The sequence below is a fragment of the Poecilia reticulata genome, linkage group LG10 (assembly GCF_000633615.1).
Source record: "Poecilia reticulata strain Guanapo linkage group LG10, Guppy_female_1.0+MT, whole genome shotgun sequence".
Lineage (NCBI taxonomy): Eukaryota > Metazoa > Chordata > Actinopteri > Cyprinodontiformes > Poeciliidae > Poecilia > Poecilia reticulata.
The window spans coordinates 30081873-30145626 of NC_024340.1; the positions used below are offsets into that span (position 1 = coordinate 30081873).

Here is a 63754-nt window from a genome sequence, read left to right on the forward strand (position 1 = left end):
ATTTAAAAAATATATTTTTCTCATTTAGACTTTCAGGTAGCAAATTTGATACCAGATAGTTAATCTGAAGTGAATCAAGCTGCTGCATTTATGTGCTCTGAAACTCCACTGTGAACACCTCAGGGCTGAATGAATTTGATTGTCCTGAGGGAAAAATCAATGGCTGCCCCACAGAGGAGGTGCTTTGAGGGTAAAAACAAAGTTGGGATCCCACTGAGTTACATTGCAGCTGGCCAATCATCCATTGTAGCCGGCCGTACTTTCCCCATGGCCCCTGCTGGCCATGGAGAAAGTATCAAACTTTCTGTATCTCTGCTGATATTTTTCTTTTTATCTTAGTTTCTGTGGCAAAAACATATTATATTTGAAAAATTGTTGAAAAGGAGAAAGAGAAAAATGTAGTAGTAAATAAAGCAAAAGTTTTCTAATAATAAAAAAATGTTCAAGAGAAATTATGCATCAGCTGTCTCTGACTAAACAGAATTCAAAATATTTTACCTCATTGCCAGCAGCAGCTCTACACCGAATTTACCAGGGGGGCCAGTATGGGGCCAGCAAGGGGCCAGTATGGGGTCAGCAAGGGGCCAGTATGGGCCAGCAAGGGGCCAGTATGGGCCAGCAAGAGGCCAGTATGGGCCAGTATGGGCAGTGGTTTTTTCATGAGGGCACAGAAGAGAAGAATGAGAATAAAACAATATTTCATTGCTTAATATAGTAAGTGAGCCAAAGAGCCACTTGCGGCTCCAGAGCTGCAGGTTTTGAACCCTGATGAAAACTGACGTCCTGTTTCACTACAGCTAAAGCTAAAAGATGAAAACCTTCATTTTAAATTAAATGTAAAACTGTGAATGTAAGAAATGGTCTTGCTTCTGTGCCGACACATATTATTAGAAGGAATTTGATTTATTAGGCCGTAAAAGGGACCAGGACTGGTTTTACAGGGGCACTGGCCCCTGTAAAACTGAAGCACTGAAATCAACGTACAGATATGTGATTGAAAACTCAATCTTGGTGGTTTTCAGTGAAGATGTTTCTGATGACAGCTCAGGTGAGACATTCAGAACCAGACTTTGTCTCTCTGGAAGAGAACTGAACCTGAGAAAATTGGCAGTTCAGTTTGTTCCCGTCTCAGATTTCTGTCCCAGACCTTCGGTATTATTTTAATTTGATCAAACTCAGTTTTACATGGAGATACAGTAAAATGTCTAACAGTTAAGCAGAGTTGGTTAAAATCAGACGTCTTGCTTTAGCCATAGAAAGCACAGTTCATCACAATGATTTGAAAAACTAAAGGTTTGCCTTTCACAGCCTAGGACATTTTCATACAGATGGCAGCTCACTGTGCCACTCCCTAAACAGCTGCTGCATAATATTTCCTTTCATCAGACGAGCTGTAATGTTGTTTACCTGTTTCCCTTCAGAGCGCTGATTTTTTTTTTCCAAGCTGGAAGCATCAGTGATGACTTATTTATAGCTCATCAACTTATGGTGACATTTAGCTAAATTAGGAGCGCGTTTAAAAGACGAGTATGTTTTCGGCTGTTGTTTACCATTTGAACAAAAGGAAAATTAAAAAAGTGCAGGAAATATGTAAAATATCACGATGAGTGAAGAACACACTGTATCATTCCTTATGCTGTAAAGTAGGAATGGATTTTGTTAATACTTTGGGATGTTTTTATCTTCAGATTCTTGGATGTGGTGATTGAGGATGATGGTACATCGACATGGTGTTGCGTTCAGGGCTCAGCTGTTTGCCTGTGGGGATGTTTCTCGCTCAGACGGCGGTAGAGAAATTCATTCCTGAGCTGGAAGGTCATCGGTTCCATTCCCTGCTCTCCAGCTTTCCAACTCTGCATGACTTTGGGTAACAATGTTAGCTAAGTAGATAAATGTGCAGTCTTGGTTATTCAATAAGAAGACTTTAGGAATTTAAATGTAAATTACTTAAGTCTAGGAGCAATCACAGTACGACGTCTAAATCTGGGACATGTAGCCCATGGCAAGCATATTAAGATGAATTTTAGAGTCAAGGCTGCTGGTGGGATTAAACCACACATTGTAACAGTGTTATGAGAGAAATGTAGAGAATTAATGACTTTTTTTTGGAGAATATTCTTTTGTTTGTTGGGGGATCAGCTGAATACAGTAGCCAGATGCCCCAAATCAGATACAGCTCTGAGCTTTTTCAAATTACTTCTCCAAATTCAGAAGGTTACATACATTAAATTTACTGTGTTTTGAGTGAGTTTGGGAAAGCACAAACTTTTGTTCGTGGATTTTTAAGAGAGTAATGTAGTAATTTCAGGCCATCGTACATTAAGGAGATGGGTTGTCCCAGAAGTGAATGAGTTTCAGAACAAAAGTGTACGTCTCAAACGAAAAACAAACACAAACGCTCACACTGGTAAGAGTTGGTAACATTAACGGAGAAATGAATCCCGTATCGCCATCAGCTGAAAGGCGACTCAGAGAAGAAGAAGAAGAAGAAGCCATAAGTTAAAAAATAACACAAAAATACACATTACAGTTTGCATATTCACTCATGGACAAAGACCTTCATTCTGGACAAATGTTCTGTGGTCTCACAAAATTTAAACTGAAAATATTGTTCCTGTTTTTATTTGAATCGTAATAAAAAAACGCAACCTGCATTTTAAAAACTATGTACACCCTGGTCAGTAATAATAAGAAAACCTTTGTTGAGATTTTTCATCTTCTGCACTTCATTGACATTTTTGATGAAGAATATTTTGCAGTCAGCTACAAGGCCTCTCTGCAATCATCTTAAATTTTAACTCTTGACAAATTGTCAAATTTTAGTTGAGACTTTGACTGGGCCTCTACAGAACAGAAAAAAATATATAAAAATTTTATTAAATGCTATGCTATTTGATGAACTATAGTAGAATCTGGAAATCCTACGTTTCTCACTCGAACTAAATAATTTTCCTACCCACTAAAAAATAAGAGATTTAAATTCTTGCTGCTGGTTTTTTACAGGTCCGTGTTGAAATGTTCTTGGATGTATCTGTCTCTGTGTTTCATTACCCTGAGTGCTCCCAGAAAGTGACTGAAAATGGCTTTGTTCTTTACTTCCATCACTGTATTATTCCAGACAGACCATTACTTTATTGCTCAGTCAGCTCTGGCATTAAAGTGAGCATGAACAATTCAACTAATTGAACGGGAAAAGAAAACATTTTCAACTGATATACTGCAAGAAATGAGATAGGAGTTTGATTCTGACTGCTTTTTATCTTGTTAGTCAAAGAAAATTGATGGTCCACATATTGATTGAAACACATACAGAGCTTTGCCTGTCACCACAGTAGCAAGCAGAAATCTTTCCTTCAGTCTGAATGTCACAGAATTTCAGCTCAGCTGCAACTGTGCATCCGTGACATTTGGAAAAGAAGCGGCGCCTCAAAGCTTCTTGCAGACCTGCTTGAGGCGAGGGGAGAACGACAACAAAAACAGCTCTGTTATCTGTCACTACGTGGATTTATCTAACCTTGTTCAGCACAGAAGATCTCGACTCTATTGAGGCACGCCTCACTGTCAGTCAGCCCTGAATTGCGTTTGGTTGTACAATTCACCCCACTGATTGAACACTCGACGGCTGTTTCCTGTGTGACTTAAAATGGTGGTAAGCATGGAGAAACATCCCCTCCCCCCCCCCCCCCCACTTTTTTTGCACCAACATGCAGCTACAGGGATCACATGCCGTACTGGAACATGAGAAACCCAGCTAACACTGTTGCCATGACAACCCAGCCAGAGGATAACTGTTTTACAGCATATTACACCACCCACCACCTCGGCTGGCTGGCTGGGAAATGTGTTGCTTTGGCAGCCGCTCAGGCTCACCAACTGCGGTGATTAGAACACGTCTTGTAAAGGAATTGCCTTCCGTCCTGCTAGAGCGACTGACAAATGTAAGGAGTAAACACTAATGAGCCGTCTTATTGTTAGATGTGCTTGAAAAGAGCAGAAATTAATTGAAAATGTCGCATCAGCATTAGAAATGTCATTGATTTTAGGAGGTGCACTCCAACCATGTTGATAATATATTACACACTGATGGCATTTAATAACAAACCTGGCAATGGGTATCCTGACAAAATGGCACTTATTTAAAACAGACCCCGACGTATTGGAAAAACTCATTTACATGTAAAATTATGGCATTTTATCTATTGCATGTTTTGTTGTACTCTCAAAATCGCTGTTAAATAAAATTTCACATCAGTTTCTACCCTAATGTGAGATTAGTCGAAATCCAAAATCAAAAGAATCATGATACAAGCAACACATGATCAACGTTTATTCACAAAAGCAAAATAATGTTTCGTCAAAAACATATTATATATTGCATGTTGTGGTGATTCTGCATTGACTGTTAAACATAATACCAACTTTTCTTCACTATAATGTAGTGGAAGATCAAAGGGACCTTCAGGGTTCAACCTCAGTAAAATTTATAATTATTAACCAGCATTTATAGTTACTGAAAAACTGTTGACTTGGGCATTCTTAAGATGATTTTTAGCTGATTTCTGAAGTTTCTTTGCTTTACAGCATCCCACAATGCAATGCGTTTTTGGCTTCGACTGAGGTTTTTAACATAATGCTGTTGGACAGGTTGGATCACACTTGTACCATAAAGGAACCACTTTAACAATTCCTTAAAAAGGACTTAGTGCAATTGTTTTTGCAGATGCTCTAGTCCAATTTCCTTATTCACATGTGCACAGACAAACCACACCAAGAGTTTGCTTAGAACAGATTAAACAGCTCAGCAGTAAAAACACCCTTATAGTTCACTAAACGAACAAAAAGTCAAAACCATCATGACACTAAACTTCCTATTGTAAGCAGTAAATTGAGAATGTAACATAAAGATTTTCTAGTAAAGGATTTGTCTGATAAATACATAAAGCAGGAGAAAAAGCAAAAAATATTAGAAGTGAAATTTATTTTTATTGGTTTTCCGACTGCCTTTAAGGTGCCAATAAAGTTATTTCATGTTGGTAAGATATTGACCCCTTACAATCTTTTATAGAACCTAATTTTTAAAATCCAGTTCCTGCTCTTTAAGAATTTCGTGGCTGATTTAGTTAAATTTCCAACAACAGTTTATCTTTCTCTGGAAAGACAAGCTTTTACTAACAACAAAACTAATTCAAGCAACATGATGTGTTAGGAAAAAGTAGAGGAAGATCTGACAAAGAACTGAGAAAGACCAGCTTTTTATGCACAGCAGACATGCCAACAGGTGGGTTGGTTAAAAATGGCAGACTGCTTGTAGATGAGGAACAGGTTTGACTGAGGAAAGGCCAGGCTAAGCATTTGGCTAATGCATGACTTGTTGAAACAAAGAATTGTATTAATTTTAATTATTAAAGCTGAGGTTTCCTCAGTACTTTTCTTTTTTCAAGCACTTCTAAAACATCTTCAAGTGATTGAAATGTAAACACAGAGAATTAAGGTGAGTCATAAAACTGCCAGGGATTTTATTTTTGTTTTCCTGAAACTATTTAAACTTAGCATGCTTAACAAAAATAGCCTTTTCGATCCGGTAAATGAGGCCAGAGCGGTCCTGAAGATGAAACGTTGTCCCAGCTGCACCTCATATTGACGACATCTACATGAGGCGGCAGATCCAGGCCATTCTCTGTTTGCCTTCTGTCATCATTAGCCTGAGTCCAGTGAGGATAGCATCAGAACAACCGTCGCTGATTAGCAATGTAGCGTTGGGAGGTGAGGGAGAATGAGCCGGCCCCCTGCTGTCTGATTGTTCTCATGGATGAAGATTAATTTTACACATCACTCTGGGCTCTGATTGGCTGAACTAATATCCCATGAGAACACTTGAATATACACAGATGATGAGGTTGATTTGGTGAAATTATTCTATTTATCTGAAAAATTACACCAATTTCACAACAAAAAAAATGTCACAGCTTAGCTAAACAAAAGCACAACACTATTTGTGATATAATCCGTTATAGTAAGAACAAGATAAATCTCTGAATGAGAAAGAAAGCCTGACTTGCTGATAAAAGAGCAATTTGTTGGCAGTATATCCACAAGACATTCCTAACCTTTAAAGATTTCTTGTTTCATAGAAAAATGCAGAAAGATGCTTCAAGCAAAAATAATTAATGTCACTCCTTACTTGGAAAAAGTCAAGCAGCAGAACGGTGCTTATAATAAGAAAAAACCATGTTATTTTATCATAATTGCATGCATAATATTTGATTAATTGGTTTTCATTTTACCAGTTTATTATTTGTTTCCAGTTAGACTAAACCTTGTGGATATAAAATATCTTCAAACATTGGAAATTACAACAAAGCTTAGGATTTATCCAATTTCTTGCAAGCGAGTGTAGATGTTCCGAAAGGCATTAAATGGTTGAAAAATATTAAAATTTCAAAATTTGTCTTTAGGGCAAAAAGCAGATAAAAATATTGATGACCAGATGTGACCAGTTGCCAAGCCATCTGATCCAACTCGGCACCAGATGGTGAGCCGCAGCTCCTCTGCTCAGACATTTAAAGCAGCATGTGTACCTGGAGCAGCGACCTGGGAAGCAAGAATGTTTCTAGACTTTAACTTTACTGCATAAGACATGCTTAGTGACAAAACTGTATTGTCTGATAATAAAAAACATGAATGTATTTATTTTTCCAGGATGTGTTTTCATCATTGCCTTGCATTTTTTGTGTTGGCAGATTTTGAGTTTGAATGCATTTTTCTTTGAAAAGTCATCTCAACATTATTCATTTAATCTGGCTAAGTTTCTAAATCAAAATAGGTTTTCCTTTTTATGTAACCAGCTTCACTCTCATTCGTGAAGGAAGGCTTCCCTACAACAAGATGCTGCCAACACCTTCTACTCTTATCTTCTATGGTAGATATTTACTTTTTTGGACCATTCTCTTTAAAGCTGAGTACTGGTTGTGTGTGACAACATCAGTTTCTGAAATACCAGCCTGTCTGACACAAGAAGCCACGCCGTGCTAAAGCATCTTTACCATCTCCAAATGCCTAAACCTAAAGATAAATTAATTTAAGTCTGGAAGATTTCTCCTAAACATGCACCAACTATAATAAGGCGAATGATTCAATCTAACAGGTTGACAGGAACAAGCATTAAAAAAATATTTTTTTCTTGAAAATTCCGTCTTAATTTGAATTTTTACAGCTTCAAAATGATGCAAGACAGAAGTACAAATGCCAGCTTTTAATATTTAATGAGATGCTTTTACATAAAGGTGTAAATCTTTTCTATCATTGCCTGGTATGGTAATTTGAGATTGGCTAATGAAACCAGATGAGTTTCTCTGGTTGGAGAGGCTGACATGTATCCAGCATGATGTTTTCAGATCTTTATTTTAAAGATGTGCGATGTTTTCCCTGCAGCCGGTTCCTGCCCAGCAGGCAGTGAGAATCAAGGAAAACCAAGAGACAGCGTTTCTTTTGTTCCTGCCCGTTTTTATGTTCAAAAGCATAAAGCTGTAGGGTCTGTTGCATATAGTAATGGCTACCACAGTTTATTTGACACTGGTATTGTGTTATTTTATTTATGGGTAATCTAAAAATGAATTCTCTATTAGTGTAATGAAATTACCTTTCATTCAATTTCTCTCTACTCTCTTTTGTTTGATCCACTAAATGTGACACTCTTAAGATTTTTATTTTACAAAAATGACAGCGATTTTGTTTAATGAAAAATTATCTTTGACATAATTGTCTTTTCAGATTATCCGCAGCTGTACCACAAAAAAAATATTGCAGTATTTAAATTCAAAAGGATGAATTCATGTGGCTTTAGACTCTCTCCACATACAGGAATATAATTCAAGTGTGTTTATGGAAGCATTCATGATTTTGGCCAATGACTAATGAAAACCCAAAATTCTTAAAAAGTGAATATTGCATTAGAGTAATAGAGTTTTTAAATACACAATCAAAAAGAAGACTGGTGATTACAAACAACAGGTAAATGCTGAGGAAGCTAGTTGTTTACAGTGCTGCATCCAAGCACATTAAAAGAAAGTTTAGTGAAAGAAAAAAGTGTGGTAGGAGTTTCCTTGGGAAACAGGGATAACTGCAGTCTTGAAAGGATTTTAAAGGAATTGTGAAGATTCACAAAACATCTGAAACCAGCGCTTCAACATCCACCAAACCAAGACATGAACCACAACGATGACATGGTTGTCCATGTCTAGAACCATGTTTCTGATTCAGAAGATGTTTTAGATTTCTCCTGAACCAGAGACAATATCATATATCTTACTTTGACTTCGGAGGAAAAAAAAACTGGACGGTTGTTCAGATGAAAGTAAACTTTATATTCCATTTGGAAATGAGACCCAGAGTTTGGGTGAAGTGTAAAATTTTCAGTCAGTGATGATTTGGGAGCCATATCGTCTTCTGGTGTTGATGTTCAAAGACATACAACATATTCATCATTTTTTTGGATTGAACCACCAATTAACTACGCCTGTATTTCCCCAAAGATGATTAATCTACAAAGATGTTTTCTAAAATGACTCATTTGTGAGCTAATTAGCAGCTTGTGCCAGGTGTGTCCCGCCTCTCGCACAATGAGCCCCGTGAACCTGAGAGTATGACCGAATCACAGAAAGCTTAACGGACTGAATACACACGGGTCCACGCTGCTGAAAAACTCTGCAGGGTAAATAACATCAACCTTAACGAATAATACACAGAATAACAAGAAATCAGCAACTTTTATTTAGAAATAGTTTCCAAAAATAATGAAGTTAGCACACATTCCATATACAAAATGTCAGTGTTAATATGTAATGGAACTGAATAGCAACTATGGTTTGTTTATAATGTTGATTTGAAGAAACATTGAAAATAATACAGCTTAGGTTGAGTTTTGACAGGGAATTGAAGACAAATGTGCTAATTTAAAAAATAGTGCAAAACAGAAGTGAAAATAGTTTAAAAGCATTTTTAGAATGCTGACAAATAAATGTAGTATTTAATGGAAGCAAAGTAGCTTTTGTAACGGGACACAGTTTTTAAATATTTTAACTTTTTATATAAAATATATGATTTATGTATATATATTGTGTGTATATCTATATTTATATATGTATATGTCTTACATTATATTTCCAATTTCAAATAGGTAACCTCACAGTCTCAACAATAAAATGAAAACAAATGGCATTAATGAAATAAACGTATGTAGTATAATGTGGCAACGACATGCAACCGGTGCTACTTTATTGTCAGATCAATGCAAAAAATATGGAGACGGAAAAACAAAGCAAAAAGGCTATTGTTATTAGCACTGTCATTGCCACCAACTGTACACCTAGATACAAAAGTTACAGAATGTATCAGAGTCATTTACATTCACTGAGATGACAGTTATTTATTATAGTAAGACTATAGTTATACCTACTGGCACTAGAATTTGGCACTCTTACTTATTTGGCATTTTGGACCTTCACCTAAGCCATATGAAAGTGGATGCCTCCTCTTCATGTCCTCAGAATGTAATACTATAATACCGTATCATCCTGTTCATTGTTTTCCATTCATGGCATGTAAACAGATTATGTTTCTTCTTGAAAACAGAGCGGTAACTCTGGTCCTCGTCAGAAAAATTACAAACAGCAAAAGCACTGAAGCCAACAGAGACAAAAGAACAAAAGAAAATTGCTGCAACAACTCCAACAATAAAAAGCTAAGAAGGATTATTTCCAAATGTCAAGCATTGACATATAGATCATATCAACACCTAATGTTAAAGAATAAAATATACAGGAAAGTTTTTATTAAGAATTAATTACATGACTTTAAGATCTCACTCTCTTATGTAATGTTTTTGGCTTTCAAATTATGGAACTAGAAGCTGTTTAGTACTTTTTATCTGAACTCTCACGTTAAGTCGTTCATATCCAACCAGTATGTACGCAAGTTTATTTAAAAGCTATTCTGTGAAAATACATAAAAATATTTTTTTTGTACATTTTTTTCCTCTGCAAATTTTTTTTACAAAAAAAAAAAAAAAATCCATTTCACATCTTAATGGAGGTGATATCAAGTGTGCTTGAAAATCCAGTTTGGCGGGCGGGGGCTACAGAAACAGTTGTAATCAATAAATTGACCCCTCCCTCTCTCACACTCACGCAGACACACACACACACACACGCACGCAAACACACACACACACACGCACTTCCATTATTCAGGCACACAAATACAGCGGGGCTGACTGAATCGCTGACACCCAGGAGAAACTGCAGCCGTGAATCAAGCCCTTGCTTCTTTCTCAGTCCAGTTCAAGCAGGTAGGAAAGCATGACACCACAAGTCTAGAAAACAAAAGCCAACTGTTTATATTTCGAGTAAAATTCCACCCTTGAAGGGAAGCTATTTTATGGAAAATGTAGATAGAGAGCAACAGTAAAAGTCTTTGTGTGGAGAAAGAGAAATCTCTCTCATACCTTTACTTTTTCACAAGACAAACAAAAAAAAAAGTGCCAAAACAGAAACGAGGGACGAAAGAAAAAAAAAAATCACTCTATTAAAACTGTTGTAAGGCACTCAGGAGTTTCTCAGTGATCAGGATAGATCTGTCAGGCTGACGTTTAGTCCCATGTCAGGTCTCACATACGGGACAGCGTGGACAGCTTTGGGAAACTCTGGAGTCATCACCCGACCATTCTCCCCAGTACTCCCTGTAACGGAAAGTCTCGCTTTATTCCTCATGGCATCCCCAAAGGTCACCTACAAAAGCACAGAAGCCACATGCACATCCAGACACAAGCCAGCCCAATCATCACACACACGCACACACACACGGATCCATACACAAACAAGAAAGCAACATGTTAGACGGATGCGTCTGACCACATCAAAATGCTTAAGAGATTATAGATACACAAATATGAGAATGTAGATGAGAACTTAACGTGAGGTCTGTGATTAACACAATGCAAGATGCAAATGATCATGTAAAGGTTTCTGCATGGTCATTGCAAGCATTATTGTTGAAGTACGTTACTAGGACAGAGGTATTAACAAGCATGGCCATCAACAGTCATACATGAAAATGGTTTCAAAGAGGAAGAGAACATAAATTAACAAACACAATTTTTATGCTTGTAAAAAAGGGGGAGTATCGCTTTCTCTCATTAAAATCATAAATCACCAGTACATACGATCCGTTGGCCAACCTCTTCACTCACTAACACTGAAGGATGGAACGGATGGAGCCAAAAAAGCGTGCATTTGGGGGGAATTTATGAAAACCTCAATCCCTACCCCCTAAATTTTTACACTTTCGATCCCATATACGTTGTAACCTTCCTTATAAGTTGCAAAATTCTGTGAATTCTGCGAGGAAGTTGGATTAATATTCTGTGCATTCTTTGCCACCTTCATTCGTTTCGCCTCGGCTCGGGACTTGTAACAGAACTCAATCAAGGCCACCAGCATGGCCAAACCGAGTCCGCCGACCAGAATGTAGAAGACCCCAGCCACGTTGCTCAGGCTTAGGGCACTGGTCTTCTCCTGCAGGACGGACACGAGATCAGGATTAGTGTTTGGGGGCAGTGGTAAAATCTGAGTTTTAAAAGTAAATAATTTAAAAAAGATGTACGTCAATGATTAAAATAAAAATAAAAAAAATCAAACAACAACAACAAAAAAACAACACAATCACAGCAATTACTGAAACATACACAAAATGCACCACAACATGAAATAATCTGGATTACTTTGTCTACAAATAATATTTAAAAAGCACAGAAAACAACAACAAATAACACATCAGTTATTTTTTTAAAGTTGGGGTAAATTCAAAGCAATGTGGTGGGTGTGGTTAGTCAATTAAAATGAAATGTAGCAGCATAAAACATCACTGTGTTGTGGATCTACATCAGAAATTTGTTCTCTATGAGGACCATTTACATGGGTTGCCCATTAGAAAGGGCTAAGCTGTTACAAACGTGCTCAAAGACCTTTACTTAAAGACAGACAAGAGGGGGACAGACTATTAAAAACCAATCAGGTTTGGACACATACAGTACAATAAGCTCTTTTAGGCCCATTAAACACCCATGTATTCATTTAAAGTGGATGCCAAATGGATACATAGGGATCTACCTCATCAAAGTGGTGCACAGTTTATCCTTGAGTGGAAAAGTGACAACACAACAGCCATACACACAGTTCTTTCTATCTTTTTCTTTTGTTCAGTTTTTATTTCACATGCAACAACAGAAAAGTGAGGCATCAAGGAAAAGACACAAGTGCTAGTTGAAGAAAAAGAAGCAGAAAAAAGGATCATTTTATGTTAATTGGTGTCATTTAATCATGACAGACTGGAAAAGGAAGGTGAAGGAGCTTTATTTTGGGAATTTTTTTTTTAAAATGGTGGCTTTATAATAATTTTCAGCACACTTAAAGAGCTGCAAGATAAACAAGTAAGGAAGCACAAAAAGAAAAAAAAACACAAAACAAACATTGCTAGACATTAACACACAGCAGTACACATACAGACATTTAACAGCATTGGACACCCTTTATAGATGGTCCAAAGTTCTGCCAATTACTGTCAAATTTTAGCATTTGGTGCTTTGATTTTCTGGTTTTGTGTAGCTGCAGCCAAATAATTAAAATCATTAAGATATAGTAAATATATCAAAGCTTTTTTGTAAGAAAAAAGCTTTTCATTTCATTTGTATTTGCAAGTGCGAAGCTGGAAAAGGAGAATTTTAAGGGTCATTTTGATAAAGGAGTGCACATTAATAATGACATTGCATGCATTACTGTAATATAAAATATATATATATGATATTAATCATTAGTAGGTCTGCAGGCATTAGTAAATTACATTTTACCAAGGCATCTCATGCTATGTTTGTGCATTTGCTTGAAATGATTTATCATTACTTTAAATGGGGTCATTCCCAATAATTATGAATGTGCTTGAATCACATAGAACCTGCAGCGACTAACCTTACTTCCAGAGTCCTTGGCTCCACATTCACCTTTATCGTACCACCATTTGTTTTTCAGCTTGTCTAAGACGCCTTGTTCACTGAGTTTCAATACTGCAAGGTTTACTGGCGTTCTTCACGTGGAAAATAACATAAATAACATTAAAAATGTTATTTTATGTTATTATTACATTTACACTGATTCAAGTTTTTTTYTCTCTCTCTCTTTGATTCTCTTTTCTTACATTTCTTTCTCTTCTTTCTGTTACAGTGGCGATAGACATTGATGCGCCATTTGGCCTAAGCAAATGCGAGTTTTGCAGAGCCAAATGTGCATTAACGTATCGCCCGAAGTAAGCAGCAAGAGCAGCAGCCATACTGCAAGAACAAATGCAGTGAAGCCAATTAGGTGAGTCCAAGCTACACAAACTTCCACGTGCATCTGCTAAACTTTCCTCATTGTATTGAATGTGTAACAGCTGTGACTAACAGGGGTGAGGTTTGCTCGCTGTGCAGCTGATTCAGCAGGTGACTGGTCTGCTGTCAGTGCAGATTGGGATCCTGCGCTGGTTTGCTGCTTACTTTTCAGGAGTTGCAATGAGTTACCCATCAGTTTGCTCACTGGGGCTGACCTTGGAATCACCTCCCCCGCTGCCGCACTCTCCTTTGTCGTACCACCATTTGTTTTTCAATTTGTCCAACAGGCCTTGCTCATTCAGTTTTAGTACAGCGAGGTTAACCGCATTTCTTGAAACGATAAAACATACTTGTAAGACAAGGTGAGCCACTTACAAATAGACTATTACTCCCTTAGAGGTATTTAAGAAAACTCTATGTACTAAAATATCTGGATTATCCCCTCCCCTCTAATAAATAGGAAGTTTAATTATGTAAACAGGATCAAATCTGAGTGTAACAACGTTTGTCAAAGGTGGCAGAGCTTATCTATAACACAAAAGAGAGGACAGAGGGCTAAAACTTGGGGGGACTAGGGGCTACAGCAACGTACTCACATCCATAACATACATATAACAGTGTCTGGCAAGTGACCCCACTAAAAGAGAGACAGCAAAACAGCAGTAATGGGGAAAAATGGTTAGACCTGATGAAAATATGCCAAAGAGCATGCAACATTTCCTAACATTTTACCCTCTAGAAAAGTAGTTGTCAATAAAATGAGTTCTTAGCAAGTCAGAAATTGTTTGTATCTTAAAATATATCAAAATAGCTTCAAACATCATTATATAATTATGCATATAAAATACATTTTGAAACCCAAGCAGTAACACAGTTCGGAGGGTGTAAACTTTTTTTTTCATGTTCAATTTTTCCACAAAGGAAAGATTCATCAAATAGTTAAATAAAATCAGTGTACTGCAGGGGTTTAAGAAAAATAGCAAGAAAAATCACAATTCAACATTTCTAACAAGCTAACAAAGACTACGTATAGAAATGCATTCAAACTATGTAATCATAAAAAGTCAAGGTGAAAATAGAGAACATATAAAATGGTAGGTTCAGTAAACATGGTAAAAAGCAGAAGCTAGAACAGATACAGCAGAGGAGAGTGGTCTATGTGTGCAATAGATAGATGAAGCAATTCCAAATCTTTTAAATCTGCATCCAAACTTAGCAATGTTACTGATTAATGGCAACAGGCTCAAAAGAAACCTGATCAAATTCAAAGTCAATAATAATTTGGAAATATTCCACAGTGGACTATTCAATTAATTAAATATTTACATGTCATTATTGTTGTTTTGCAATTTATGGACTTACAATAAATTGCAATGTTTCCTTTCTTTTTTTTAAAGAAATGTAGGGAAGGTTACCTCATCTCCTTTATACAAACCAGAGACACATAAGCAAAGCTACATCAGGGTAGGTGGGATACTATAACAACATTGGACACATTGTTATACTATTCCACCCACCTTAATGAGGATCCTTTCGGCGTGGCGATCCCGTAGCCTTTGGAGTCCAGGTTACCTCCCACCTTCATGGTGTCGCAGGGCTTCCGCTGCTCGATGTATTCGTTCATGGTGGACTCCAGCAGGTAGGCGTACTTCCCTTTAGACTTGCGGACTCTCTGGACCCCTTCGGCTGTGGTTTTTACAAAGACAGAGGGTTCTGCGCTGCGCATGTATGTCCACATTTTGTCAAAGAGGGCAATTTTTGAGCGCTGGGTTGAGGAAAAAAAAAACAGTGACAAGAAAAGTGAGTAAATACATTTCTAAATGATTTCAACAACTTCAGCCAACTTCTCACTTTTTACTGAACATCTTCAAATTTTGCAGTCCCATGAAAAAGTGTTTATCCCTGTAAAGATTTCTCATTTCCCCTTGAAGACAAATAGCACAAAAAATGGTATGAAACATTATAATGCCTTAAACCCAATAACTACAAGTGTCACCTATGGTAAACTTTCACACTACTTTGGAGGAATTGTGACCCACTCTTTAGTTTTAATTCAGTGAAATTGAGGTTTTCAAACCTAAACTGCCTCAGCAATTTTTCTGTGGAACACAACTCCAACTTATTTGTGGAAATTTGCCTATTTGCATGTTTCTTTTGGAAGAAAGAGAGAAATTCAGTTTAGGAAGCTGAACTATTTCAAACCGCGGTGCTACTTGACATCCTTTGGTGGAAGTTTATAAAGTCAATCCAGGAAACACATTCATTTTTCTTTCTGATTAGCAATAACTCCAAGAGCGAAGACAACACAGACTGTGAATGTTAGCTTCTGCAGTAGTGTAGTGCTTAAACTATTAAAATATGCAGCTTTGGACATTTTTAGAGGATGACTCTGCTCCCTAATCCCTGCAAATTCAGGGGTCTACTGGACCATGACCAGTTTCTAATGCAGGTTTAATGTCAGTTCAGATATATTCTGATTTTTTCATCTCATCAGTTTGAGAATATTTTTCCTGAAACCCTAATCATCAAAACTAGCTTAAAAAAGTGAGGCGGGTCTTTGTGTTCTTTTAGCTTAGCAGTGGTTTTCACCTTGTATCTCAACTGTGACCTTCCAGGGGAAAGTGAGGCCTGCTGAGCTTTAGATGTTGTTCTGGTTTCATTTCTGAACGATTGGTAGTTCACCTTTGTGCTCTTGAATTAATTATGTTTGGCCAGACACTTCTGGGAAGGTTAACCACTGTTCTATGTTTTCTCCAATAGCAGTTGGCTGAAGTTCCAAAGCCTTAAAAATTGCTTTGTTATCTTTTTGAGACTGATAGATTATCATGGCTCTAATGAAGACACATATAGGGTTGAAACGTTAGTCTCCAGACGGTTTGCACAGCAAAGCTGAAAAATGATCAGAGAGCTCCGGCCCTCTCTGCCTTTGCAAGTTTGACATCATTCAGTTGTGCAGCAACTAATTCAGCCACTTCTTGTGGAAAGATGTGCAGACTGCTTCAACTTGATAGATTTTCATGGCTTTGTTTCTCATCTATTATTGAATTTTTTATATAGAGGAATGATATATGATGAACATGGGTTGCCCATTAGAAAGGGCAAGTCTGCTACAGAGGGAGGACACACTGCAAAAATCCAATGAGGGTGTCACTTACAGAGTACAGTGAGCTTTGATTGGCCTGTTGCACAATGTAATGAAATCTACTGCATCACAATGACATGCAACAGCTTTTTTTCCCTTTTATTTAAAAATATATATGGATACTTCATATTATTATAAAAGGTCTTGATTTAGTAGTTTAGAATTAAAGACATCTTGGTACGGCAAGTGAAACTGACCAAAAAAGAGTGATTAATCAGTCAGTCTGGGATTTTACTAGGAGATGGTTACATTTTAATGAATGGAAATGTTTTTTGGTTGTTGTTGTTGTTCATTTTTCTTCAGAAATGTAATTAAAATAATTTAAAAGTTGCTTCTTTTATTCACGTAGCTCATCACTAATGACATTTCAGTAAGACAAAAGAGCAGAACCATCAGAAATCTGTAAGAGGGACAATACTTATTCAATGCGCTGTATGAACAAACATTTGAGGCGTTTACTGCCTTTACAGACTTGAATGAGAGGAAACGGCTGAAAGTAGTGGTTTCCATGGCAACAGACAAAGGAAAAAGCTGAGAGTCTCCTACCCTGAAAAACTCTTTAGTGGAGCCAGAGTCCAGAGTTCCATATGCTATCTCCGTCTGTTTGGCCAGATCCTCCGCACTTTCAATGGGAGAAACCATCCTCTCCACAGTCAGAAAGGCAGCCAGGTTAGCCGTGTAGGAGGAGATGATGATTAGAGTAAAGAACCACCAGACGCCACCAACAATACGCCCAGACAGGGATCTACGGCGGGAAAGAAAACAAAGATAAACAAAAGGATTTATCCTCCAACAATCTGTATCAGCAAGATCTTCTTCTGCTTCAATTTATTGACATTAAGCTACTTGATCTTCAACCTTCTGTCAAGCTTTTAAAAAAATATTTTTTAATCATTAACAAGTCATGTGCAGTTTAGCATTTTCCCCCTAAAGTTTAAGCAAGACAACAATTGAAGAGGTAATAAAAAAGTTTCTGTGTCTCTTGTAAATGTGACACTTGTGAGCTTAGCCCTTTTGAACTTTGATCAAAGTTCAAAAGTTTAAGCAGTTGAACTACATGTCCTAATTCGGCAACACAATTGTTGGGAAACAAGCAACATTGATTTGGAGTCATGTTGACACCTTTCACATCATCAGAGTGTGATGTAAAGGGTACGTCAACTCATCAGCTGATTCATCTCTGGAGCTCTAACCTCACTGCTCAGCACTGGTCTCAACTCTCACAGGCTTTCAGTTCATCTATGTTCAAATAGATGAACTATTTGAACCTAGTTCAATTTCTTTAGAAACATTGACTCTGTTACACAAACTCTAAACTTATTGTAAATATTCTCCTGAACTGGGTTGTGAACAGAAATGCATCTTGATTGTGTTTGTTTTTCTTCAGCTGCTAGGTTAGAAATCATGGCACGCGATAAGAGCTTTTACCCACAGGGTTCTCACACTCAGCAGATACAAAAGACCATTTATTTGTACAATATGTGAGTCATTACTTTGGCTGCTAAAACACAGAAGTGATGCATTTGCTAAAGCCGTAATTGTTCTAAGTTTTACATTTTAATTGATGAGTGGGACGATTTTTTATGCATCGGGAAAAGAACGAATCTGGGCTGTCACTGTGCTGTCTATGGATCAAACTGGGTCAATCTGTGTAAGGTGTCACATATATTTAATCTGAAAACCAATCAGAGCCATCGGGTTGCCACTGTTCTTTGAAACATTTTGAAAATCCACTTCTCCATGTGAATGGCTCAGTAATTTTATTTCTGTTTTTATTGCAAAATATAAAATACTTGCATAACAATTTTGATTTGGTATGGAAATGTTGTTGTAAGGATGATTAATCAATTTATTTCCATGCTTTAGATATGAATTTGTATGATTAGTACCTGCCAGCAAGCAATGTTTGATTTACAGGATTAAGCTTTAAACCACTAATGAGCGGAAAATAACTTTTCAGTATTTTTAGAAGTGGAGACACAAACCCTTCCCTTCCCCCACCTGTTGCTTTAAAATGACAGGAAGGTACCTAACAGAAGACCTGATGATAAGAAAGAAAAATTGGTTCCAGTTGCAAAAAGCACAAAAATAAAAACTTCCATGCATTGTCCTTATGAGTAAATGCTGTTTTAGAAATCCAGGTGTAAGCTCAAAGTGGCATATCTGTAATGCAACAAGCGACAGGCTGCACAGCCAAACAGGTGACCAATTAATTAACCGGCTAATTTTAGCAAGTTAAACTTATGTCATCCAATAAAAAACAGGTGGAAAAAATGTGATGTATTCTGTGCTATAAAACTATAAATACATTTAGTGTGCATTCTATACATTACGTTTATGTATTAGTTTTTTTTTTAGAAGATGTAAGAAAAATAGTAAAAATAACCTCTGGCATTGATAAAGTTTTAGTCTTTGGGCTTTACTTAAAAGACTTAAACTCTGAGAAAGCACTAAGATAATTAAAGCATAGTTGAGGATCTGCCAACATAAGCATATTGTTAGGACACAGAATACCGCCGAGGCCAAAACAGCTCTAGTTCAATTGTATCAATACTGATAGAAAGGTATTTTAACTGAATCAAAAGTTGGCATGAAATATAGAGGTCTTTTCCTGTAGATAATTACCAAACGAAATTATTATAATTGTTTTTCAGCTGGACATTGTAAAGTACCAACATTAATAAAATGCTGGAGATTTCTTACATAACTCCTTCAATCACATTACACACTTACAAAATTAGTCAAAGCAGAAAGAAGAAAAGACTTATGAGAAAAAACAAAAAACAAGGAGAAAAAGTTAGAAAGCAAATGTAAATGTATAGTTTAATTCCAGTTCGTTCTTGTGTTCAGCAATTAGCAGGCTGATTGTTTGTTAACCTACCTGGGAGAAATGTCACATCCTTGTCTCATGAAGGCTCCAAGCGAGAACCACAGGCTGTTAAATATGCCAAACTCGTTAGTCGACTCATTGGTCTGGATCTGGCCGTCTTCGTACTCCTCAGTGTGCCACTCGTATGGGCTGAAGCGGCTGACAAGAAACAGCACCACGCTGACGCCGATGTAGGCAAAAACGATGCACATCCAGATCTCATAGGCCAGCGGGTCCAAGAAAGAAAACACTCCGGGTTTGGATTTCTGAGGTTTCTTGATCATGATGGAGATTCCCAGAGACATAAAAGGCTTAGAGAAGTCAATCACTTCCTCTCGCACCAATGTTATGGTCAAGGGCGCCACTGCGATGTCTGCTTTCTGTCAAACCAGAAGAATAAAACAGCAAAAAGATTCATCTTGCTGAAAACCACAAACTTTTAAAAACTTCAAATATCAGTTGAATAAAACCATTTTTATAGGGATGGGGTGAATTAGTAAAATGTGTGTTACAAGGTATCTACTAACACTTATTAAGGCCATGCAGTCAGGATGTATAACTTACACCATACACCAACTCCCCAACCATTCCATTCCAGATTTTGGTTTCTGCATCTCTGGCTCCGTACTTTCCATCACCCACGATTCTCAGCTCATACTTGAAGCCGCAGTGTTTGGCTATCTCTGCAGCCAGATCAACGCAGTAACCCTCGTAGCGTTCGTTGTCCACAAACTGGTCGGCGTTCTTTTTCAGCATGACATACGGAGCTTCCTGAAGGAGGAGAACAGGGCTGAATTACAATGAGGGAATTGGCTTCAGACTAAGTATTTTCCCCAGGTTTAATGTTCATCAGCTGGCCTCATGGCACCAATTAAATGCTTCTCTGCAGCATCACTTATAAACGCATCATAAAACACTTGTCAAAGTCTATCAGTTATAAACAAATCATTCATAACTGATAAATTGTTGTGATACTTACTGTCAGTTGTCTTTACCTTTTTCATATTTCTATGCTCAAATTTCAACATATTTCTTTCCGAATTTGTGTTCTTTGTTATTTTAAGGTCACTTTCACTGTTTTTTTGGTGTCAGTCATTTAGTTATGTTTTACTTTTGCATTGACAAAGAAAATGTAAACAGATGATGCCAAAAAAATCGAAATAAAATGAAATCATCCTAAAAATTACCAAAATGGTGGTGACAACAACTGTTTTGTTTCCCCCGATTGTGTCGTTGCTGGAGATATCTTTTTTGGTCACAACCATTTTGTTGTTTTCATTCCAGAATCCAATCTACAGGGAGAAAAAAGTAGAATATTTATGAGCTACAATGACATTGCAAATTTAGAGAAAAGTACACAACAGGGAATTACCATGCAAATAATCACAAAATTTATAGGGAAAATAATTTTTTTATTGATCTTTTTAATCAAATAAAAGTATTTTTTGTTACATCATGCAAAAAATATTCACAATATTAAGAGTAAAAAAAATGGACACAAAAATCCGACATTTCATTAGATAGATTTTTGCTTCATTGGATACATATTCAGTTAGACGACACCATGCAAAACCCCCCAAATAAAAACAGAAAAATAAAACCATGACACAAGCAACTAGTAGGAGCAGTTCTTGTAAACCTTTGAATCTTGCTATGAGGACATTTTAGACACTTACCTTCACAGGACCATTATCCGTTAACTCCATCACACCCACTGTGTAATTGAGTCTCTTTCCATGTTGATCAAACTGGATGTTTCCAGAAAGGCCGTCCACATTCACCTGGCGGACACAAAGGAAAACATTTTTTTTTTTTTTTTTTTTACATCTTTAGCCGCTTTTAAACATGTATCCAAACTTCAAAATGATTTTAAATGTCCATGTTAAAGATGGGAAAGAATTTTATTTGAGCTTGCCAATCCAGAGTTATTGTTCATGACGGTTAGGTGGAACAATTTATAAAAAGACATAATGAAGCAGGATCGTGTGTCTTCTGTTTAACATCTCAAATGGATGCTGATATTTGTCATTCCTGTCTCTATCACTTGATAACCTTTTAAAAACCTGATTTTCATCATATTTTAATCCAAGAAATACTCAGAAATATTTTATAATTAACCTTGCAAGTGTTTTTTATGCAAAGAGGAAAACTTAGCAGCATACATGAACGGTTGTGTTGTATGGTGACTGCTGGTAGTTTTACCAACTAAGCAAACCTTTCTAAAGTAAATATGATAAATTTATATGTAGCTGATTACTTGTGGCACAGAAAAGGTTTGCAAAGTACATTAATAGTCACAAGCCTTCATTTGCTGTATCTAAGAGAAAGACATTGTTTGTCATCTATAGAAATATAACTTGGGATTATTGGGAGCAACAGCTTCAGGAAGGTGTCATGGCTACACAGAAACGATGGGCCAGGCGTTGCTTGTCAATAACGAGGAAGATAAATATCATTTTTAAAATATAATATAAAGATGTCAATGACATTAAGGGGAGTTTTGAAAATAATAGTGGAAAAAGTACATCACAAGTAGGTAAAGTGAAGTTTAGATGAATATTTTAATTGTAAGATCAGCCTATTTAACATTCAAAGACTTCAGAAATATGCCCTTCTAGCACTTATCCCCATTTAGACAGTAACTGTATCTTCAGATGACTTTTGTTCTCCGTGTTATTCGATTAATCTGTTTTCTTTTGAATCTGCACATAGTTTGGTATGTTATTAATGCCACAAAATGGAAAACATGTCAGAGAAAAGAAGACATATTGGCACTACTGTATCTATCAAACTTACTTTATATAAATTTTTCAGCAGAATGCTTTGTTTTTGTATTTCCTTGAAATACAAAAACAAAGCATCATTCTCAGTAAACACGCATGAATAATGCAAGCTAAAAACCTCAGTCTTTGATCAATCTCTTTGTCTTTGGAATAATTTCAGCTTTTTTTGGGTGCATTTTCTAAGGGAGAGCTCCTGTTGCCACGGCAACAGGTCCTCACCAGTTCAACTGGTGAGCCTTGTTGTGAATGCATTTTGGCATCACAGAGCATGAGATGAATAATACTACGCCTCGTGTTGGGATTCTCTCTCTGTCATGCTCGGCCCATTCGGAAATGAGTAGAACATTTAGAAAATACTCTTCTGATGGTAGATTGATTCCTGCATGTGTCAGTGTGTGGCCACTGCTGGATGTATTCACACTAATCAGCTGATTAGTTTAAGAGCTGGTGTACATAACTGACACATTAAAATGTAAAGGATTCATCACTAAGATAAATATTGGAATGCTGAGAAAAAAACAACAACTTTGACCTTCCTTAGCTAGAACAATACATGAACGGTTGTGTTCATGTATTGAACACAACCGTTCAATAATACAACTGTGCATTCTCACCAGCCTTGCTTAATTGAACTCTGTGTGGTTCATTTGATTAGAAAGTCTGGGTTATTCGTGGAGGTGTAAATGTGCAACTCTGTCGTGAATCAAAAAAGCTAATTTTTGTTGCACCTAAAAACCAAAATTCGCTGGTTTTTGGTTTTATATACAAACTTCTTGTGAAGGTCTCAGTTCATGTACACATGTACATGAGACCTTCATAAGTGTAAGGAAGGTCCTACCTTCCTTAATAGGAAGGTAGGAAGTCCTGCCTTCCTAGTAGGAAGGTAGGAAGGTACCTTACACATGTAAGGAAGGTAGGACTCTCTTCAGACTCTAAAGTTTTGTAAATATTGGGTTTAACACACAGTTGAAGTTAGATGTAAATAAGTCCAGATGGTTTATATGTAAACAACCATCAAACAGACAGAGAGCGTACTTCCTTTTTAACAAGACTATGGTCACAGCTGCAGGCAGTGCTTGTACACGTATTGAAGTACTGAGTCAGTGATTTCCAGTCAGTGAGTCAGCAACTTTCAACAAAAATTGCAAGAGGATGTCATTTATAGCTGACATTTGGTTGTATATTCTGGAGTATCCTGCTTGCACATATCTGACTGGTAAACGGTAAATACTATTCTAAACAGCTCTTACAACGCTTTAGTTTTCCCTGCAAGGTCATTATTACTAACTGAACTCTGATTGGAAGGCGCATGTATGAGAGTTAATTGGCAACATCGACTGAATACAGGAAACAAATGAACTGCAAATGTCAATTATTAATTTAGAATATAATCCAAAGCATCCAAAATAATTGGTGTCATTTCCAAATACATTTTAATTTTGTTCAAGTTATGATAGGAGCCTGTAGGAGGACAGTTACCTGTTTCAGGGCTCGCTCTATTTCCACTCCCTGAGCCCAAGGCACAGCTGGATTAGCCAGACAGTCCCCTGTGTTGGCCCTCCTCGTGAAGTCAACGCGCTGCTTGTGAAGGTATCTGAAGGCTTCTGTCATCACCTGAACAGCATCGTAGGTCAGCGCTGATGTGTACTAAAACAGACAAAATAAGACATGATTTCTTTACAAAATGTTTAGAAGTCCCAGGCCAACATTAAACTAACAGATACCTCACAAATTCTAAGTAAACCTGATTCTAATTCTGAGCTACATCTCCTGCAGTCAGCAGGCCAGAGACCCTGGAAAGGTCACCAGTCCATCACAGGACAACACAGAGATTCAGCCATGCAGACACTCACTCCTGCAGGTAATTTAGAAAGAACAATTGATCCTAGTCATTTGGCAAAAGCTGAATTGTAGGAGAAAGCTGGAGAACCGAGAAAGAAGCCATGCATGCAGGACCACAGTGCAACTGAGTCACCATGCAGAACAGTAATATATAAATTAAAATAAAATCTGTTTCTGTGCTGGACTGGTTTGGTTTGCAACACAGCATGCAGACTAAAATAGAATGTGATTTTAACAATATCCGCTTCTCCATCGTCAATGTTAACGGTTCTACTGCAGCTTGGAGCGTCTCCATGAGGTTCATCAGCGACGTATTATATGGAAAATTTATAAGGAAATACAAATACGGGAGCATGTCGGGGCAGAGGGGTAAAATACGGCAGCTTCCCGACCAAAACAGGAGACTTGACAGGCATGCAGGACAGACTGGGGCAGAACTGGTCAAAGCAGTGGAGAAATGACAAATGATAAAAGTTAAGTTTGCAGTTTTGTTCCCTGCATTATCATTTTTGTGTAAACTAGATTCTTTCCACTCCATTTACCTTTGATATTTAGCTATTGAATTTTGCTCTAATACATATAGATCCCACATTTTGAATCCAAAGTCAACTTGTTTTTCCTGACAGAATAATTGGACAGTTTCTTGTTGTAACTGTGATACATTAACACAGGATGGCGATTATGAAACACCAAAATAAATATTTTCTTCCCAAGGTTTCATCATCCCAAACCCTGAAGCTGCTCTGGCTCATCATCTTTCCAATATGCATTATTGTCATAATTAGAAACAAGATAACATGTTATTTTATTTTTTTCATATAATGAACCTTTATAATTTACTTTGTGTGCCAACATTTACTAGACCCTGTTATTTTATTATTCAATAATTTAGCATTATTATTTATTTGTTCCATTTTCAAATGTAAAAAATAAAAAAAATAAGAGAATTTATGTCATACATTGCAATAGAATCCTTTAAAAGAAAAATGGAATCAAATAAAACGGTTGAATGCTTTAAGCTCACCCGTATTTTGCTGTCTGCTCCTGGATATTCCTTCTCCTCCAGTGCTTCCCACCGTTGGTTAAACTTTGAGACCAAAGGTTCTTCGAAATCAACAATCTGGAAGCCTGACACGTTAGCGCCACCATACTGAATTTTGGAAAGGTCTCCATCAACAAAACCCTGAAAGCAGAATAGAAATAATGTATTCTGGGATTGTTGTCTAAATGTAGGGAAACACATTGATTTAGAAAACTGTGTGGAAATATAAAGGAGGAACATTAGACAAACTGGAGAAACATGTTTAAACTCACCAGATTAGCTATGATGTAGTGATAGCCTTTAATATGTTGGCCAATTTTGATGACCTGCAGGATTATAAACATATATGGAAGAATTCAGCAAATCATATTATTACAGTAACTATGACTTTATATAGGATAATTTGAGACAATTTGTTGCGACTAAACACAGTAAATACTAAATAAAATTTTTAAATAATGGAACTATTATTTACAGAAGAGGATTAGGGCCACTGAAAAAAATTAATAAAACAGTTCTGACTTTAATCTCAGAATTCTGAGATTAAAGTCAGAATTCTGAGTTTAATTCTGAGTTTAAAGTCAGAATTCTGAGTTTATTCTCAGAATTCTGACTTTAATCTCAGAAGTCAGAATTCTGAGAGTCAGAATTCTGAGAAAAAGTCAGAATTCTGAGATTAAAGTCAGAAGTCAGAATTCTGAGATTAAAGTCAGAATTCTGAGAAAAAGTCAGAATTCTGAGAAAAAGTCAGAAGTCAGAATTCTGACTTTAATCTCAGAACTGTTTTATTTTTTTTTTTCAGTGGCCCTAATCCTCTTCTGTAATTATTCCTGTATTGGCTAATTTTCATCATAAAACAATTAATTCACAAAAAGCAGATGTAAAACATGTCAAATATAAAACACTACATACCTACAGTAAAGAAAAACAAATATTTCTAAACATTGATGTACAGCAGGTAAAATAAGTATTGAACACATCACCATTTTTAATTGTAAAAATATTTCTAAAGGTTTAATTGACAATACATTTTCATCAGGTGTTGTAATAACCAAACTAATCCATACATAGAAAGAGTCAAAGCAAGTAGGTTCAGAAGTTAAGCTATGTCTAATAATGGAAAATAGCAAAAGGAAAATTATTGAACACAAGCAAAAAATAAAAATATTTAAAAAATCACTGATTGACAAATCAGTGAAAAGATGGAAAACTGCAACTTTGAGACTAGAAAATAACAACTAAAATTTTTGCCAGAACAGATTTTCTGAAGAGGCGACTGGCTGCAGACGCTTAGCAGTGATTTGCTAAAATGATGTTTCTAACCGCTAATGTTCATCAATAATGAGTAAAAATTTAAATAAAAAACACCTTGTTCATCTCCATTTGTATCACCTTTAATTGAAGTCTTGCTTACAGACTAAACATGCAGTCAGTCTAATTATTCTGGTTCAAATTTAAATCAGTGGAAGGTTCTAGTTCATCAGGGATTGTTTTTTGTGAATGGGTTTATTATAACTGAATGTAATTTCTGGTCTGCTGGGTAATTCTGCTATAATTGAGTTGTTATTGTTCCTTGCTTTCAAGTTTTTTCCCTACTTGTTTTAATTATTGCGTCTATTTCCACATTAATGGAATATTTTAATTAAATGAAGGTTGAAATTCACTTAAACAGCAAGCGACAAAGAACCAGCATGCAAAAGTTTCTGTAGCGGACTCATAAATAAGAATCGCTACACAATTCATGATTATACAACACTCTGCTCAAACCTATTGCTCACACTTGTCTGTCCACAGAGCACATTTAGAAAACTGCACAGCATGTAGCACCTGCTCCATGATGTCCTTCACTTTGTCCTGTTCGCAGTCCAGGATCACCCTCCTCTCTTTCTTGCTCTCCAGATCTTGGAAGAGTGAGCGGTAAGCTTCGTCCTTCTTCTCATCTTTGAGGTTTCCCACATTGATGGCCGTCACATGCCACTCCTTTATTGCTGCGATGTCCAGAACAACCTGCAGAGTGGTCAGGCCTGGAGACAGAATTAACAGAGAATTATTTAATAAACTTCAAACTGTGACAGAAACATTAAACAACCATCCAAAGGTAAGTGCTGGATGTTCTGAACATATTATTTTCCACCAAAAAGTTCTAACCTGAAATAAAGCACATGATATTTAACCTTAAAGTATAACCAACCCCAAATCAACTTTTTTCAGGTAAACTCTCTAAATTGACTTGTAAGTGTTCTATCTTTATATGTTTGTACACATTTTAACATGTTTGTGTAAATTTGTTTAGTTCTCTGCAATATTTTGCCTAAAGCCGTCTCAGTGCTGCCCTCCTGGGGTTGAATGGTGGCCACAGTACCACGTTCGGTATCATTTGGGTCCACAACATCACCCAAACACAGCCGATGAAGGAGAGAACGTCTGACTGCAGCTGCATTCTGAGGATTTTAATTTCCCTTCTGTCCACCACACCAGACTGAAGTGACTTTTTAGGGCAACTGGCAAAATAAAGTGCAGACAGAGATATAGAGGTTTCACAAACACCATCACTGCATGGTCCATGAAATGAAGTCAGAATCAATGCTGATCAGAACCAACACCTGTCCTGGATGCTACAGTGTTTTACATTACAGTATTTGTCACAAGTGGATTTGCAGACAATGGCAAATATATATGGAGAGACTTGGCTCATCACTTCTAAAACCCCCTATGGGATTCTATCTCCTGCAGTCAGACACATTACTACTCAAGTCCTACTCCTCACTGGACAAATGACTGTAATTATTCACCATATGAACTCAGCTTTGAGATTTTGAAATGGTTCCTTCTGGTTTTTTTACGGATGTTGTGTTATGCGTTGATGTCTGAGTTCAGCATTTGAAGTGCAACATCTCCTTCACAACATAGCGACTCTTCTGGAACTTTTCTTTGCTTCTTGGACATTTTTTCACACAGAATCAGATAATAAACATTATGCATCATTAACTACAACCATCAGCAACAAGAATTTCTTAAAAAATATAGAGATACACCCTTTTTATCTTTATGTGAAATGTAACATTAAGATTTTCATAAATACTGAATAAACTGGCTGTTGATGTTTTACAGTCACTTCCTAACTTATGTAAATGTCTCTGATGAGTCACAGTTGCTCTGCCATGTACCTGAAAAACATGTGGGAGGAAAATGGCTGCAGCAAACAATGCACTCAACTACATCAGTACTGCTGATGTCTGATATGGCAGCATGTTTTTTGCTTTATTTGCTTTGAAATTAGTTGCTTAACAGTTTATTTGATTGTGTAATGTATGCAAAATGAATCCCAGAGGATCAACACTGTGATTTCACCTCAGAGACTTCTTAAAAAAGGAAACCACTTTATTTCTGATCCACGTAATCATTTCAATACAAAATAGGAATTTCATTAATGTAACATAAAAAATAACTGATAATCAAAATAATAAAAAACTTAGTTTCAGTATACATTCTCTGATCATAATCCATGACCATACATTCCTATCAACAACTCGTTTCCTTGGTAAATCTTTGCTGATATTGATTGCTGGCCAACAGAGAGCAGTTAGAGAGTGGTTTGATAAAAGGCTTGGCCGTTTCACTCCAACTCGCCATGCTGAGGTGAAATACAGATGTAATCAATTTCATGCGATACAGCCATAAAAACGTGGCATTGGTGAGGAAAACGGAGGCTTGCAGTTTTATCTAAGAGGGTGGTACATCATGCTTACCGTGAGGTCATCATGGTGTAGTTACATTTGACTGTTTTATTAAAGTTTAGAAATGTGGTAATTACAGTTCAGAATGAGTTACAGGAAAAAATAATAAAAACAAGATATTAGCAAAGGTTTAACACCACATTAAAGCTGGACTGTAATTTTAGATAAATGTTGTGAGCGTGACTGAGAGGTGAAGTGGACCCTGGACAGCTCACCAGAAAAACTGAAATGTATTTGTTGCATATTCCCACACAATGGCTGTACAGTATTTTGCATAAATAAAATATTTGAGTTACTTGTATAAACCCCCCCCGAAGACAAACGTCACTCCTTTATAACTCCTAGCTCTCCCTGAATTGTTTTCCCCTCATTAAGTTGATGTAAAAACAATATTTCAAGTTTTAATCCTTTGATTTAATGAATGAAACTCTTTGCAACTCAAAGAAATGGCTGAAGACATCTGATAAAACTCCAGCCAGTTTCATAAAAACATTTCAAACCAGTATCTGGTCAACTTCAAACTATTGCTGAGTGATTTTTGAAAGGACTTATGTATCAGGCAGGGTTACAGTCAACCCTCTACTGTTACACCTCTGTATGACGAGTCGAGCAACATGGCAGGAGCAACATCAGAACCAATTTCACTTTAAAACATTCAGATGTCAGATGGGAAACCTAGCAAAACTTCTCAAAACCAAATGTGAGTTCAGAGTAAACAAACATGTCTGACTGGGAAGAAGCAACATTTCAGTAGGTTACATTGATCTGTGGAGATCCGTCCAAACAGACCAGATCACTGAAGACATCTGACAAAACATCACACATCACAGGAATCGGGACAGCCGTAAGATTATCAGAAACATCTGATAATGCCCAAAATGGGTATTATTAAAATCCAGACTGTTAAAATATTTTACCAAATATTCCTTTGCAATGTTAATATTTAAAGCACTATTAAAATCCATCCCCAAATTAGCAGTTGATGTATTGATAAAAACAACAAAATCCCATTTTGATAAAGCCATGTTTTTCCTATATCAAAAAGTAAAGCAATAGGCCCTCATATGCATAGCAACATCTTGTGCACATTTCTTTTGCTCTTCCTGCTTTTGCAAAGCAACACTATTTAATGACCTGGGAACAAGAACAAACTGCAACTTCACTCACGAGCAGTAAAAACCATCAATTCATTAAGAGAACATTGTAGTCCCAGCAATGAAACTGAACTGTGAATTTACCCAACTCTTAATTTTTCCACCAGTTTACTGGAATGCTTTTGCAGACGGGGTTACCTCCATATATGGTCGCTTGAGAGTTGAAGAAATTCAGAAATAAACCCCAAAGCAAAAAATGATTTAGTTCACCCATTAGTTGGAAAGTGCTAATCAAATTCATCATGACCTTTAGTAACTCCAATGCCTCCTCACTTTTTTCTTGAGAAACACCCACACACAGACACGCTCACTTCATTTAGCAGCCGGCTCAGGCGCATACAATCTCCCTCTGTCGTTCTCTCTCCTCCGCTCTCGCTACACTTTGGTTGCCATGGGAATGAGAGGATCACACTGACCTAATTAGACAGCCATGCAATGATGAAATATGCACAACAGGCTCCTTAGTGCTTCCTTGGACGTACATTAGGGAGATCAGGTCATTGCCAGCATCAGCTTGGGGACGATCTAAAACTGCTTGTTCCTCTGATTTTAGAGAGGAGCTGTGTGTGATCCTCTGTTAAGTGGAAGGTAGGCTGCCAGGGAAGACACTCAATGAGAACAGAGGAGGAAAAGTACCAGAGAGACTAGACAACAAGCACAGGCTAGGAAACAAAAGGGCTTTACTATGTTCAATAAAGGGAACTCAAAGTCTGTAAGGCGATACGGCTCAGTGGGAGAATTTAAGTGATGTAAATGATAAAGATTGTAAGCTGATCCCTCCTAATCTGTCTGCAGCTCAGTGAACTCCATTCAGTCTGCACATGTAGCAATACAACTTGTGAGAACTGATTTTCCTAAAGTTACCTTAAGCTACTGAGGAGGGAATTCAGGAAGAAGGGCCATCGCCTGCATTTCTGTTCATGTTTTGCTGAATCCGTTGCTTTATTTGTGCAAAGGATTCACAAAGCATTTTGCACTAATGATGAGCAGATGGAAGCAATTAGTGCCAATTTATTGTACGAGGTCATAGTTTTCTCTACAAAGAAAAGTGCCGAAGTGATTAAACTTTTTTTTTTTTGTAATAATCCACTCAGGATTTTTAGACAATTATTATTATTATTGCATGACATCAACTTTGTTTTGTAAGAAATATTGTCTCTGTGAATTTTGAACATTTTTTATCATAATATTTGCTTTCATAAAAACTTTTACATGCATTTTAAACTAGAATATTTATTGTTCCCTCTGTATTTTTGTGATATTTATTTCAGAAGTTTGCTCTTGCAATCTAATATCTATTTTTAATTCTTGTGCTAAAGTCCCACCAAAATATTCACTAGGTGAATATTATACACAATAAAGGGGCTAAAATTAATGCAATTATTTGACAGTCTTCCTGTATAATGAGTGCTTATGTATAATCACACGCAAACATTTAAAAATATGCTGAAACATTTTATAGAAGATTTTATAGAAGTCTTTTCGATGTGCTTAAGGGAGAAAGTCGGAGCACAAAATGAAGGGAATCTAAAAGTATTGCAGCATCTGATCCAAACAGCATTTCCTGTAAACCCTGGGAGTAATGTCTCAACACTGTTTTTAAATCAACATGTGAGGCTGCACATTGTAAAACACTGGAAGGATGTTAACTGATTTATCACTTAACTGATTTATATGGAGATAAAAAGCATCGATTGGTTCAGATTGTAAAATTCTTATATAGTTGTTGGTACAAATACACTACAAGCATTAAAACTTGCAGAGTTGCATCAGGAAAAAAGAGGCACGTGTGCATGATTACAAACAATTGATTTCCATTATGAGAAGCTGTGCAGTGCAGATGTGTCTGACATCAGCTCTGGTGTAATCCAGACACAGATTTCACTACTTGCTTCACACAACTGAACTGTTGTGCTTTATTCCGGATTCACTCTAATTAATCAATTCACTACAAAGAAATGAATTCCATAAAAGAACATTTTAGATAATAATGATTATAGCGTTAAATTCAATACAAGCATCTCAGTCTACAGTTAGTAACATAAAGGAGAATCATATCGATGAATGAATATTCCCATCACCAACTGGTTTCTGTGTTAAATCATTGTTGATATTGATCCCAGGTCGTTAGAGAACCGTTATGGAGCCATTTAAATGTGGACTGAATGGTGCATGAAGTGCTTTTCAGAACTCATCTGTCTTTGTGTCATATTTCTGAATTGGAAGCATGTGCAGACTCAGGTTTGCAAACTTACAGCCCTTGCGGATATTGTTAATGTAAGATATGCATTTTTATCTAAAACAAAAAGAAACAATCCTGAAACATTTTTCTAAAAAACTAAAAATAACCACTTTCATCTCTGTAGTAAGAAGCACAAAACCTGGGAAAACCAAAAAAGAAACTAAAACTCAATGTTCTCCACAAGAACAGAACATAAATTAAGTATTTATTCAATGTTTCTTATCACAGTAGCACTGTTGAAAAATGACACTATGCATGCAAATGAGTTTCGCTTTTTATTACAGGCTAGTCACTCTTTACTGGAGAAGAATGCATTTTTCTGCAGAAGAATTAGTAGATGGCAGCAGAAAATGAGTTGCATGACGCAGTAAAGTGAGATAACGTGCTAGAAGCTATTTTTCTGTCATCTTTATTACAGGTTATTATGGGCAGCTTTCGTACCCATTCACTTTTTGTATTCCCTTGTCTTCTTTGTATTATGTCTTATTCCTAGTGGGTTTAACAAAGGTTCAGTCTTCTCAGAACACAAAAGCCTGCCTTGTCTGTTAAACCTTTCAAAGAGTGTTCAAAGAAATCTAATCTTACTTTCAGATTTTGACACAATCAGTGTGAAATAGAAATGAACCTCTGATGAAAAGGATCAAAGAATAGTGTCAAATTTGATTTATATATCAGATAACTCTGGATATTAGCTTGAAGGTAGATTTCTTTTCATCTACTTTAGAAATTCAATTTGTGATCTTATTCAAGTCAGTAACCTCAGGTACACCTGCTGCTGACGGCAGTAGTTTCATTCATAAATATAGATTTTGTTTTGTTTTTGTTTGAATATTGAGCGTATGACTGTTTTAATCTACCACTTTATGTAAATGCAAGCTGTTGGGATATAATTCACACCAGACTGTCAGCAACAACCCAAGTAAATCACACATACAAACACAAAGTAGTTCACATATTAATTTGAAGGTAAAAAAAATATGTGTAAAAATGTAAAGAAAGCCAAGAAATCAGCTGACATGAGGCAGTATTTTGAAAGCATCAATGCTGCCAAATGCAAATCAATATCAGCCGGTTTAGTATTAATAATCAACAATAAGCTTTACAGTGAAAAGTTAAGAAAAGAAACTTCTAAAAATTATTTTAAAAAGCATGCTAATGATAATGGTTACTGCCGATTTTCTAAAAACCTAAACGTTTCAGTGAATGCCACTGAAAACTAAAATGAAGAAGAGGAAAGATAATTTCACCAAACCAAAGCCAAGAGCCTCTCAAATGATTCTCTGTCAAAGTATTTGAAAGAATAATCGACACACAGATCTTCAGAGAGACCTGAAATTAGCATGTTCAGTTATTCCTGTGACATCAATAAATACTACTCCAGTCATTAATACATATAATAAACAGCTTGGACCCAGAACTGAGCCTTGTGGGACACCACAGATAATATTCAAGCACGCTGATTTGGATTGGGTAACAGATGCTTCACTTGCAGAGGTATAAGAACTCAAATTTCCTGTGAGGGTGAGAGAACGGACCATAGAGGGGACAAACAAAGAGGAATATTACACAAATAAATCCACCGTTATATATACCGTACTGCCCTCTGTCTATTAGACGTTTATCAGTGATATGTCAGAGCATTTCTTTTATTTTATCATCAAAACAGGCTTTTGTGGTGAAAGAGCAAATTCACTTCATATACAGAAGAGATGTAAACAAACGCCACCGTTTGCAGCAGGTATGGAAATAAAGAGCTGCAGGTCATTTGATCTCCACTGTGGTATCATGACTGGCTGCACCTCCTCACCCACGTTACATAAAAACACCCTAAAACACATGACCTGCTGTAGCTGATTACACTTGACAAGCTGATTATCAGGATCCAACATGCCCTTTAGCTTCACCCTTACAGTGTTTGTTGGATTTTTAAGTGTTTTGTTCAGCAGCTGAACTCTGTGAATATGATAATCGCAGCTGGAACCAGTTCATCCAGTCATTGAACTGGGTTGAGCCTTAAACTGAAAACAATTCTGAAAAAAATCCCTCAAATTGTTGTTTAAGAGTTGTTGTTTGGGACTTACCTCGATCGCTGTCATACAAATAGGCGAACTTGTCCCACTTGTAGTACTCGATCAGGCTGAGGAGGGGCCCCTTGATATCAGGCCGCATCTGGATGACGAACTGCAGGTTTCCATCCAGAGGGAAGCTGGGCGTTATGAAGGACACATGTAGCGTGCCACAAAACGACGTGATGGTGTTGACGGACTTCTTATCATAAAACCCAAAGATGGCGTAGACTCCTCTTGAGAACTGTGAACAAACTGGAAAAAAAAAACAAAAAAACACACACATGCTCAGACTTAAAGCTTGGATTGTGATAATTTAAATCTTAAATTGTTCTGGCGCTTATTTGAGCTTCTGAGCCAAACTCAGAGAAATGTTTTCCTTTTTTGTGCATTTTTAAGCAAATTGATCAATTTAATTCCTGCTGTAACTCAAAATGATTGACATAATAAATCCAAGACCTTTAATATGATTACTACACATGAAAGTGAAATACTAATGGACATCTTCAGCTGATTAATGGATACATTTTAACCTTTTCCTTCACAAAACCAAAATAATCTGACTTAAGATTTTTTTTAACAGTAATCTAGTTAATTATAACCTTTTCACCACTAAATGTGCCAAAGTGTGTTAAACATAGTCTTTAGTACATCTCTGAAGACAATGAAACTGTGCTCTCTTTCTTGTAAGGACTTTTAGTGCACCAACCCAATATTTATTCTGTCTTGCTTTATCATGTCATTATTACCAGACTGTCATTCTGGTGACCTACCAAAATAAAAGCCACAGTATAACTTTTCTTGGCACTGGAATTTCTCATGCAAAGACAGTAAAAAGCTCATGTTAAGAATAAACTGATCTTCTGATTAATCCAGAGAGTGCTGCTTCTTCAACATTGCACTCTGCCCAGTAAATCGGTATGCTGCCTGTAAATGCATATTGATCAAATCTGGAATAAGTTAGTGTTATTGATGTAGACGCGTGTCTTGCTGGGTAATCAATCTAATGAGTACTTTCCTCTAACAATGGTGCAGAGAAGATTGCTGGCAACAGAAACAGACAAAGTAATTGACATGAAGGCTTAAGTTTTCAAATTTCTTGTCAAGGATGAATGTTTTAAGAAACTGGAAGTGATCTTTTAGTTCAGGTGAGGTACTGTAGCAATGTGCTGTGGTGAACCGACTGTGACCCTTCAAGAGTTAAAACCAGGTATAGAAAATGGATGGATGTCTCTTAGCACTATTGTATTTTTCTCAAATTGTCTTTAGTCAAGCAGTTTTATTCTTACATTTTAAGGCTGAATATAGTAGCAGCTGATTACATTTTATTTCTGGTTTTTAAGGTGAAAAGCTCTAACTTTGTTCTAGCTCAACTGATTTGGTTGAGTTTACTCCAAACTGAAACAAAAATGTTTTACTAATTACTAGAATGTGCAAAAAGATGGTGTTGCCATGACATTGCTGTCCATCGATATTGCCAGAACTTTCTGTGATGACACTTTTGCTGGTTTGCATCCTGGCTTTGCCCAGGATTAAAACTCTCTAAGCTCGTGCTTAGAGACTGGATATCCCCACGACTACACGGCAGCTTATACCAGAGCAAACTCTGACAACATTTCACTTTATTACGAAACATCGTATTTCACATTTATAATCAATGTGTGCATGCAGTAAGGGTTCTGGTGGTCTTTCTGGGTCTGACTGAGTCTGAAGTTGAATGTCAAAGACTTCTATGTATGCTTCGTCAATGACAAATTCAAAAACTTTTAATTAAAGAAGAAAAGCCAAGCACAAACAGTAAATCCTGGGAACAGTGACGACTGTAGAAAAGCCATTAAGCCTCTGTTACATCTGACTGCTTTTCACTGAAACTCAATATTCATTCTCAGAAATCTCACTCCAAACAGAGAACAAATAAGAGACTGGCTTTGTTTCTCCTGCTGAAGAGGTCACCCTAATTAGGCACTGAGAGCAAACTGCTGAAAAAAAGACCATTACTCCACTCTCCTGGGTCTGTTAATTGCAACAAAGAGGCTGTTTTTCAGTCCATGTTTCTGCTTTAAAAATACAATAGATCCAGCTGTTTAGGGGAAATGTGATAAATTAATTTGTAATCCCCCCAAAATACAAATACAATGTTGTAGTTATATTTGGTTATTTTTTTGTGCATTTAAAAATAGCAAACCTGCAATTATGTGAATTCACATAAAATAACAAATATGCTTCATATTTATTTTATCTTTTTTAAATCTACCTTCCAGTGTCATCTAGACCAAGATTATGTTCTGCTGTTCATATCTATTGGCACCCCTATTAAAGAGTACTAAGATCTTTATAAGGTCAAATATTTATCTTCTTTTTATTTTTGATTGGATTTAATTTTTGCTGAAGAACTACAGCAAAAAGTGAAATTCTGGGGTCAAAAGGTCAACAATAGCAGTCATTAGATGAGACCTTTACAACAGCAAAGTTTTGAGACTGAAACCAGAAAAAAGCTTTTTCTTTCCTCCCATCACAAAGGTGAAAAAGAAGTGTGCTACAGTCTACTGGGACTTGGACTAGGACAGTGTTCCTTTGGTTATAAAACTAAGATTGAGCTTTTTCGCAAACCACAATCCAGGTGTCTCTGGCCTATAACAAAGGATAAACATCCAGATAATCACCTTATGCCTAATGAGTACGGTGAAAGATCGGTGATGCTGTGGGCTTTTTCAGTTTAAAGGCCATGGGAAGTTTGTCTGTGCACGGCATCAGCATGGAATGTAATTCTGGAGAAGTTAACCAGTAAAAGTGAAATTACTGGATATTTCAAGTAATTTAATGATTAGTGATTGCTAAAAATATAATTATATTTTAGAAAGATAATGATTTTATTAATGCATCAATTTGCTCGCCAGCCACAAAGTTTACATTTTTCCATGGTCTTCCAATCCTAACCCAAGTTTTGTAGAGAAGCTAGAGAATAAAGTTGGAGTGATTGTGTAAAGCAGAATGTTCACAGATCCCTTTGTCTTCAAATTTGGGAAATGCTTCAGAAAAAGACAAAGTGTTGTCCTACAAGTCAAAAACTATGTATGAAAAGAGTAATGACATTTTACAAACATGAACATGCTGAAATTCACAGTAGGATTATTCTGAAATTCTACCTTCAGAATAGGTAATTAAGCTTGTATTACATTGCATTATGTTGCTGCAATAAAAACTTAATTTATTTTAATAACTTTTATGCATCATTATGAGAGTCAACAAATATGGCTGGAAATCGTTAAGAGTCCGACATCTTTGTGATCAAGTCAAAATCCATATGCTGACCCTGCATCTTGAGTCGATGCAGAGCAACGGTGAACAAATAAAGCCAAGTTTCATTTGTTTGTCTTGATTTGAACATTTGTCTGACCATTGGGTCGTGTATTTTATTGAACTATAGCGTCGTCAGCAATAAACCCAAAGTCTGTGGTCATCACAAAGTTGTAATGAACTCATTACACTGAGCTTTCTAAATCTGTTGCAGCAGTGACTCCTGCACCGAGTATCACCACCCAAGGAGAGGGTGCACCCTGCTAAATATATTTAGCTGTCCCAATTAGATGACCTCATTTTCACCATTATTGCTCCACTGCTCTTCCACTGTTTACATGGGGGCTCCATTACTGATCAAAGATTAAACCTGCACCAATTAGCGGTTAATAAAACCAGCTTGTGTTAAATATCAGCAAGAATGAAAGGCACTTAACTGCAAATTCAGCTGATATTTGCTCCCGGCTGACATCCCAAACTTTATATGAGGGGATGAAAGACTGCTCAGTGCCAAACTAGATGTGGAGCTTTAAACTTTTCATTATTTTTTGGAAAACAAACATTTACACCTGCCTTTCTATTGGAATACAAAGCAAAAGATGTAGTTCATGTAAAATACTTTTGTTTTTATGCAATTTATAGGTAATAAAGAAGGAAATCAGAAGCCCAGTACATCAGTAAAACAATGAGTCAGTGTGCAACACAAACTTGCATTCACACGCTCCACATGTCTCTGTGGTGGTGATCATCAGCAGTCCAGTCACAGCTAGCAGAACGTGACTGTTACATATCTCATCCTCCCCAGCAGCAGCGTTCTCACCAAGAGGAAACGCCTCGAGACTTTGGGCCGTTTTATGTAAAACTGATCTGTCACCAGTTGGTGCGGCAGCTTAAAGCCACCAGCCTTTCTGTCATGCTATACCCTGAGCAGATTTGTCACAACTATAATTGTTGAACAAGCAAATTTTAACCTTGAAAATCTAAAGGAAGGGAGCGCTTCAAAAACATAGCTGAGCAGTCCTGTCACCTCGATGTAAAAGCTGGATTTCACGAGTATAATGTATTTTTTCTCTCTTTTTTTTTATATTTTAACCAGATTTTTTCAGCAATGCACTTTTTCATGTAGTTTCTCTTGCAGTATTAAAGCTGCTTGTTCTAGATCAGATTTCTTGGTCATTTGGCGTCACTGGTCTCCAAGTAGGACATGAAGGTTTTTCCTCAGCTGGGACAGAGAAGCAGATCACAGTCAATGAAAGGATGGAGCTCAAATTCGGGACAAAATACAGGAAGAAAGCTTGTTAGAGGCTGGGGGCTCGAGTTCATCCTCCCTAAACATGAAGCTAGAGTCACAGTGAGATAGTTTAGAAACAAAAATACTTAAAACATTTCATCCCAGTCATCTAGTTCAAAGTAATGCAGAGGCAATGTATGTAAACGTCTGATTAGTACATCAATCCCTTACATATTGCTTCTTTTATTGTTGTGGTAATTATCAAATATAAATCCTTTTTGTAGTTCTAATAGACCTGAAACAAGACAACTTTGGTCTGATTTAGCTTCAGTCATTAGAAAAAAAAAGTCCATGTCTTTTTTTTTTGGTTTATGTAAACTTTCACTTTTAACTGCATATGCAGTGCATATGATTTATTGGCTGAGTTTTGTCTCAAGCTACCTCTGCAGCGTGATGTGGTCTCGTTCTGTCTGGGGACTGCTGCCAACGTCTATTTTAGTAACGTTCTTTCTGCACACAGAAGAAACTGTTCACCTGTGTCACATAACTGCAAATGTTGAGGCTTGGAAATGTCATTTTTCTGAAAACTAGAATCAGCAGACTGCATTTTAACTTGCTTCTGTTATCGTTATTGATTTCCTTTATGCGGCTTTAAATGTCACAGTCCAAAGTACTTAAATGTGGACCTACGGCTGTTTTTTAAAACTGTATTGACTAATGATATGATTATGAAATGCAGGCATTTATGTCTGAAGCACATGCAGCAAAGCATTGGAGCAACAGCCCCGTCATGCATCTGAATGGCTGACTGGCCTGTGAAAGGTTTTTTTGTGCACCCTTGAGCAGTTCTTCCGGCTGTTCGTTTACAGCGGCCCAGTTTTTATCACCTTCTGAGCTCCACTTCTCTCATTTCTCATTCCATTTTCCTCTGAGTCTTTCTCCCTTTCCCCCCCTCTGCTTTTATTCACTGACCTGTTTCCAGGAGGCTCCTTCATAGTGGAGGATTTAAATTCTACCAAAACACAGTTTGCTGAATGCACATGCATTCAAAACCTCAGCATTAACGTTTTAGATTCAGCTTCAATGTGTTTTTTGTGTTTAAACTTCTCTACAAAGTATGACTTTGTTTTACAAGGATTTAGATGAACCTGGAAGCTGAGCCTCAGAAAAACTACCTGCTCACTGATGCAGGAAAAAAACTTTCAGAGCAGAAACTCCAAACCATCATGAAACAATTAAGATTTTTAAAAAATAATAAAACTTCTAAAGTTTAGTTGAATCTACATAAAATATACACTTTTTCATGGGCAGGTTTTTCCATCAGGTTGACAGAGAGACAACACAATGTTTGTATTTTCTCTTTTTTTTTTTTACTTTTAGAGCCCTGAGTGGTCTGGTCCCCGCTTAATATCTCTGACCTTCCAGAGCGCTGCACCTTTTCTCACAGTTCGAGGTCTTCCAGTCAAAAGCTGTTAAAGCTTCCACAAACACATTTTATCACCGGAGGGGACAGAGCTGTGGTCACAAGCTTGTAGAATAACTTGCCTCTGTGTTTCTGCCATCTTGGTCATTTTAAGGAGAAGTTGAAGATTAATTTATTCAACAAAATATATACAAATTTACTTGTAAAACACTGTTGGTGTGATTTTAAACAGTGAAAACAAACAAACAAAAAAGACAGTATATTCTCAGTATAATGCAACATATTGAAGACTAGAATGAATCTATGTTCTAGTTATTGATAACCAAAGGCTGATCTAAGCAAAGGCATTTTCATAGATTTGTGTTTTGGTGGATTTTAAGGTATTCAGCATTTCAGCTTCTCACCAAAAAACTTCCGGTTTTCTAGAAATGTGTTCCAGATTAAAGAACCAAAGAGGCTAAATGCCGTTTCTCCATGTTTGGTTCTGGGGATGCAGAGCAGACTGGAACCAGAACCTGAGTGATATGAAAAGCTGATACAACAACAGCACATCACTGATTTCTAAACTAAAATATTTTATATCAACTCCTCCTGCTTATTACTTAAAATAGATGCTCGCTTATGGAGGGGCGGGGGGTTTAGTTGTTTTTGGTCCAGTCCAATTATTTAACATTATTCTAAATTTATTGATTATAATTTTTTGGAAAATTAAATTCTGTCATTACTGGATATAAGAACAAGGTGAGTGTATAAGAAAATGGAATATTGCTGAATAATTTCATTAACATTTATTTCTTGAATTATTTGTAATTTTTTGGGAGTAAAATTTGAAATCTAGATGTGATCAATTGTAAAGCATTTCCCAGTGTGGTTTAATCCTTAAAGCCAATCAAACACTGAAACAATTCACATTCAATTAAGCAAGGACAGATTTAAACTAAATTGCAGAAAGTAATATGTCTTTGGATTTCTTGGTTTATGGTAGCTATTGTGTTTCTGATGACTAGTTTTTTTTCTGGATACTCTAGTTTCCTCTGGCGGTGCAAAAGCATGAATGTGGGGTTAATTATTGGACTTCACCTCGAGAGCAGCTGTGTGCATGGTTGATATTCGTTTCATGCTCCGTCTTAGCTGAGAAATGTCCCTGCATCCTGAAAACATCATTTCAAATCCCAAACAAGTTCACTAAAACCAGAAGAACTTCTCTTTTCACAATAGTTTTAATTTGTCAACTATTTTAAGCTCAAGCAGATGAATCAGCTATTCTTAAGAACAGTCTTGCATGATTTGATCAGTCTTTCAGAAGAATAAAAACATCAAACATTTCTTTGTGGAAAGTGTTCTTGTAGTTTTCCAGATGTTCTTCCTAAAGCGCAGCACCTTAGAATCCACCAAACAAACGCTCTGTGCTCTGCTGGTGAGCCAATCTGTCCCACTAAGCTAATACAGATTTCTTTGACCAGATTGATCCAGCAAAACAAGCCCATTCATCACATACGGCGGCTTTGTTCCCATTTCATCTTCCCCCTGTTATAAAACGTATCATATATCCACTGACCTTTAGTGGAAATACCAGCGCAGACTTTGGATCTGCTGTTCTGCGTTCTAATGATCTTGGAAACTGCCAGAAACAAAATGAGGGGCGTTGATGGAAACGCAGCTTTAATCAGGACCTGAAGGAACGGCTCCCACAGCAACCAGTTACTCAGTGTTTGCTGAAGATAAGCAGGAACAAGCTGGCAGGAAGCAAATAGACATAAAAGTCTGCTATCATTAACTCCAACTATAACAAAAGCTTCTTCTGATTTCTTATCCATTTTCAATTTCTATTTAGTTTTTTTTAATAAACAAGGAAATTAAATTAACATTTATTTCTTGGCCACTTTTTTAGGCACACCTTGTGCATTCACCTAGTCCCTTGGACCGACTTTTATTTTTGTGACAGATTCAACAAGGTCCCAGAAACATTCAGACGTTTAGGTCTCCAATGACATAATCGTAATTTTGCTGCACATTTATCACCAGTATATTTGTGATGTTGATGTGCATCCCAAACCTGCTCTTCTGGGTTGAGATATATTAACTGTGGAGGCAGTAGGAGGACAGTGAGCTGTTCAAGAAACCAATTTATTTTAAATGCTCTAGTATCTGACTGGAAAGCCTTCAAAGAGATGTCCAATTAGCTGCTTGGGTGCTTTAACTAAGCAGATCTGGACACTCGCATATAACCTAAAAATTTCCATTTAAAACTATGTATTACCTCATGTTATTTTGTAGTAGTACCATAACTGAGGCTAATGACAGAGACATCATATTTGCACATTTATGAAATTGAAATGAGATGCACATCATTTCCATTCGCAGTGAAAAGTTTACCGAGTGAAATAGTGGAGCTCCTGAGAATTGCCTCATTTTTTATCTAGTGCTCCCCTGAGCTGCTTAGAGAACACTCCTGACATCGTGTCTTTTCCAGAGCCCACACACTCTGAAACACTGCCAGCACCGCGTCCCGCAGAAACAGATTTATACAATATTCCACCGTCAAGCGGAAGCCAGCTTAAGTTGTGACCTTCTGGAGGCCTCAGCTTTCAGCAGGAAAGAGAGCATTAAAAAGTAAAAGTGGGGCTGCAGCTGCAGTTCTTTCATGGCATTTGATGTCTTCCACACTTTGGGGGATTTTCATGTAAATTTGACTGCTTTTGACAGAATAAAACACAGATCACTGTTTCACGGTGCAGTTAGACACAAAAAGGAAACTGGAATGGTGAGAGAACACTTAAACATTACTAATATTGGTAAAACAAAAAACATATGGCTATGTAAATTCTGTCAGTCGTGATTTATTATGGGTATAATTATTATGGCATGGATTCCCCTAAGAGATTTAAAGACACCAGTTTGTTGGATATAAAATATTCATGGATTTCTGATTCCAGGTTAACTTGTGACCCTGAATAGGAAAGTGTAGAAAATGGATGAACGTATTCCAGCTCATTTTTTAACCATGTCAATGTTTTCGTTAAAAATGAAAGTGAAAGAAGCTTGGATTAGGATTTCAAAATGAACTGTACAAACTATCTGCTGCAACTTTAACATCCAAATGCTGCAGAATGAGTCTAAGCTTATCATGTGCAAGAATCGGCTGATCTAGAATAAACTGAGATCTATTTAGAATAATTCATAATAATGTGTGAATAGATCCACAATCATTATTCCAAAAAGGGAAAAAAAATCCAGTTAGCAATATATCTGTTTACTCTTGAACAGAACTATTGTCATACGCATCATCATAACAAAAAATGACATTGTTTATACATTTCAATAGTGGACCTGTTTAACCTGGAAAGAGGGTTGGTTTGTTCTTCATCTGCATTTATTCCGCCTCTAAGAGATAAAAGTGATTTTTTGCCCCTTTGCATAAATAAAGTTTCACTGAATTGATGTTTTGCAACAAATAGTTTAACATACATTCTAAAATTAACAAGAGAATTGTACCTGTATAAAATGTAATTTTTATATTTGTTGTGGAAATGCCAAAACTGCACATAAATATCTCACAATTAAACATTGTCATTTTTTATTGCCTACACATTTGTGACTTTCGTATTGATTTTAGCTGGTCAGTGGACGACATTGCAAAGAATATAATTTTCCCTATATGTGTTTCACTTTTAAGACAAATAGCAAGGTACATTTCTGGATTGTTTATTTTTTATTAATGAGAAACAGATCAAATCTAATTTTTATTTGTAACAATGATTTTCCTCTTCATTGTGTTGATGGTGACTTACTCTGCAGATTGTGTGGTTTATGACCTGTGAGTTATTAGAGTAAATGTGAATTGTTGTGATCTGTATGATCATAGAAATTAATGTCAACTTTTGGATGATTACGCCCCTCAGTTGGACAGGTCTGCTTTCACGACGGAGAAAAATCTCCTCCTCTTGTTGTCATGACACGATTCAGCCTGATAATTCATATACAGTACATGATGTCAATGTTAAACTAAATTAAGTATTTTAACAGAGTTAAAAACAAATCTGGAAATGTCATTTTTTTTAAGTCAGACAGAAATTTGGGCTAAGAATCTCATTATATTTTGTTCATCTGTTATGAGTTAATGCATCTGACAAGCCAACTTTTCTCGCTGTACTTCCTGCTGTTCTGTCACTGCAGGGCGACTGGAGCTGCCAACAAATGTGGGAGACATTTTTTTTTTGCTGCTGAAAAGACTGTACCTGTCAAATTAAACTACCTTAAAGCTATATTATCTAGACTCAGGCTCTATCTGTAACCACTCACTATCTTTGACCCACTCTCATTAACTTCCACTAAGTTAAAATGGGAGCTGACAGCCAGCAGGAGTCTGAAGCTGTCTCTTGCCTGCTGTAACTCGTCACTCTCTGCAGCCCTACCAGCTCAGTGTGTATTGGGCTGAACATTTCCATCCTATTTGTGTGCATGTAAGCATCTGTTTCTTTCTCCCAGTCCCACACAGTGATTCCTCCTGCCAGGGGACATGGGTGCTGACCTGGCTATTGTTGACGCAGCTGTTGGTGGAAACCGTATCTCTCTTTGCCTTGTCATGTTTCTGGTCTATTTGTTTTCTTATCGGCCTCTAATTGTCAATGTCATTGTGGATTTAATGATTTTATTCTTGCCATATTACATCCTTGCATGCTGCTAGTTCTGACCCCTCGTTTTTATTCCATATTTTTCTTTAGGGGTTTGATCTTCCCATGGCGCCACAGATTTTTTGTTTAGCAACCAATTTATTTACTTGAAATCAGTTTTTGCATTGCAGCTTGGTGCTTTTGGCTCCATAATAGTATCTGCAGCTCCTGGAGGCGGTAAGCCAACATATAAAGAAATCACTTACATACAGAAGAAAAATCAGCAAATGGAAAAGATCAGCAACACAATATTTTACAGATATTATCTATGAACACTATGTGCCCAGGTTTGATGGACATAACTGTCAAAAGTAGTTCAGCATCGTATTTGTGAAATGGGAACGTGTCGTACTGCCTCCACATGGGCACGTCTTGGTCTTTCATCTCACTAGCACGCCATGCGCCTGTCATAAGGAGTCCTTATAAAAGGCTCAAGGTGAGTCTCATTTTATCAAGGCTCATCCATTGGAAATTTCTAGTTCACACATGTGACTGACTGACAGCAAGATGACATTTAGACGCCCCATACTTCACACTGGGACTTAGAAATTAGGAGAGACAGGTCATTTATTAATCACTGGAGAAATACAACAATTTTAGATTGCATTTTCATAAGGAAGGGTACAGAGTCTCACAACAAGAGAGCCTAAAATAAAACTGTATTTTCTTTTGTCTAATCTACAGTCACCCACAAACATACATTCAGTTCGACTAATTTTGGTAATGTGTTCTTTAATAAGCTGCAAAGAAAACACACTATCTGTGAGCAAGGGTGTGGCAGCATATTTACCACTCAGTGGGACATAATCAGCGGAGCTTATATAAGGATGATGTTTCCTTAACCAAGATTTTAAGCAAAGTCTATACATTTTCAAAAGAGTTGGGCTCAGCATCACACCAAATATTAATGTGAGCTTTCTTCATCCTTTCCAATACCAACTACGATGTGTGTTTCGGGTCATTGTCCTTCGAGGGAATCAGTTACGTAAAAGTCTGAAATGTCTAACCAAATAAAACTTCTTGGGATTCTGAGGAATATTCTGGAAACAGTTAAGGTCAAGCCTATCATAAACTGAAATGTCTTTCTTCTCTTATTTCTTTCTTTAAAGTTAAAACCTTCAAAGCATCTGAAATTTACATCTGTCTTCCTGGAAAGTCAATTACCTTATGGAGAAATGTTTTAAGGTCAAAATCTGCAGAGATTGAGATGTTTTACAACAGCAATGTAAAAATTGTTTGGAGGAATCAAGGTCAAGTTTTCAAACCTATGTACACTGCACATACTGTCAAGCACGATGGCGACAGCATTATGCTGATTGTCTGACTTAATGTCAGTCAAACAGGGGAAACAATGGGAAAATGACACTAAAAATTAAACATCAACTTTGATCAGGACAGGGGTCAAATATCTGGGAAGAAATATCCTAGAAGAAAAAACAGAAAGTATATTATAAATTATAGAGTATAATATTAATTTTGAAAGACCAAAAATCTGATGAGGGGGGTTTAGTCTCAGAAAGATTCAACAAAACAGAGATAAATTAAAACAACCAGAGAGAAGACGTCTTGGTATAAAAACATAAATATGCACTTTTCATTAAAAAACAAAAATCTGTGATCTGAAAGGTTCCTAATCTCCTTTCCTCAGTTGAATTCATGTCTGTCTGAGAATTTCATCAAAGAAACCACCTACAGTGACTTTACAGGGCAGCAGGGAAAACACATGAGCTTCATTGAATGAAGACAAACACCCTCACAGATCAAAGCAGCCAAGCATCAGTGCTGGAGCATGTCTAAAAAACCTCCTGATCACCTCTAGACTCCAAAAACTCCCATCAAACATCTTCTGACGACAGAAGCATGCACACACATTTCAAATTAATCAACTATATTGTAAGAAAGTAACAAGAGAATAATGTACTGCTCTTTCTAATTTGCAGGATTTGTGCAAGCATAAATATATGATGTATGCAAACAGAAAAACAAAGAATCAGTTTATGTAAAAGCCCAATTTAAAGTAGCAAGACAGAGAAAATGTCCAACTAGGGCTGTGAAACATTGGTGTCAAGGTTTGAAACTCTGATGCGCTCACAAAGTCTGCATGTTTGTGGAAAAACTAAGTGACTTGACAAAAGCATCTGGGATGTGTTGGCTACAGTCCAGATGAAACCTTTTGTTTAAACAAAGACCATCAGGGAAAGAAGGTTGTTACAAAAGAACAATGCAGCTGTCTACCAAGCAGACAAGAGGCTAACAGCACCGCTGACACCACAAGGAAATGCTGCAAACGGATCAAAGCTTAAAATGAGCTGGTTAAATTAGGCTCTGTAGAAAAAGTGTCAACCAAAGAGGAAATTTACCCATCAGCATTCTATTCAAGTTGCCTAGTAGGAATGACAGATGCAATTCTTTTAAAGAAAGGCTTTGCTAGCAAAGCTAACAAGAGTCAAACCTGCGGAGAATCAGGAGGAGGAACTGTTCACCTTACTCTAAAAACAAGAACAGTTGGTATTTACAATGCTAATTAGTACCACATATTAATGTTTTCCAATATAGACTACCTGCTTTAATATTCCAAAACACCAAATTTATCCCAATATGCATTAAAAGTAGAAAACATTTTGGTCCAACCAAAGAAACCAACATCTTCAGTTTTCCTTCCTTGCAAAGGGCAGCTAATAGCGTGTCAAGTGGGATTGGGTCAATGGATTATAGAGCTTCCCAAGCTGCATTTCTTAGATGTGATCAATAAAAAAAATAAAAATCTGCAAACAGGCAAACTGCATTCTTCATCTGTGAATAGACGGAAATCAATTGCACATCTATATTAGTTAGAACATCATAGAAATGAACACATTTGAATGAATTACACACAGAATTAAAACTTTCAACCAAACTGTCAAACCTACTTCTTATTTCTTGCAGTTAATGAAAAACAAAATCCAGTTTCTCATACATCTAAAACAACAAATAAGGTCTAGAAAAACAGTTGGCAGAGAGCAGCACAAAGTGATGCACGAGCAGGAGAGCTAACCTCCAAATTCAGAGGACTGAAGCAGGGCTCAGTCAATAGTTTGGCTTGAACTGCATCAACAAACAAACATGTCATTCATTTTCTCAGGTTCAGCAGAGGCTCAGCATGATGGATGTGACAGATGTAGAACATGTCTTTAGTACATCTGTGTGGTGGCCTGACTGGCTGCAGTCCATGCCTGGGAAATTTCTCTGCAATCTTTAAAACTCTGTCAGGGTTACAGTTCATCTGGCACACTTTTTCCTTCCACCAAGCTTTCCCTCAATACGATTGGATACCCCACTCTATAAAAAGATAACTTTTTTGCTTCCTACCATCCTTGTGAAAAGTAGAGATGAGTGTCTTTGCTAAACAGTCTTTTCTATAGCTACATAGGTCATGACAATATTTCTGTACTATTTTTTAATAACGTGTGAATTGTTTGTTTTTCTGTCCTTTTAAGGGTTAACATTACAACTATCTCAGTTATCTGGTTTCCTCCACATTTAGCCTGCATCATGCTGCCGTTTGTAAAACAAACTCCTCTTAAAAACTTCTTAGATTTGCTTAGTGTTTAAGTTTTGCTATTAGATAAATTTTACAACCCTTCCACCACATAATGTTTACACCTTTCCTTTTTCGATTCATTCCCCTCTGCTTACACATTTGCAGCCAAGCAATCAAGAAAGCATCATAAAGTGCAGCCAGGTTTGACAGGAACACCCCAAGAACACAACAAAATGAAATGTTAATCACCAGCATGATAAGGACAGAATCTCCTCTCTGAATGCCAATGAGAATCCCTCCACCGCTGAATAGGTTTCTGTCTTAAATTCTGAAAAAATAAAAATAAAAGAACGGAAAATAATTTTCAAGATGACTGAAAGATGATCAACTGTTGTTAAATATTCCATAAAGGCCTTAAACAACTGAATGTTTAGCCAAGTATTTATTCTTGTTCTCTCAACATAAGTAAAAATGAGGACATTATAAAAGGGATAAACTTTATTATTAACTTGGTATCTAACAACTTGGCAGATGTTAGGCAAATTTCTGACAAATGATCTGCTGTATTTAACCCCATTGAGAAGGTTAGAATAAATCCTGTTATTGTATCATTTTACAGTTGAACTAAACGAGGTTTTATCTTTTAGATTAGCGGTTCTCAACGTGGGCGGTACCGCCCCCCAGGGGGCGTTCAGAGGACTGCAGGGGGCGCTGGCGGACATTTTTACAAAAGGGGGGCGCTGGGATGCCTTTGGGGGGCGTTTGGTCGAAGGTAAACTTTACACCTTAAATGCACAACAATGCCAGTTTAGACTTTGAGCAACTTGGTAAAACTGTATTGTGTAACATTAAATCATGCTTGGCTGCAGCTGTATCGATGGCAGCTCTTCTTCTTCTATTCAGTGTTTGTAGCTTCTATTAGCTTCTTGGCGCAGCTCCGTTCTCCTGCTACTGGTAGCTAAAATCACAATACCCTCACTTTGTATCCCTCTGAAAAATGAACCCATTTAAATAAAGAAATCCCTCCATGGGTGATACCTCGATAGAGAGCGTTCATTTTATAGCGTTAACACCGGAGCTGTAAGTGGTCCGGTATGAAACGGGGGTGATAGAACAACACAGCACTTTTAAATTTCAATAATCAGAATGCAAAAATTGTTTCCATTGTTTTAAAAGGTTTATGTCAGTCTGCCTTTTCCCCATCGATACGTTTCCCGACCGCCCTGCACCTTAGGGGCTTAAAAGAAAAAGAAAAAAAAGACGCGCACATTGCGCAAAATTCTGAAACAGGAGAAGCGGACAAAACGGAGCGAAGAACTAGATGTGAATTATGACATAAAAACAGAGAATCCGACGCTGAACAGTGAAAAAATCAACACATGATGTGAAACACATGATGATTAGGAGGCGCAGCAGGTGATGAGTGAAGATTACTGATGATCAATAAACGATAAAATAAATGTAGCAACAGGAAAGAAACTAAAGTGAACATAGCAATAAACCAAGAGAGGATAATATTAATCAAATAAAACTAAATGGAAATAAATGAAGAACAAAATGCAAGAATAAACTAAGAAACTAAAGTAAATACAGAGGAATAAACTGGTATGGCAAGACCTTTAGAGCAATAATGAATACAGAGACTGTATGGCAAGAATAAATAGACACTATTTCCAGATAAAAGGTAAAATAATATTGTTGAAATGTTATGGGTTTGTTTAGACCACATCTAATAGTGAGAATAAATATATCTTACAGATCATAACAGTAAATAACTGATCACTTATTTATATTTTAATTAGATTTGATATATTTATTTCTTCAATATTATTTTTCATGTCAGTGCTAATATCATGAGGCTGATGACTCCATGACACTTTCAGTTTGACTCATTAGGATTTGATTAAGAACCAGATTTGTTCTTTCTGTCCAGTAAAACTATTAATCTATAATCAATAGACAGGTCTATATAAAGATATAATCCATGTTTCTGTCTTATATTTGTATGGCATTAAAATGATCTGGAACTTTTGTTTTTCCACTGAAAGCTCTGGTTTGCACATTAAATGTCATGTGGGTGAAATTTGATGGATGATACTCTGATGTCCCATTCTCCTGAAGGCAGCACAGAGCTGCACCACCAGAAACTGACAAACACTGAAGAGAAGAAGAGCTATGATTAATGTAGTTACAGTTCTATCCATGTTTTAATGTTGCAGAGCTCAGTCGTTATGCAAATAGTTCAAAGTTTAACCTGGCATGTTGAACATCTTTTATCTGGTCATTTTGTGGAATATTTAACAACTAGAAAATGGCAAAGAATAAGAATATTTTTTCCACTGATTGGCTGCTGTTAGGCCTACAAATTTTAACTTGAATGTTCATTGCATTTTTCATAGACGCCTGTGAAAATTATTTCTATTCCCATGACTTTTTTGTTCTCTGGGAAATTATTTTTGATGATAAATACAGAAACAAGCATAAAAATCAAAACATCTACAATAGTGATAGTAATATTAATGATAAAATAATAGTCAGTGGAAAGTAGCCTGCARATTCTTTGGTGGGGGGCGGTGAGGGACCTGGATAAAGGCTTGGGGGGCGCTGGCCCAAAAAAGGTTAAGAAACACTGTTTTAGATCATACAGAGGAGATACAAGAGTAAAAATTTAGACTTTTGCATTCAAAGTCTGTGCTAAGGCTTTATCTTTGTGTTTTAAGGCAGATGCTGATAGATCATTAACAGGAAATGACATCATTCTGAACATGGATTTATTTTCTCTCTCAAAATCAAGATATTCAGAGAAGTAGCTCAGTTTTTTGTTTTATATACATATTCAACATGTGTAATCACTCTGGTGATGACACATATTTGACAATATCGTTCCTCACATTTTTCATTGGAGGAAAGATTCAACTAGTAAAACTGAATTGATTGCAGCAATCATCCTTGAGATTGGCTCAAGGTCTCTCCTTGTTAAAGGAAACTGCTTCTCTTTATTGCCAACAGCAGCTTGTGTAAGTTCAGGATCAGGGCATCGACTGAAGTTAAATTAAACACAATCAGCTTTTTTTGTAAGCTGAGGTTCATTAAAAACCGAATGAAATCAAATTTTGACTTCTGTGTGACTGTGCTCCTGCAGGTACTGAATGCTGGATAACCATACAAAAGCTCCAACAGTCATTTTACCCCTATGCCATTTACACTGTGCATTTTTGCCTGTTTTTGTCTCTTTTAGTAACACAGATTAGTCACTGGACATTTAATATCAACTAAGTGTCAATTTATTTTATCATCTGTTTTAAGGAAATGTGTTTATATCAATTTTCTCCACCTGCAGGAGGTCATTTAGAGTCATTTTGATCGGATCAGAGGTCATCATCTCTCAGATCTCAAAAAAGTAACTGACCTAAATCATAATCAGAACCACAATCAATAGAAATGTAGTATCTTGTGAGATTTAAGGATGGAAACAATATAAACCTTTATAGATATTTATCATCATACAGACCTCAGAATAAAGATGTTTTGGGGTTTTTTTCTGAGCATTACACTGTAAAATTTTAAATATACCACAACACCTAAAGGCCTTATCTTATCACTGTGTTTACCATCATAAATCATACCTTTAAAAGCTCCCTTCTCTAGTTTTAGATGTAGTTTGTGTAAACTAGAAGTGTTCATAAGTTATGACTTCTTCCACTAAATCAAATACAACATATCTTCCCAAACAGCAAAGGCATTTCCATTCTGAGAAAATATAGATATAAACTTAGACCTCTGAATCTCCCTGTATCTGTAGCTGGAACTTTTGAAGGACACAGCGATAAAGGCTCGGTTGGGGGGCTGTATTCAGGGCAAGCCAAGATCCGCAGAGGCTTTTTAGCCTCTTTTTTTTTTTTTTTTTGACCAGCCAGCTGCTGGGCCCATTTACCATTTCAACACTCTCTGTGAAATGGCGGAGATGCTCTTAATTAGGTGTGAACAATGAATTGGCTTTAACCAATTCCTGGTAGCGCATATAAGGAAGGTTTCTCCTTTTGATCATCTGGCCAGGTCCCTGAAATCATGCGTTCATGAAATGCTTTGTGCATTCAAATGTATGAAATTGCAGTGCGACATGATTCAGCCATGACAAACAGGAACTTTGAAGTGTTAAATGGGCAGCTGGCTGTCAAAGACCTCTTCGGCCTCACTTGGCCTCAGTAAAGGTGAATGTGAGGAATGAAGACTTGCTGTTGCAGCACATAGACTCCCAGTCATTATGGGAAACAAATGCAAAAGCAAACATACTGTATGCACTGTAACATCCTTCTGTTTCTCCAGGATGAGAGGCACAGAGAGAACGTGGAATTGGGAAATAGACCTACTGAAGATTAAAATCTGTTGGCTTACTGATAAGTGTTTGCTCTTGATTGTTTATGATCTTTAATTAAATGTTGGTGAAGTTTTATGTAATGATTATTTTTCAGGTATTCTTTGACAAGATAATTCTGTACTGCTCACTAGCGGAACAAGTCAGCGTCGGGCCGGGGGGCGGGGCCAATTACCGGGCCCCTAACGAATCACCGGGCCCCTTACCTGCATCAGCTGCTGTAGGCTGTTGAGGGGGGAGGGAGCGAAACTGAAACTGTTGACTTTAACATTAAATACACCTTTCTCAACAGGCGAGGGCGCACTTTCTCTGTCTATAATCAGACATTTAAGCGACTTGAAACCATTTCTCCCTCCCTGGCACCTCCAGACCCGGGCCCCCATCCGACCCGGGCCCAGGGGCAGCCGCTCCCCCAGTCCCCCTTATAGCTCCGCCCCTGGTACTGCTTCATGTTGGCCTATCCCAAAATAACCATCAAATACTTTGTAATTTGATGACATAATGTGACAAAATAAGACGTTCCATGGGATTTAAAAACAAATCCAAAACAGATCAAAATTACAATATAGACCTGGAAAACTGGAATTAACAGGAATTATTCAGGCAGGCAAAAAGAAGCTTTGGATACTAAGTAAAGAGAGCAGAAAATGACTGATTTTTCAGATTGCAGTCTTTTAAACTGTGCAGCTTAAAACACCTCATCACTCCTAACCCTTTAAAAATGGATTTAGGAGATCATCCAGCACCAACAATAGAAGAATTACACAGGAACCTGCAAAGAATTGTTTTCACGCTTTGCTGCTTTAGTATCAATTTGTATTGTTTTACAAAGGAAAACTTTTATCAATTTCCCATGCTCCCAATATTCAATGTCAGAAATAGGCTGCTGCCATTGTTTCACGTCAGTTGTTCAATAAGACAAAGCAAGGGAAGAAAATTACAAAATAACACTTCTGGTATCTGCTTAGGTAATAAAAAATTAGATTCTTCCCACTTTCAGAGAAACGTTTTCAAATTGTGACTGCATGCCAGAGAGTGAGAGGTTTCCTAAGTGTTCAGCCTGGGTTTGCTTGTGTTGCCTTGCTTTCAATGAAGAGGATTCATTTGAAAAGTTCAGGAAGTAATTTCAAGTTTTAAACTTTTAATTTACATAACACAAAGTGAATGGATGAAACGTTTTTTACAACTTTCCATAATAAAAGGTCTTCAGGGTCTGTAACCAGTTCTCAGTTTCAGATTCCCACCATCATTCAGAAACTACATCATAATCATTTTATACTTATTGTGTCATTATCCAAAAGTTTAAATCTTCTCAAACTGATTAAGTTTGTTTAAAAATGTAAGCTGAAAACGTGAAAAAGAAAAATGAACAAACCTGAAATGTACATCACTGCTGTGTTCTGTCCTCAACATTACACACAATATACTTATTAAATTAAACAAGAAAATATTCAATCTTGTTAAGAAATATGAATAAATAACCTAACACTGGACCAACACGGAGGAGTGGTACATGCACTTACATTATAGCAGTTTTTGATCTAAAAAGTGATTTTCATTTCCATTCACTCCCAGTAAGTCAGTCCTTTATGGGAGGTCAGTCAGGATTTACCCTTTTGGCCAATTATAGCTGCAGGTCTTTTCAGACATTTCTATCAGCCCAACTCATCAAGAGTTTCACATTTTTTAATTCCTTTTTCAAATTACAATAAATTGGCTTTTTCCCTGGACTTTGACTAACCCATTAAGAAATCCTGATATTCCTTTGCTGTTTTGGATACATTTCTGGTTGTTGTCTTGCTGGAAGGTGAACCTCTGCTCCAGTTTCAGGTCTAACAGGTTTTATTCCAGGTTTGCATTGTATTTAGCCATATCTCTGCATTCAAAGTTGAACTACCATAACTGTTTAAAAATTAGTTAACAGAAAAGTTGAAGGAAACAAGACGATTCATAAAAAAAGAGATGTGGCTGTCCTGCTCCCCCACAACAGTGAAAAGCAGCTTTAGGTTGTTCAAGTCATTTTCAGGATTAAGAGGTGGCTCTAATCCAGGAAGTCTTTAGATTTATTGCTTTAGGGGGAAAGTGCATCAACATTACTGCACATACACACATATATACATGGTCAGAATGAGTCCCCTGGTGCTGGCAGCAGATGCAGGGCTGCCCAGATGAACTGTTATTGATGGAGAAATGTGTCATTCTGCCACCCACTGTCTCTGACACACTGTGTTGATGAAGTATGCTTCTGCACAGGCATAGAGCAGCGAGAGTTTCATAAGTCTGAAAGGAACTCAGACACTGAAATAAAAGACTATAGTTAATTAAAAGTTTAAGTAAGTCAGCAGCTTTCACGATATAAACAGGTAATAAAATCAAATCATATTATACACGCCTCATTCATGCAGTACTGCATTTTTTCCCCCCATATTTTTGGGTCATAGGAATTTCAGATCTAACTCATTTGAACAAAAGACAAAGATAACCATGGTAAATACAAAATGTAGATTTCAAATGAAGATTTTACATAATAAATCCTCTGTGTTTAGCTATGTTTCTTTGTAAAGTTGGGACCAGTTCCAGACTTGTACAATGAACGGATTATTTAAGTAGAACATGAAGTAGGCTAATGGAAAGAAAAGCACCAATTTAAAGAACATCAAGAACAGATGAGAAGCAAATCAACTGACATCTGCTGTGGATCTTCAATGAATCAGAGAAAGAGCCATTATGTTTAAATACAGAAGCTTCCCAGAAGTGGCTGGCCTCCAAATTACTCCAATAACTTATCAGTGGCTCATCCAAAAGTCCAAAAAAAAAAAACCCAGAACAACATCCAAAACACTGCACTGCTTTTTTTTAAACAAGACATTTTCTCATAAGTGAAATAATCTGCCAGTGGAATTTATCCATTTCCATAAAGATTAAAGAATAATTTATTTAAAATAAGCTCATGTAAAAACTACTTGTAAGTTGATTTTCTCTTATTCCAAGTGGGGAAAAAAACAACAAACTAGAAATTAGACCAAAACTACTTGGTGATATTTTATGTTTTCAGTGTGCAGGCCATACCATAAGGTCAGAGTTCATGATTGGACAACAACAAAAGATGGTATTTGGCAGAAATGACCTCTATAGGACAGACCCCAGGCCAAAAACAACACAGACACTCATCCCACATGACCAAAGTTCTGCTTGTTGGTAAAACATATTCAATGAGAAAGTCCAGCAGTCAGTTTGTGTCCTTAAACTTAAACACAATTTGGTTGTGCATCAAGAAAAAGATATAAAACATATCAGCATCCCGTCCTCTTAAGGTGGATACGGGGCTAAAAATCAAATTTAGTTGTAGTATAACCTTAAACAGACTGTTCATGTGAGACAACCCTCCAACATGGCTGAATTAAAGCAATGCTGCATAGAAACGTGACAACATTCCACCATCATAAACATTTTTGGGGACATTTGTCTTAAAAAGTGGCACAAACAGCTGTTAGGTCTAGGGGGCAATTATTTTTTCCATGCTGATTCAGATAGCTCTTATTGCTAACCAAATCATTTGAAAACAGCTTTTTGAATTTAGACAGCTTATTGTTGGTATTACAATCTGTTCGATTTGATGGAGAGGAAATCTGAAGCATTTTGTGGCCCTACATATATGAACATTGTTGTTCATGTGTTGAGCAAATTTTACCATGAGTTTTAAACACTGATATAAAGTTGTACCTTTTCTTCCGTTTAATATCTTCCTTTATCGTATGCTGATTAATGAATGCCAAAGTACCTCTCTTCCCTATGGTTTGAAGTGTGCTATTATGTAACAGAAAGCCTATTAGGACATGTCATTGCTTTTACAGCTTCATATTTCTCCCTTTATTCTCCCCTGAATGCAGTTTCGTGGAGCACATTTGAACAAAAGGCGAAGTGGTGGTGTTTAAGTGCTGTAATTTACAGTCCACCATGGATGGTGAGGCAGACTGCCATCTACTGGCTTTTAAAGCTTCCCCACACGCCCCCTCCCTCCATCCACACCTCCTCACCACAGCCTCCTCACCACAGCCCTCCTCTTCTCAACTCCCACTCAAGAACTCAATTAATATGAAGACAGAGTTCACAAAAAGCCACCAGATAAATCCATGGGGGATGCAAACAAAGCTTCTACTGACTGTCAGACCAGGTGACAGCCTGTAAATCAGCTCAGCATCACACAATCAACATCAATCCACTCATTTCTTCCATGTCTGCATTTATAAGCAGCAGCTGCTGATGTTGAGATGAACCAGTCCTGCAGTTTGTCACCAGAGACCACTAGAGTTTTCTAGAAGGATGATTTAACCCTTAAGTAAGTTTCATCAATAAGAACAAAAGGAAACTGAAGATGATATTCTAGTAAAGCAACAAAAATGAAACTCAAGACTAAAGCTATTAATATTTTGATAAATGAGAATGTCCTAAGTTCAATCATAATTGATAACAATAGTATGGTTATTGTAAGAAACTTTTAAGATTTCCATTGTTTCTGTTCATGAGTCATTTCCCCCAAAACACACTTGTTGAGGAGGGAAAAGTTGAAAAACATCCACAAAATATACCTGATGTTTTACGTAAATTATTATATATGACAGAGAAATGCATGTTAACACCATATTTTCTTATGTAATCTCCTCCCACTACTATAAACACCCAACAGTACCTAATAATACATATTTCTAACTCGTAAAGCCTAGACACGGAGCTGTTTTTTTCCCCATCAGGGAAGGCAATGGTGTCAAGTTCTTGTAACCAACAAGAAGCAATCATCTGAGCACAAAACACCCGACTCTCGCTGTGATCTGTCGGACACAGTGAGCATCTTCAAGCAGGAAGGTTTTATATGGTAATGGGATCGATTGGACCAGTGCGCGCACCAATGAGAAGCGTTTGATTTATGTTTAAGGGACTGTTGAGAGCAGCAGTCGCTTGGCAACCACCTAATGAATGTACGAAATATAGCGACCTATTTGCTGCAGCAGTTTAAAATAAATCTGTCAGGAGAACAGAGCTGATTCTTACAGAAACTCTGAGGAGAAAATGTCTCAAAGTGAAGTCACAGCTTAGATTGTGACTGGAAACCTTAGTTTGGACCTAAAGTAGGGATTCAAATCAGACTAGAAGCCGTTCTGGCAATTAAGTAATGCTTAGGAAATCCTTCAGTGCATCGGCTTTTAATTAATCGCTTCATATCAGCCCTCATTAGCCATGTTAGAGCGTGTCACAGGCACCGAGAATGTCTGTCTCTATCTGTGCATGTGGGCTGTTCTCCAACCCTGGGTGAACAGCGCTCCTCCTGAGCTGAGAAAAGACATGAGGGAGAAAAAAATCTGCCTCAGTAACTCTTTACCTCAGATTTCTGTCCTGAAACATGACGGAAGACATTGTTAAAGTTGGGAGATGTTGTAAGAAATGTAAAATGCTCAGTTTTTAATTACGCAAAATGAAAAGATCAGAGAGAATCACATGTACCTATATTCATTGGCCCTTGAAAAAGACTGCAAAGGCATTTTAAATAAACCTGAATAACAGAACTTTTATTATTGATATTTTTTTTATTGTGTAGCCTCTTCTAATGAATGTGAAAGACTGAAAATGGTATTGATGTGACGGTTACTGTGGAAACCAACTTTCCCCTGGCTACTCAGCGCTGTTCATCCTCAACTACCCAGCTCACAGTCTCAGCGTGTTTGCAGACAGAATATAGATAGGAAAGCTTTGAAAATATTTTATTAAAATAGCTGAAATTATTTAGAATATTTAAACTACGATGTTCTGAAGAATGACCATAATTGTTTTGTGGGTGTCATTCTCCTACTAGATTTTAGTAAAAAAAGAAAAATAAGACTAAATATATTTTTACTTACAACAGTTGGTCACAGCAAAACTGTTGGCAACCTCCAGATTGTCAATATGGGGTGTCAGTCTGAATTCCGAGGTTCCAAACTGAACCATTCCTATCCGAAACGCGCTGTACTCTTGATCTGCGCCCCTTGGAAAAAGTCCCCCTGAAATTATGACAAAAAGCTTGTTACACTTCCACGAAAACAATATCACAGATTTAGCGACCAGAATTCATAATTTTATTTTATGCAAAATTATTTAACCCAATTTTCTTTTGTCCGAATGAGTTAGCTACTCACCAATTTGAACACTGGGCGAGCCCCCAAACGCGCAGACCCATAAAACCAGAAGAATAGAAAAAAATAAATTCACTATATTTCCCATGTCTACAGTTCAGGTGTCCACATCCACCAGATGAGTCTGGTCTTCCCTTGTTTCTGTTTGGAGGCGTTAGATCCAACACATATTAAGAACCTTTAGCCTCGGAGAGAAAAAAAAGAGGAAGTCTTCTTGAAATGTGCGTTTTGTAGCAGGTAAATGACACCAGTAGAGGAATGGTCGCCGGCGGTGAGGTTCTGCTGTCTCTTTTTCCGCTCCTCCTCGTCACTCCCCTTCCACCGGCAGCTGCGCCTCTTCTCTTCTGAACGCACGGAGCCGGTGCGCGTCTCCGCTCCGCGCGCCGGAGATCTTCTCGGTATCACACCCACAACTGAGGAATGTTAATGAGAAGGCGGACAGACACGAAAAGATCCGAAAGTCAGCCACATGGAGACCAAACCACACGCCAACCTTTGAGTAAATGGGAACGGAAGCTCCTGCTCAAGCAATTCAGTTTTTTGTTTTCGCCTCTGGGTTTCAGTGCACATGATTACACAGGAGATTGGTGAACATTGTTCAGTCATGACACCGTAGCGTCATTAAGAGAAGTTAAATCATATTTACGTGTCTTCCTCAGACAACTGGACCCTTAAATTTCAGATAAAACACTCTTAAAAATATGGAGAATTTTTTCATTTTCAAGTCGACTGACTGTTTTTAGAAAGTCATTATCACAATTTCCTGCTCAGAGACGGTATCCTGAGGGGATTTACTTGCAGTTATTTGCAACATGCAGAGGTGTGAAAACAAAATCACAACTGATCTGTATTTTGGTGTTCAGGCAAAAATTGATTTCTAAACTGACAGAAGTATTTCAAAATCTATTCTCTGGGCTACTGGGAGCCAGAATGAAATGATAGAAGACCAACTTTGTAATTGCTTTTATGTGTCTGAAAGTGCAGGTCCGGGTCCATCATTATATCCACATTCCAGCTGTAATAATTGAAAAGGTTTGCTAACTTTTGATTATTCCTCCTTTGGTCCAAAAATAATAGCTTCAGTTTTTCTTTTTTATTCTAACTAAAAACAGTTATGGCACATCCATGCAAATTAAGCTAACCATGTTTGCTTTGCAAAAATCAAGAATGATTTTTGTGAATCGTGATCCCACTTGGGGCTGCGAGGGCTGTTGGTGCCTATCTTCGAGCGGTCAACAGGTGAAGTACACCCTGGACAGGTCATCAGCAGTGCATCACAGGGCAGCACAGAGACACATGCATTCACACCTAAGGAGAATTTATAGAGACAAATCAACCTGACAGCCATGTTTTTGGACTGTAGGAGGAAACTGCATGCACAGGGAGAACATGCAAACTCCAGAAAGACCCCAGGCTGAGATTCAAACCCAGGACCTTCTTGCTGCGCCATTCTGCAGCCCAGTAACTTGTTATTTGCTATAATCTTATCCAATAGAAGCAAGACAATATTAAATAATGAAGAATGAACTTTAGGCAACTCTGCATGTGACTTTTTTTTTTTTTTTGTCAATGCCAAACGTTAACCACTGACACAAAGAACTCCTTGCATGTTTGTGGTTATAGGACCCAAGTGTTGAAACTGGCCGGACGAAAACTGAGAATTTTAATGATGAATAAAATGGGGACTTACAAAACCACAGGAGGCAAACGGGACATAAAGCATTAGTAGGGACATAAGAAAACAATAAAAGGCAACAGAAATATTCAGCCAGGAATGTCATAGAATAAAATGTTTACTGGAGAGCTTGATTACTGGCAAGACATAAGTGGCTGAATGGAAATGGGATGCAGCTGAGAGAAGCCAAACTGAGGGAACATGAACAGTAAGCATGAGAGAAGCCGAAAAGGACTGAGAGAAGACTCATCTGAAAACTAAATTCAAATGCAGAACACAATACAGAAAAAATGTAGAAACTCACTAAAAAAGGAACAAACATATGCAGCATGACCCTTACAGCAATAATAATAAACTAAATATGGCAAGACTTTTGAGCAATAATGAAGAGGAATATGGCAAGACCTAAGAAAGTAAACAAGGAAACTGGCAAAATACAAACAGAAGAAAGCCAAAATCCAAACATCCGGTTATCATGACAGACCTGCTCTGGACTCAAACCAGTCGACTCCTGTACCAGAAAGTTCAACCCAGTTCTTCAGTCGCTCCAGTAATAATCCCTGGTCAACAGTGTTGAATGCTGCTCTGAGCCCAAAGCATTGTGGTTCTTCCAGTCAGCATTCTGCTGATGCCTCTGAACACCAACAGCCTCCAGTCCAGTTATGTGTTCAACACAGACTGCTCTGGTCAAAGTGTTAACCTGCTCTGGATTTATTATGGAATTAAATGCCCTGCTAACTGGTTGAGCCACAGGCAACAACTGCCATCAGATATTTACAAGTGACAATTGCTGTGGATAAATTTTGACCCACTGTTTGTTGCAGAATCATCTTAATTCCGCCACGTTGGAGGGTTTTCAAATGAGAACCAACATAAAAGCTAGAGCATCTCAAACAGATTTTAATCTAACTTTTGACTTTGTCACCTCAAAACCTTAATTGTTTTAGGCAGTGAAAAGTAGACTTGCTGCTGTCCTTCTCCATAAACCAAGTTCACATGAGCTTAAGATCACAAACCGATGGCCAGATGTCCTTTTTATGCTCAGTTTATTCTGCCAGTTACAGAAGGTCATATTAAAGTGATTTCTTCATGCTACTGGTCTGACAGTAACCAGGCCTGAGTGGGGCTAGTGAAGCTGAATTCATCCTTCCAAAAATTGTTTTAACAAGTGCAGCAAATCATTCTTCTCGTGGAAGCAGTTTGGTTTGGACAGCTTTTTTCTGTCACAGTTAAAACGTTATTTAAAAAATGTTTTTTGTATCTAGTCTGATATTACTTCTGTTTTTAAAAAACGGACTCCTCTTATGCTAGGTATGCATTTCAAGAAAGCTTTTTCTCACATTGTGACAGTTTACAAGGTTATCTATATTTTTAATGAGGTGCCAGCCCAGGATCCCTCCTGACATCTAGGATTTGCAAAATTATTTTACTTTTGTATTTTTTGTAACTGATCACGCAAGGCCCATACACTTCAAAAGGTGTTGACCATTCAGTACAATTAATGACAAAAAGCATTTTTCTTTACAAACATAAACAAAAAAAATATTCAGCATAATTATTATTTTTTTCCTTAGTTTTGTATTTTTAAATGTCCATAAGCAAAATAAACACTACAAAATTATGGACACTACAAAAAAGTGTCCATAATTATTTTCCAAAGTTCATATGCAGGTAAAGGTTCTCTAAGATTTGTTTTGTTTTGTTTTGCCTTATAGCAACATGAATAAACAGAACAAAATATACATAAGCACCACACAAGCAAATAATGAAATACCACACACAAGCAAATAATGAAAAGACTTACAGGCCACTATTAGTCTCTCATAAAACAGAACCAGAAATCCAATATTTTCATCTGCACCGGACAAATACAACCGTTTAATTTCATTATGGAGCAAAAATTTTATTGAATTTATGACTTAGCCTACGAGTAACTTTTAACTCAGTGACGTCACTGGCTTTCAAGACCTCCGGCTTGCCACGTCCGGTAGTCTGGCACAAATAAGTAGACGGTTTGTTTACTTTTTTACTTTTGTTGTGTTTTTTTCGGTCCAGGGCGATTTTAGCTTCTCAGCATGACAGTGATGTGGTTAAGTAACAGGCCAGGGATTGAACAGCTTTGGTTTTTATTGTAATGGCTCCTGTTAGAGGCGGCAGCGCTGGCGGAATGGTGGCGGCGGTGTTTGTTAACACGGTTTGGGTTTGGAGGGAAAGTTCTTCTTCTTTTCTATTATGGGAGATCGCAAGCAACTTTCATGTGCATACCGCCACCTACTGCTACACGAGTGTGTAGCAACACTACCTCCATCCATCCATCCATCCATTTTCTATACGCCCTTATCCCTAGTGGGGTCGGGAGGGTTGCTGGTGCCTATCTCAAGCTAACGCTCCGGGCAAGAGGCGGGGTCACCCTGGACAGGTCGCCAGTCTGTCACAGCCATAGACATAATATAACAGTAGACCCCGCATTGGCTGCTCCGGCGCAGGAAATACGGCGGCCATCTTGGAGCGGTACTCCCTCCTATTTTGTTCAATCAAAACAGCAGAAGATGCCTCAGCACTGAGGGATATTGTTGTTCGGATCTATGGATTATTGATGTGAGGGCTCCACAGACAACATTTCACAAGTAAGATGGACATATTATTGTGTATGGTCATTATAATATTACTTTACTGTATTTATGTCCACCGGTGAAATACCAGCTAATATTAGCTACAGTGCTTGGTGTAATACGGGTTCAGCCCCGCTATGAAGGCTAAGAATTTTTATATTATATTATATTATTTTATATTATATTGTATTATTTTATATTATATTTTGTGTTATAACATTCACCAGCAAAGTTTACACAGGTGGTAAAGACTATTATTTATATGTAATTCTTTCACTAGTAAGATACATCCGTTTTTGTTTTGAAAGTTTCATAAAGACACGTTGTGAGGAAGAAGAGGGAGATATCTATAAAGAGAGACAGATTCACTGCAGCACGGATGAATCTCACATCGGATTTTGGACTCAGTCTCAGCTGCTGAATCACTCTGAAGCTAGAACTCGTTATGGCACATCCATATCTTAATGTCAAAACATATATATATATA

At 37.1% G+C, this 63754-nt stretch overlaps 1 protein-coding gene and 1 long non-coding RNA gene across 7 annotated transcripts; one reads left to right on the plus strand and one right to left on the minus strand.

Annotated features, from left to right (window-relative positions):
- The first annotated feature begins 3764 nt into the window (after positions 1-3764).
- On the plus strand, positions 3765-10466 carry LOC108166650 (uncharacterized). Its single transcript, XR_001776997.1, has 2 exons — positions 3765-3938; positions 6456-10466. It is a non-coding gene; the product is annotated as an uncharacterized LOC108166650 (long non-coding RNA).
- On the minus strand, positions 8747-59424 carry gria2b (glutamate receptor, ionotropic, AMPA 2b). 6 transcript variants are annotated; one of them, XM_008421067.2, is made up of 16 exons: positions 58984-59418; positions 58708-58848; positions 34310-34549; positions 26923-27119; positions 25368-25421; positions 25078-25236; positions 23691-23858; positions 21105-21209; positions 20616-20720; positions 19993-20199; positions 19441-19808; positions 17106-17304; positions 14935-15182; positions 13020-13134; positions 11436-11570; positions 8747-10784 (listed from the first exon to the last, which is right to left on the minus strand). In XM_008421067.2, the coding sequence occupies exons 1-16, from the start codon at positions 59066-59068 to the stop codon at positions 10620-10622; spliced, it is 2691 nt and encodes an 896-aa protein (XP_008419289.1). In that variant the 5' UTR covers positions 59069-59418; the 3' UTR covers positions 8747-10619. The 6 variants fall into 6 exon arrangements, with proteins under 6 accessions (XP_008419289.1, XP_008419286.1, XP_008419293.1 ...); XM_008421064.2 differs by lacking the exon at positions 13020-13134 and adding an exon at positions 13633-13747 and having other exon boundaries at positions 58984-59417; XM_008421071.2 differs by lacking the exon at positions 13020-13134 and adding an exon at positions 13633-13747 and having other exon boundaries at positions 10617-10735; positions 58984-59424.
- Positions 59425-63754: the final 4330 nt, after the last annotated feature.

Bases quoted from the DNA above. Each gene is read 5' to 3' on its own strand.
- gria2b (XM_008421067.2), bottom strand. From the start codon at position 59,068: ATGGGAAATATAGTGAATTTATTTTTTTCTATTCTTCTGGTTTTATGG. The intron at 25,237-25,367 runs GTGAGTTTAAAC...TTCTGCTTTCAG, and splicing joins ACTACATCATAGCTAATCTG to GGTTTTGTTGATGGAGACCT. The intron at 20,721-21,104 runs GTAAGTGTCTAA...TTCTCCCTGTAG, and splicing joins CGGATAATGGTCCTGTGAAG to ATTGGATTCTGGAATGAAAA.